The sequence below is a fragment of the Notamacropus eugenii genome, chromosome 2 (genome assembly GCF_028372415.1).
Source record: "Notamacropus eugenii isolate mMacEug1 chromosome 2, mMacEug1.pri_v2, whole genome shotgun sequence".
Lineage (NCBI taxonomy): Eukaryota > Metazoa > Chordata > Mammalia > Diprotodontia > Macropodidae > Notamacropus > Notamacropus eugenii.
In genome coordinates this window covers 425,289,334-425,359,808 of record NC_092873.1, presented here as the reverse complement: position 1 = coordinate 425,359,808, position 70,475 = coordinate 425,289,334, and the positions used below count along the sequence as shown (strand labels likewise).

At 38.6% G+C, this 70,475-nt stretch overlaps 2 protein-coding genes across 2 annotated transcripts; one reads left to right on the top strand and one right to left on the bottom strand.

Annotated features, from left to right (window-relative positions):
* Window positions 1-13,277: 13,277 nt before the first annotated feature.
* SPATA45 (spermatogenesis associated 45) lies at window positions 13,278-27,642 on the bottom strand. Its single transcript, XM_072647874.1, has 3 exons — window positions 27,494-27,642; window positions 16,727-17,038; window positions 13,278-13,383 (listed from the first exon to the last, which is right to left on the bottom strand). Exons 2-3 carry the CDS (start codon window positions 16,968-16,970, stop codon window positions 13,364-13,366), a joined length of 264 nt encoding a protein of 87 aa, XP_072503975.1. The 5' UTR covers window positions 16,971-17,038; window positions 27,494-27,642; the 3' UTR covers window positions 13,278-13,363.
* A 13,890-nt stretch (window positions 27,643-41,532) lies between these two features.
* FLVCR1 (FLVCR choline and heme transporter 1) lies at window positions 41,533-70,223 on the top strand. Its single transcript, XM_072647873.1, has 10 exons — window positions 41,533-42,313; window positions 47,977-48,121; window positions 54,224-54,361; window positions 59,635-59,702; window positions 60,353-60,456; window positions 62,235-62,345; window positions 63,323-63,428; window positions 63,798-63,909; window positions 66,824-66,891; window positions 67,051-70,223. The coding sequence occupies exons 1-10, from the start codon at window positions 41,582-41,584 to the stop codon at window positions 67,075-67,077; spliced, it is 1,611 nt and encodes a 536-aa protein (XP_072503974.1). The 5' UTR covers window positions 41,533-41,581; the 3' UTR covers window positions 67,078-70,223.
* Window positions 70,224-70,475: the final 252 nt, after the last annotated feature.

Here is a 70,475-nt window from a genome sequence, read left to right as displayed (position 1 = left end):
GAGAGAAGCTACTAGAAATATCTATTCTACTTCCCTTCAATTTACACAATACCACACCCCCCCCATCCTACATGTTGCAAACAGCCTCACTACATAGGGATTTAAGAGGTGGAGATGCGTGTACTCCACATGTAACAGAGGGTTGGAATAGAACACTTCATATGGATGTGGGCATGTACAATTTGACTTCTTAGGGAGAGAAATATATGTTGGCCCTTGGCTAACAGGCATTCAAGTCAAAGGCTTCTGGTTGGTTCCATGGTCTCCATGATGAGAGTATGAGAAAGAGATTAAGATTGTCCTTCACAGAAAGAAATATCTTCTATCTAAGTGATAGGGAGAGAATACTGAGAAAAAGAAATCTCAAGATCCTGCTTCAGCAGGAGGCATACCAAACTAAAGGGGAAAACGAGGTAAAGGTATTCCCCCAACTGCACTTGCTTAATAAGCTTCATCCATATTAACTGACACACCCTGCATAAAATTATCCCTCCACTTTCTGATCATGAGATATATGTTTAAGTATGTTTGGGAGGAAGGAACATGCCAAAGAGTTATGTAATAGGAATATCAGAAAGATTGTAACCCTGAGGAGTATGGGACTCTGAAGGGGAGGTCTGATTACCCTAACAGTATTTAAACTTGTTTTTGCTTTTTCACCGTGTCTGTTCTCTGTGAACAACACCCATGCCCCAAGATATCTTTTCCCACTCTGTCTTTGAGTTGTTTTCATGAGAATGATGTATTTCTAAAAAGAGAGAGAAGAGATGGTGTTGTGTTAGAGATGATTGGTGACTGAGTCCAGAAACACTAGCCCCCATTCAGTAAACTTTAAAAGGAGAAGCCAAGGTCTCTCTATCTCTTTCTCTTTCCTTTTGAGTACGTTTCTTAGGACTCTGCTAGTTTACCAACAATGTTCCCAACAATAGATAGGATATCTTTTTCCCCTTCCCCTTCTTAGTAGCAGCTCTAGTGGCTACATATAAAGCACATGGCAGTTAGAATATGTGCTTATCTAAGTGAGCCTGAGATAGTAGCTCAAGTCCTTTGTTAATGATTTTTAGGAAAGACCTTATATGTAAACAAAATAATTATTCAATTTAAAGATTTTCTCTGAAACCCCAGGGTGGGGGCATAATGAACCAGAGAATTTAAGAAAGAGCTTAAATTCCCCTCTCTGAAGTCAGACTTCCTCAGCACTGTATTTATGTCCATGGGAGTGCAAAGCCAGCCTACTGTGGTTGTGAAGGGTGCATGTGCTTGGACCCCAATTCTAAAATCACATTCCTCTCTAAAAATCACATTTCTCCCTAGCCTCAAAACACTATCCCAGACAGTTTCTCCCCAGCCCAAGGACACAGCCTGGCCCCAGCAACAACTGTTAGGTCCCTTCCTGATACAGCAGCCAGCTGCACCTATAGGACTTATTAGTTTGAACCAGCTGTGTACTGGCTGAGTGGGCTGTGTGCTGGGGTCATAATGACATTTGCTACTCACTGACCAATCATAGGTATCCTACACTTAGACTTATGTATACTCCCTTACATTTATCTTGTCTAACAAGACGTTGATGAGAGCAGCCTGGTATTCCTGAGTCAGCCCTGACCATTAGTTGCCTTAGTGACCTTTCAGGCCTAAAACTGCACCTCCCTGTAGCCCCCCCTTGGGCTATTTCCCGATGAACTCTGGTTCAAATACCTGCGCAGTAGATACCAAAAGTTCATGTTCCTTTAACAACTAACCACTCCTTAGCCACTCCCTAATTCTGCCCTGAATCACCCAGTTAGCATATTTGGCACATGTTTTACTATAGAATATCCTATGTAAACTTTACCTGTACCCCCTCTAAGGTTACAGGTTCCCTAAGAACTCTTGCCTACTGAAAAGCATAATAAATCTTTACCACATTGACCTCAATAATGCTTGAGTCCATGAATTCTTTCCCAGATGGCCTATGCAGGGAACTCCGGTCTTGGAGTTCCTACAGCTCTATCTCTCCAGCCCTCATCAGTTGGAGGAACTCTCTTCAGTCATAGGTGACAGATAGCTCATGTAAAAGTAAAAATATAGAATGCAGTGTTAGAGAAATAGCAAATAATGGAACAGGTAGGTTTGGACTTAATTGCATGAAAGAGAATGATATGAAATAAACCTAAAAAGATAGGCTTGAGCCAGATTGCTAAAGGCTCTAAATACAAGTTGAAACATTTTCCTGACCTCCAATTTTGCACAAAGTAGGAGTGATAAAAGTAACCCTGCCCTTGCCTAGGCAGCTGAACCAAAACAGAACACAAAGAACAGATCATAAACATTCAGGGAAATGTACACAGCTGTGTTCTTATCTAGCAGGCAATCCCTGGCACATAACTGTTTTTAGTTAGTAGTTTTCTATCGTGCATGTTAGTAACTTTTCCTAAAAACAGTCTGTGCACTTTTAATCAGAGAAAGAAGCAATTGTTCTGACTCTTCATTAGGTATATACAAAAAGACTTGTTATCAGTATAATTCTCTGTGCCTCCTGATTGTCCCTTGCTCTGTCTTGTAGCCCTGTGAAAAACTGGACTGCTCTGTCCCCAACAAAAATAAATGAAGGAAGGACAGAGGCGTGTAGCTCATGGTTTTCTTTAATCCATGGATCAAGTGTTTCAGCACCCAAAATTATTCCCTTGAGAAATGTCTATTCATTTTCTTTGGTCGTTTATCAGTTGATGAGTGACTTTTATAAATTTGAATATACTCCTTTCATATTTTGGAATTTTGTTATTGTTCAACCATTCAGTGAAGTCTGACTCTTCCTAACCCCACACACCAAAGTCTTCCAGGCTCTTTGATTTTCCACTGTCTCCCAAAGTTTTCCAAGCTCATGTTTATTGCTTTGATGATACCATCTATCCATCTCATCCTCTACAATCACCTTCTCCATTTGCTTTCAATCTTTCCCAATGAGAGAAATTATTATTTTTCTACAGTATTTAATAACTAATCATTCAATTAGGACCAAGGTTTTTTCCGCTTTTCTACTACCTCATTCAGAAATCAACCAGTGTTGGAATCCTTGCTCAAAGATTTGCCCAATCAGGAAGGCTAAGATTTAATCAGACAGTAAAGAAAATCTAAGTTTAGGTGAATGGGTAGATTTCTGCTCATTGTGTTTACTCAGATAGGTCTGGGAAAATATGAATTCTCTCTGTCAGAGGGATAATATGGAAATCAATAAGTCTCTGTGACATTTTAGAAAGGTTTGAGAAACACAGTTTCTGGATAATTTAATCATTTTATCAGCAGGTTATTAATAAAAGGGTAGTCATTTGGCGATCTCTCTTAGAACAAAGAGAATCATGGCAGCAGGCTCATAGTTTATATACCCTTCGAAGCAATAAAGAACTGATGTCAACCATCATGTGTCACTCTTGAACAGAGAAAATTATCTCTACTGAGACCACCCCCAGCCGTACCAGACCACTCTCAGCCTTGGGCAATCTAGACAAAAAAACTGTCTCCACCCAACGTTGAGTAAAGCACAATGGGCTTCTTCACCCTAGACCAAATTCTCTCCAAGGTCAGGTGGGGTCTGACCAAGATTGAGGAGAATCAGTGCAATCTCATCATCAGCAATGTCCTTCAAGAAAAGAGAACTTTTAAAAATAAGGAATTTGGAAAAAGGGGAGAGCCTCCATGTCTTCCTAAAATATTGGTTATTAATAATCATTTCTTACACCTCTTTGACCAAGATTTGAGTGCTCACATGCTTCAAGACCCTCATTAGAATAAGCCCATCTCTCATTATAAGATTCATTCTCTCATTAACTGCTAACCAATCAGTTGCCACCCTCAAGAATACCCACTCTTCCATAGGCATATAAACTGGGAGTCACTGACCCATTTTATTAGTAATATGCTAGCATTATTAATAAAATGGCCAGTTATCCAAAAACTATGTCTCTCAAACTTTTTAAATGGCACACCAACATCAGGTTCTTTGGCAATGAGTCCTGTCTTCCTTTTATGTGGCTAAAGTATTTAAGCTTCAGCTTCAGTAATTGACCTTCTAATAAAGAGTCTGAATTAATTTCTTTTAAGTATCGACTGAGTTGATATCCTTGGTGTCCAAGGAACTCTCAAAAGTCTTCTCCAAGATCACAATTTGAAAGTGTCAATTTTGCAGCACTCAGTTTTCCTTATAATCTAACTCTCACTACAGCTTTGACTAGGTGGACCTTTGGCAACAATGATCTTTGCTTTTTAGTATGCTGCCAGATTTGCCATAGCTTTCCTTCCAAGAACTAAGTGTCTTTTAATTTCATAGCTACAGTCACTGTCTGCTCTGATCTTTGAACCCAACGATATAAAATCTAACACTGCTTCCAATTCTTTTCCCTTTATTTGCCAGAAAGTGACAGGAACAGTTGCCAAGATCTTAGTTTGTTTACTTTAAGTGTTAAGCTTCAAGCCAGCTTTTCCACTCTCCTCTTTCACCCTCATCAAGAGGCTTCTTAATTCTTCTTTCCTTTCTGCCATCAGAGTAGTATTTTGGAAAGGAGGCCATTATAAGAGAAATTTGCTGTAAAGACATCCCCAATTAGCTGGTTCCTTTCTACTCTTACCTGCATTGGATATATTTATGTAAAATCTTTTAAATTTGATATAATCAAAGTTGTTTATTTTATCTTTCTTCTGTGATTCCCTCTATCCCTTGTTTGGTCATAAACAATCTTTCCTTATCTATAAATCTCAAAGGTAATTTCTTTCTTGTTCCTATAATTTCTTTATGACATGACTTTTTATATATAGGTCATGAATTTATTTGGAGTTTTTCTTGACATGCAATGGAAAGTATTGGTCTAAACCTAATTTCTGCCATACTGCAGTCTAGTTCTTATGGTAGTTTTTGTCTTTACCTCAGTAACTGGATCTGGGGAGTGTATTGAACACTAAGCCGCTAGGTTCATTATCTTCTGTATGTTGTACATTTATTGTTTTCCATGTTGACCTTCCTATCTATTAACCAATAGTAAATTATTTTGATGTCTGTTTTGTTGTCTAGGAGCCTTCATTTTCATTTTTTTCATTACTTCCTTTCAGATTCTTGATCTTCTGTTCCTACAGATGAACTTCATGGTTATTTATTTTCTAGTTCTATAAAGTAATCCTTTGGTAGTTTGATTGGTATGGCACTGAAAAAATGAATTAATGTGGGTCGTATTTTCATTTTTATTACATTGGCTTAGCCTTCTCATAAGCAATGAATATTTCTCCAATTATTTAGGTGTCTATTTTTGTCAACAATGTTTTGTAGTGGTATTCATATAGCACCTGTTTGTATATCTTGGTAAGTAGCATCTGGAGCATTTTATACATTCTATCATTATTTTGAATGGAATTTTTCTTTCTTTCTTTTTTGCAGGGTTTGGTTGGTAACTTACAGAAATGCTGATGATTTAGGTGGATTTATTTTATATCCTGCAACTTTACTGAAATTTTTCATTTTCTTTTTTAAAATGACTTTTTAGTGATATCATCTGGTTTTTACATCATCATAGTTATCTCCAGTATTTCTCCCTCTCTCTGACTCCCAGATTGCCATCCCATATAACAAAAAGCAAGGAAAAGAAGAGGGAAAAAAATCAGCACAATTGATACACCAAAAAGTACAAAAACATACACAATGTGTAACGCCTAAAGAATTGCTACCTCCAGCAAGGGATGGGTTGAGAGGATGCCTTCCAATATCTCTTCATTCAAATCATGTTTTATCTTTATAATTTTATTACATTCCCTTTTGATTTGTGTGCATGTTTATTCTTTGTATGTATATTGTTGGAGTTATTGCGTACATTGTGTTCTTACTCTACTTATTTTGTTCTGCACATAGATCTTTCCATGCTTTTCAGTATTCGTCACATCCTTCATTTCTTTTAGCATGGTGATATCCCACCAAATTCACATACCACATTTTGTTTAGCTGTTCCCCAACAGATAAGCACCTACTTTGTGTCTTGCTCTTTGCTATCACAAATATTGTTGCTTTAAATATTAGGGACTTTCCTCTTATCAATGGTGTCATTGGTATATAAGTCTAATAATAGATTTTCTGGTTCAAAAAAGCATATTTTAGTCACTTTATTTGCATCATTCCAAATTACTCTTCAAAATAGTTGTAGCATTTCATAGCTCCACGAACAATATTAGTGTGCCTATCATTCCACAACCTCTTCCAATACTATTGACATTTTTGAGGTGTTTTGGAATTATTCTCCCCTTCTAGGTACATTTCTTTTTAGGTTACTCATTCTTTCAGCCTTTTCTCACAGCCTGGGACACTGTATTAGGGCCATGCTTGACACACTAATGCAAGGGCTCTGGTGCCTTTCTATGGTCTTGGCCTATCTTAGCTAGTATCTTCCACTATGTTTTTTGGGTATTGCCTGAGTTCTTCATTGATCACAGGAGTGACTTGGGCTAGAGAAATGCAAACGTAGTAGATCTTCCACAGTCTGATCAAGGGCATGACCTAGTTGTGCCTTCCCAAGCTCCACAATTTGGTGTGGATCTAGGAAACAAAGCCACAGACTACAATAGATAGCTGCTGTCGCCATGGCCTGAAAGCTAGCTGAAGGGTTCTGCAGATTGTCTTTTGGTCTCTGTTCTTCCCTCTCAGGTCCAGAATTACAGTGCTGAGGCTCCATTCTGTGCTCACATTGTAGCTGAGAGTCCCCCTCTCTGGAGTCAGTCAGAGCAGCAGCAATAAAGTCCATCTTCTCTCATGGGCTCTTGCTTCAGAACCTCCCCTCCTGGGTCAGAGAGACAGTATCTTGGCTGCTACACTGAAGACACTGAGTCTGAGATTCCCCAATCTAGGGACAGAGCCACAGGGATCCTGTTCTTCTCCAGGTTCTGAGAACCAGCTCTGCAATACAGTGCTAGAGCTGAGTCAGCTCCTGATCCTTTCTCTTAGACCAGAGCAGCAGTGCTGAGGCTTGAGTTTGCCCCTGGGGTCTCACTCTGCAATCCCATCCTGCATCTTTTCTATGGTTTCTGCCATGGTCACTTGCCTATGGATGGAATCTAGGTGGTTTTAAAAAATTATGGTTTTTCCTTAGATTTCCTAATACCTCTTTGGTGTTGGCCTCTTCCAGGTTCTAGAAAGTAATTATGGGGAAGCTGTCCTGACTCCTCCTGCTCCACCATGTTGCCTGGTCTCCCAGTCCTTGCAGCTGAGGAAACTGAGACTCAGGGAACAGTCAGTGGATTTGGGTTTAAACCTTATCTCTCTGCTACTTACTACCTGGATGACATTGGCAAGTCACGTCTCTCTGCACCTCAGTTTCTTCATCTGTAATGTGAAGGGTTTGAACTAGACAGACAACCTCCAAGTTCTCTTCATCCCTAAATCTCTGATCCTGGAAACTGTTGCTATCATAAGGTAATACACAACAAGATTAAAGTGCTTGACTTTTTAAACTTCCTTCCAGAAGCTTACAAGGTCACCTTACAAACAGTTGTAAAGGAACGGAGCACGAGAGTCCGTGTTAACGAATGTTGCTCAAGACAGTGAAGTTATAAAAACTGTAGATAAAAATTAAAATCAAAGTACACAAGAAAGATAAAATGTTGTCAGACTATAAATCAAGAGGGAAATAAATGATCAAAGGTTACCTAGTCTTCTCCCTGGTTCCAATAGAGAAATCATCTATCCTATCTTCCCAGTGTGGAATAAAGAGGAGGTTTTTGTCTAGAGATGACTTCTAGGTCTTTCCACCTAGATCTCTGATTATATATATATATATATACATATATATATATATACATACATACACACACATATATAGACTATATATGTATATATAGTATCTATACACTGTATATATGTATTATATATATCTTCCTTAATGATTTCCAAAGTTGAAAAATCTTATAAAGCTAGCTGATGAGTCTTATAACCAATGGTGTCTGTGTGTACCAAACTTTTTCTCAAAAACCTATGTAAGTACTACTGGTAGGAATTTAGAAGTTTATTCAAAATAATAGCTAGCTAGCGTTCATATAGTGCTTTAACGTTTGCAAAGTGTTTTACATATGTTAACTCATTCAATACTCATCACATAAGAGGTATTATTATCCCCATTTTAAGGTGAACAAATTGGAAGCTGAGATAGAGCAAACACTGTCTAGGATCCCACTCAGCTGCTAGTTTGGGAGGGCAATGTTTGTTTTATATTACAGAAATCACAATTATCTGCAAAGATCAGAAACTTTAATACTTTCAAGTTATACCTGATACACAGTAATCTTATTTTTGTGGAAGGGACTTGCTGGGGCTAGGTCTTCTTCTACTTTAAGTGTTTGTCATTTCTTGTCTATATACTAGTATGATAAGAGAGAGGAAGTAAAGGAGGCTTTTTAACTGATTTCTGTAATTAGCAAGGGGGGTCATCTCCAATTTTCCTGATTGGTATCTTGCCACTGAACCCACATGGCTCAGGAGGAGTGAGACTGGTGACTTTGAACAGTCCTGCCTCACTGAAATTCAATTCACTTGCAAGTCATGATATCACCTTCCTGATGTCACGGTCCTCTTCGAGAAAGAAGGATAAACAGTAATTAACAAGTCAAAAATGCTCATTCTACAGCAGATTTTTTTAAAAAGCTCTTTCTGTTGAGAAGATACTGAATGACAAGAGGAGAAAAGATATTAATGTCCCTTCACTGCTCCCTGTACCAAACTGACTGTTTACTGACAGTCCTGGGATCATGAATCTGAATCATAATAAGTTCAGGGGAGATTTTTTTTTTTTTCCAACCCAGAGCTTGGCTCTGAATAGTTATTAGAATGCTCCTTCCTCTCTTCTCAGCTCAAGGAAGAGACCATATATATGGATTACCATAGAAATTGTTGGATTTAGTTGATACATTGATTAGTTTCTGTAAATGCTTTTTTCCCCTTCTTCTTTGTTGTAAGGAATGACTCTGGATTGTGAGGGAAAGAAGGATATACTGAGTGACATAAAAATTAAAAGTTAAAAAAAAAACTCTAGGTCTGTCCAGGTCATGCCCAGTTCATAAGAAAGATAAATGTATTCTAGTTCAGGATTGAGGGCTCAGGATCATGAAAATGGATTCACCCTAATGTTGAAATGAACCCTGTCTAGTTTCAATCATTCTATTCTCTCCATTTTCTTCTTAGCACTTTGGTTCATTCCCTCCTCAGGATTTCAATTAGCACTTTGGGAGGTACAAGTCTTTGTATATATTTTATATCTTTTTGGTTGATGTGTAAGTCTCCCTCATTATGCTTTATATATCTTAAGCAAATGTTGAGAGAACCCAATTTTCAAAGTGAGCTTAACCAAGAGATCAATTCCATGTGCAAAGTCTCTGAGAAGATAAACATAATGTTTTCATTCCTTTGTTATTTCCTTGTGCTACCCATGAGAGTGCTCAACACTCAGTGAGCAGAAAATAATATTCTTGACTGACTCTCAGAAACCCTAGGGTAGTCACTCTACTTATCTCAAGTCCTTGAATTTAATGAGTTGACAAGTAATATTTGGAATTGGCATTGTTCTTGGTTCTCTATTACACACTTTGGGCAAAGAGTAAGGAATAAATGAGATACCACTCTGAAACCACTTCCAACTAATGAGAATGTTCAGTGAAGTATGAACAAGTGTGGGCTCATGATGAATTTCCCTGGTGCCTCTGATTCTGTTCCAGTCCTTAGAGTACTGAATATGTGGCTGTTTACCTCACTTACCATTCCATTCAATCCAATTTCAAAAAGCATTTATTAAGCATACATCATGTGCTTAGTGCATCACTGGGCTTAGTGGATACAAAGTGAAAAAACAGAACAGCCACTGCTATCAAGGAATTTATATTCTAGAGGAAGGAAGACGGTCCTGTGTGTACCCAGATATGCAAATGCAAGGCAGTTTTAGGAAGCAAAAAGAATAACTAGAAGGACAAAGGAAACCTTCACAGAGGAGATGGCAGCTGAGCTAACCCTTCTTGGTTCCCAAAAGAGCATGGGATAATTTGGTTTCCAATTTATCTATTTCTCCTCTAATTTTAAATATCTTCTCTTTTGTTCTTATTTAGCAAATACACAGAGAAGGAAAATAAGATGGCAAGTAAGTGGTACATGTGGTAATCCAGTTTGGCTGAGATGTCAAGTTAAAGGAGAACAATGGGAAATAAGATTAGGGAGCTAGTTTGGAGCCAGAAATCCTAAAATAGGCTGAAGCATTTCTATTTTATCCTCAGGCTAGTATGGTGCCACTTTCCTCATCTGTAACCTAAGGAGCTAGACTCGGTGATCTTTAAGGGCCCTTTCAGCTCTGAATTTTTGATTCTGTGATTCTTTGAAGGTTTTTGATCAGGAAAGTAGACATGGTCAGATTTATACTTTAGGAAAATTATCATGGCCGCTAAATTGAAGATGAATTGGCATACAGAGAGACTAGAAGTACAGAGACGAATTAGGAGGTTATTATGAGTTCCAATTTATTGTAAATAGATTATATTATGCATCATATATAATTACATATATATTATTTTTATTGTTATAAGAGTTCAGGCAAGATTATGAAGGCCTGAACTAGGGGGATGGCTATGTTAGTAAGAAGACACATACTCTTTCACACAGGAAATTCCCCTATAATGATGCTTGGAGGTAAAAGCCTTGTACAAACTTAGGTTGTATTGATCTTTTAGACTCATGTGCTTTCATTCCTATTAGCCTTTAGTAGTGAAGGCTTTCAGATTGTTTGATTCCAATTTTAGATTACTTCAGCTGCCAGCTAACTCAGTATGATTCAATAGTTTGGTTTGGCAATCAAAAAAAATTGTTGTTAGACTGAGAGGTCTAGAATGAGGGGGATTATCATCATGTTGTTTGTCTGGGTCAAACCACACTTGGATTATTATGTTCAGTTCTGAGCACTACGTTTTAGTAGTTTTAGGAAGTGCATTAACAAACTGAGGTCCATAGAAAGTAGGTCAGGATGATGAACAAGCTAAAAAGGATCATTTAAAGAACTGGAGATTTCCAAGAGTAACAATATATAACATGAATGTACTTTAGTGTTTAAATCTAGGCATTTGCATAAGTAGAGAAAATGATTACTCAACACTCAGTGCCTGAATGAAGGCCAGAGTTAGTGAAGACTTGGGAGTGGAGAAATGTTCTCTTATCTGGCTTCTGACTTTCGTAAGAGATACCCCAAAGTTCCAGGCTCCCTCCAAAAAGTCCCTGGAGGAAGAGAGAGACTTCAGGAAGAAGCCAACATGTAGAGAACCCTGTGCGTTGAGGACACTCCTGTTTGGGGCTTGTTGTCCTCGAAGTATTTGAGGGACTTTCCCTTTGGGTGAAAACAGGGAAACTCTCACTCTTGGTTGAACTGACATGTTTTATTTCCTTATTCAATCTAAGTATTGCCTTGTATATTCTAAGCTGTATAATTTCTCCAATTTCTGTTTTCTATTGGCTTAAATGATTTTATTCACTAATTTAAAGGTCTTTGGTAACACACCTTTGGTAAGAAAGGTGTCAAACCTTTGGATATAGCTTGGGGTACTCCTTATCCAGTTAAAGGACTGCAATAAGGGACAGTGGCTTGAACTTTAAAAAATATTTCCCAAAGATTACCAATATTCTGGAGGGGAGGGGGGGAAAGTATAGATATAATTCTAGTACAATATTTAAAACATAGTAATCCCAAATTTGCCCTTTTAAAATCCATTAGTCGTAAAATTTTAGCATGTAGACTATTTGCGGGGCATGTTAGTAGCTGTCATTGGTAGTAGCTTAGAAGCGCTTTGCACATGTACTTTTGGAACCCAGGTCTTTCCTCATGTGAGGTCTCTAGCTGAAATTCCCTAGGATTCCAAATAAATAGTAGTCTGACTCTTCATGACTCCATTTGGGATTTTCTTGGCAAAGATGCTGAAGTGGTTTACCATTTCCTTCTCCAGCTTATTTTACAGATGAGGAAACTGAGGCAAACAGGGTAAAGTGACTTTTGCCCAGGGTCACACAGCTAGTAAGTGTCTGAGGCCAGATTTGAACTCGGGAAGATGAGTCTTCCTGACACCAGGTCTAGTACTCTATCCACTGAGCCACCTACTTGCCCTCATAAGTGCTCTTATTGTCCCTATTTTATAAGATGAAGGAAACTAAGGTTCAGGGTAAGTGACTTGCCCATGATCACACAGTAAACAGAGAAGGAATGCAAACTCAGGTTTTCCCTGAATCCAAGTCCAGTACTTTTAACATGTTTAATTCAAATGTGATCTAAAGTAATTTAGAATTGTTTTAGGGAGCTAATTCCACCTTACATCTGCTGCCCAGCCTGGTTTCTATCCCAGGAACAAATGCCCTTCCCAGGATCAACTCATCACTTCTAAACTCACCCCCCATGCTGCTAACTCAGGCCTTGACTGGCACCACCTTCCTTGATCTTCTCTGTCCTCTGTTCAGAGAGCTGGGGCGTAGAGTACCAGACTCCTCAGGCATCCTGGGCCATTGCCAACATCTTCCTTTGTCTTGCCACTGGAGTCCAATAACTTTGGAGGAGAGAGCAAGGCTAACAACTTTGGGGTGCTCTACCTCACTCCAATCCAACAAGTCAAGACATCATGTTGATGATGTCATTGGTCCTTTTTGAGAATGAAGGTCAGACAACTCCTCCAAATACCTTCCTTTATAAAGGGCAGAAACTAGACTCTTAGCTCCCTCTGCTTTGATGCTGCTCTTCTGCCTGGTTTCATTTCCATGGAATACGATATCCTTCTCTCTCTCTCTCTCTCTCTCTCTCTCTCTGTCTCTCTCTCTGTCTCTCTGTCTCTCTCTGTCTCTCTGTCTCTCTTTCTCACACACACACACACACACACACATACACACACACACACACACACACACACACACACACACACACACACACACACCCCACCACCACCACCACCACCACCACCCCTTGAGAACAGGGACTATCTTTTATTAATTGTATCACTAGCACTTAGCACTGTGCCTGGAGCATAGGAGGTACTTAAATATTTATTGGATCAGGTTAGCCATTTGAACTGACATATCTTTGGTCCTTCCACTTCTCCACAAAACTTTCATCTAAAAACAGGGAGTAAAAATGAAAGTATAGTATATACCATGTTGAAATGTTTGGTGGTATAACTTGTAATTTAATTGCCTTACTTCCTAGATTATACTGCATAGTTTAGATAGGGTTAAGAAAGTTGAGGAAAATTAAAGTTATAACACTGGATTCAAGTGGAGTACACCCAGGTGTATTTTCGTTTATTTTCAAACATGTTAAACACTCAAAACAAAATGCATATTTGGTGATGGTCTTCATCCAAATATGGCATTATCTGCAAGATAAAAAAAAATGCAAGAGTTTTTAAGTGAATTACATGAATGTATGTGAGTAGATTTCTATTATGTATAAATATGATGATCTATATGTACACATATGCATATCAAATATATTTGTAATTACCTGCATAAAAACTAATAATATACTATTTTTATTGATTTTGAAAATCCCATTTTTCTATTTTTAAATAAATACATACCTGAGTTCACATTACAAGCTCATATGGTTGGTCTTGGAAGAGGTAGGGTTCAACATAATCTATTGGTCCTATAAAACAATAACTTCCATTTCCTCATTGATCATTATTGATCTTTCTTGTCCTCCCTGCAGCCTTTAACACTGGTCAATCACCGTCTTCTCCTTGGTACTCTTTTCTCTCTAGGTTTCTGAGATACTGCTCTCTACTTCTCCTATCTGTCTATTCCTAAAGCAGCTGTTTACCATGCCATCCCCTCTACTCATTTAATTCTAGTGGCTTCCTATTACTTCCAGGATCAATATAAAATTCTATGTTTTTACTTTTAAAGCCTTTTGTAACCTTATTCTTCCAACCTTCCCAGTCTTCTTACTCTTTAAACCCCATCCTTGTACTCTGTGATCCATTGACACTTCTCTCCCTTGCATTAGACACTCCATCTCCTCCATCTGGTTATTTTCCCTCATGCATTTAACTCTCTCTACTCATCTCTGCTTTCTAACTTCCCTGACTTCCTTCAAGTCTTAGCTAAAGTCTTTTTCTGCAAGAAGCCCGCCCTCTATTGATCATGTCCAATTTATCTTGTATATTTTCTTTGTACATAGTTGTTTGTTTACATCTCCCCCATTAGACTATAATAATATTTTTGAGATCAGAAACTGTCTTTTTATCTTTCTTTGTATTCCCAGAGTGAAAATACTTAGTCCAGGGCCTGGCTCTATAGGCACTTAATAAATGCTTGCTTTTTGACTGATAGCAAATGTCTGAGGAGAAATCTGAATATGTTGCAGTCCAGGGGTGATAGGAACCCCAAAATTCAAGGGCAATAGACATGGATCCTGCCTTGAAAGAATTCAACCCAAGTTTTCTTTCAGGCAGAGACAAGGTTTATTAAAACTCCAGTTGAGGTGGGCGAGATTTTAAGAATCTGAGCAATTTGGTAGACAAGACTGACATTTTTAATAGTGTGGGTGACTTGGAGGTAGCAGAAGGAGTCCAAATAGAAATAAACAGTGGTGGTCTAGAGTGCGGCCAGTTGCTGACAATGAGGACCACAACGAAAGGGGAAATAAAAAATGATTATTTGCCTGATGCACCTCAGAATAACTCCTGGGATATGAGTTCAGGGGCTGGGTTTGTTTTTAATACTATTATAATATTATATTAATGTTATATATAATTTTGTATTATCTTATACAATATGAACTATTTATTATATTACTTATTAATTATATTATATTGATATTGCATATTATTTGTTATTGACATTATATTATGTTACATTAATAAGATTTTAATTATATTGATGTTATATATTATATTAATATTGTTTTAATATTACTTTCTGCCATGGATTAATCATATGCATGTGATACTAAATAAAAGTCAGATAATTAGCTTATTAGTATCTTATCAAAAGCAAGATCGTTGATTTTGGATTAGTCATGGGGGGCTTGTGAAAAGCATAGCAGAAAACAGTAGGTAGTATTTACAGAATGGGGTCTTTTTTTCCTGATTACATGGCTTGCAGACTGAAAAAGCTTTTTTATAACTTGGCCCAGAGGACTCGCACTACTTTATAGGCAGACTGGATCTAAACTCTCTCTCCAGAAAGAAATTCAGCCTAGAAATGAGATGATCTGGGGAGATAGCAGAGATACATAGATTCAGAATTTTAAAATACCTTAGAGATCATCTCATCCAAGCTCTTCATTTTACCAATGAGAGCACAGAAGAGTTTTAGCAACTTGTTCAAGATGACATCAGTACAGAACCCAGGTCATTTGATTCCAAACCCAGTGCTTTTTCCACCATGTAATATTAAACGTAATTAAGAAAAAAAATCACATAGAATCGTAGAAATATAGCAGTGAAAGGAACACTAATGATCAAATATTTCAGCTCTCTGATTTTACATATCTAGTTGGTTTCCCCACCCCCATGCCCAACCGAGGATATAATCACGTAAAGTAAGGGGAAGATAATGAAGTGTCAAAACAAGTATGAAAGATATCCCTGTTGCCATGTATCTGTTTTAATAAGGTTAAAGTAACTTGATTGGGAATCAAAAAGGTCACAAAGCATTTATGAAGTCCCTTGTTTGAACTGGAAGTGTCAACTGCCATGGCTAGCTGATGACTTGTCATACCCATTGTGACTTGTAAAAAGTTTACTAGCACTCAAGTCAGTCGGGTCAGGAGCCAACAGCTAAGAACCACCCAGTCTTTGAGAGGGTGAGTGTACTTTTTCCATGGATGCTGTTTTTATGGAAGAGTACGCCCCATGGACAGCAGAAAGTTTGTGCCTAATGCTATTAACTATGTCATCTTAATAAAATACTGCTGCTTTGAGCTCACTGTGTTTACTAACTGGCTATTAAAGGGGGACTTGCAGATAGGAGCTTGTGAGCTTTGAGTTTTAGGAGTATGGACCCACAGACTCCCATACTTGAGCCTGAGAGTAGTGTCAACTGGGGATGCAACCCACAGGGGTGCCACATACATGACTGCTGCCTTCAAATATTTCCAGAATTGTCCTAGAGTCTAAGACACCGTAGTACAATGGAAAGAGTGTCAACTCTATAGGTTCAGAACTTTCATTTAAACTGCCTCTGATGCTTGCTTACCACCTGTGGGACGACTTTAGGAATAAGTGGTCACTTCAGCCTTCATCTCTGCAATTGAGGAGGTTGCACAAAATGGTCTCTGGAGTTATTTCCACCTCTGTGATCCTATGGCCAACCCCAGGTGGCACAATGAAGATTAAGTAGGTAGAAATCACAGAAAGGCAGATTTTTGACTCAATAGAAATAACTAACTTAAAAAGAAATTGACCCCAAATGGAATGGATTAGTGTGTCTCCAAGTGGAAGCTGTAGAATAATTTTTCAGGAGCATTATCAATAGCCCAGATGGAGACTAGGAGATAATCTCTCGTGTCCTTGGCAGCTCCCCAATTCTATTATAGTGAAATAATTATCTCAGAAATTTTAAGATAGGGAAATGATACAATATCCTTTAGTTACCCAATCTAATGTCTATCTCCTTTGTATTCAGATGTTCTCTCCATTTATCTTCTGTTTCCCAGTTATCTCTGCTACGTATCTTTCAACTGTCTTTGAGAATCCAGTTATAGTTACTTACCTCTTTGTGGGAAATGTCTCTTCTGCATGTGAACAGGACGGGTTAGATCTGCCCAGGAGCTCCTACCAGTATCAGAGTTAGAGGTCTGCTTGATTTCTGTAGTGGCCATGTGTTGATTCTGTAAAAAATGTCTCTTCTGAGGCCTCAGCCAGGTCACGTTATTCTTAGCTTCCACCATACACCAGCTCTCCCGTTGTTCATTTATCTCCTGGAGACTCTGGCTCATTTTAGATGCTTTAGACATTGTAGTTAATGTTGTGAGTTCTCCAGAGGCTCGACTGTACTTTAAGTAAACCAATCTAGGTGTGACACCTGTGGAGAGAGAACGATATTTTATGAGGTTACCATAAAATTCCAGTTTCATAGCAAACGATGGAAAGAGAAGTAATCACAAGGAAGCAGGAACTCCTGTTGCCACTCACCCCTTTTAAAATCCAAACAAAAGCACACTCATATAATCAAGATTCTCTAGTGTCAGTCTCCGGTGGTTAGGTGGCACCATAGTACACAGAGTGCTGGCCCCAGATCAAATCTGGCCTCCGATATTTAGTAGCTGTGTGACCCTGAGCAAGTCACTAAACCATTTTTGCCTCAGTTTCCTCATCTGTAAAATGAGCTGGAGAAGGAAATGGCAAATTGTTCTAGTAGCTTTACCAAGAAAACCCCAAAATGGGTCAATAAGATAGGACATGACTAAACAATGTCAGTCTCAATATATTTTGGAGGGGAGGGGAAGATGTTCTTCAAAATGCAGGAACATGGGAGGTAGGCACCCAGTCGAAATCATTTAGACATATTGTCCTTTCCTGGAGTCCCCCCAGTTCTTTGTCATGGTCTTTTCCTCTATCCTATGACTGGACAGAGGGGCAGTATTGAAGACCATACAGCTAAAAGGATGGGGGCTTTGAGAATTTGGTTCAACAGTTTTTCTCTCTACAAAATCAGGAGGCAATGAAAAGAAAAAACAGGAAATCTAAAACACAAGAGCTACCACAAAGACTGAAAGTGCTGAGGCATTTGACAATTCTACCTTCAATATTTTTCAATATTCTACTACCAATATTTACATCTTCTTAGATTTTAACCTGGACCCTTTGAAATGTAGGTTGCCTCAGGACAAGAGTCACCTAGACACTCACTAGCTATGGGACCTTGGGCAAGTCACTTAACCCCAATTGCCTCCTCCTGGGTCATCTCCAGTCATCCTGATGAATATCTGCTCACTGGATTCAGATGGCTCTGGAGGAGAAGTGAGGCTGGTGACCTGCACAGCCCTCCCTCACTCAAAATAAAGTCAAGTGCAAGTCATGTCATTATTTCTCTGATGGCATGGTCTTCTTCAGCAACGAAGGACGAACATACACAAAGTTAAAAGAAAAATTTCAAGTTTATCTGTGATTCAGCTTGTGTCATTGTTGCTGCATTTTCTTCTCCACAAATAAAGTCAATTCAACGGTAACTTGTATAAATATTTTATTTGCCTTACTTCACCTTTAAAATTAACAGAATCATTTTTCCTGTGATTTTAGCAACTCACAATTCTTTTGAAAATATACATACAGCTATCCCTTCCATATCACAGGGTGAGAAGAGTGGGAGTGGTGCAGTGGGGTTAGGAACTTGGCACTCTTATGATCTGAAAAACATACATAAAATTTTTTGGCCCTCCCAGTTTGATTTTTTCTTTTTCTTATGGGGTGTTTACAGTACCTTATTGTAAAATTTGGGTTAAGTATTTAGGTTATAGGCTCTGTGATGTCTATTGGCCTTCACACAGCTTCCACAAAACTCCCCCCAAAATCCCACCTTAATTTCTTATGCCAACCTGAGATACATAGAAACTGCAATGGGGAAATGGAAAGGATAACTGTATTTTATAGTAGTCATGGGGGAGGGAGGAGTGGAGAGAAAAAGAAATTCATAGGATAATTTTATATTATATATTAAAAGGAATAATAAGTTGTATATAATAGATTTACAATTTCATGTGCAATCATCTTTTTTTACACTATATTATGGAAATGTTTGTTTTATTCTATAAACTAAAATTTAAATAAAAAATTTTAAAAAGCATTCATGAAAATTCTTTGACAACTTATTCACTGGGAAAATGGCTTTTGGTCTTTTATATTTGTGTTAAATTCCTTATATACATTTTATTGTTTTTCCATATCAGAGATATTGGATGCAAAGATTTTTTTTTTCAGTTTCCTTTTTTATCCAAAGACAATTTTATTCATGGAAAAGATTCTTAATTTCATGTAGTCTAAATGATCTGTTTTATCTTTTGTTATTTACTCAATCCATTGATTAAAATTCTCCCAGTCTATTTATAAAATGACCTGACTCTTTATTTTTTAAGTCAAGTATTTACTTATGAGAAAGACTGTTGTCTTTTGAATTTCTTTGGTTTATCTCAAAGCTTTTCCTACACTCATATATATATATTTGGAGGTATTTTAATCTGTATAATAGAAATTGAGGAGCTAGGTTCATTCACTTTATTATCTTTATGCAACTCTATGTTCTATTGTTAGAGGAGTCGTTATAACAGAAAATAGTATTTGTGTGTGGTTAGAAAGTACTAAGTGGTAGAATTTAGCCATTAGATTGAGAGTACAGACCCATAAAGGCTATAATTAGTGAAGCCTCTCAGTAGAGTAACTTTGTGATAAGGGGTAGCCCTAGGCAAATTGCTAAATAGATACAGATTGCCCTTGACCAAGTAAACTCTCACTGTAAACTTCAGTCTTTTTCTCACCTTTGTCCTTTTTCTCAAGTGACTAATGACCTTTATTTTTTTCTTCTTAATCCATCAAAATTTGTCAGCAGGAAAGTGTATGAAACTGATTCTAAGGTATAAAAGGTGAAGTACATACCTTCTACAGACATTTGCTTTTGATAGGTCTTTGAAAAAAAAACAAAACAACTCTGACTGGATGTAAGGCTTTAACCAGATGCTGGTGGGAGTAATATTTAGGAAGCAGCAAGGCCTTCCTAGAGTTCCAGGAATCACAACTTAAAATCAGTAAACTTTGCCTATGTTTAAATACAGTTTTGTTTCTTAAATTTGGAATTATTTTTAATTAATCAACTAAACAATTTTAATTAAACAATTAGAAAGATGCAGACATACCTAGGTTATAGCATATTAGTAGGATATATGAATTCAGTTTGGGACATATTGAGTCTGAGATGTCTTTAGGACAGTTACTTTGGAACATACAATAGATATTTGAAGGTGCAGAACTAAAGCTCAGTGGAGAGAGTGGCTGAACATTTATAATATAATCTGAGTCTTCAGCATATTGATGATATATAAAACATGGGGAACACTGGTAGTTAGAGAACATGGTGTGGATGAATAAGGAATGGTCACATAGGTAAGAGGAGAAGCTGGAGATAAGTCATAAAAGCTAAAATAAGAGAGAGAAGATAAGAGAAGGTAGTCAGTGGTATCAAATGTAATAGACAAGAAGGATGAGAGCTAAGAAGAGACTATCAAATTTGGCAATTAAGAGATTATTGATAACTTTAAAGAGAGATTTAGTTAAGTGATTAAGTTAGAAGCTAGATTGCAAAAGATTTCAAGAAAAGCAGACAATAACTCACCATCTGACAGAAACTGCCAGGAAAACTGGAAAACAATATGGCAGAAATTAGGTATAGACCAGCATCTCATACCTTATACCAAGATAAGGTCAACATAGATACATGATTTAGACATAAAGAGTGATTCCATAAGTGAATTAGAGGAGCATGGAATAGTTTACTAGTCAGATGTATGGAGAAGAGAAGGATTTAGGACCAAATAAGAGACAGAGAGCATCACAAAATATAAAATGGATAATTTTGGTTATATTAAATTTAAGTTTTGCACCAAAAAAAAAGTGCAGCCAAGATAAGAAGGAAGGCAGAAAACTGGGGGAAAATTTTTACAGTATCTCTGATAAAAGCCTCATTTCTCAAATATATGGAGAACTGAGTCAAATTTATAATACAAGTTACTCCCGAATTGATAAATGGTTAAATGATATATGAGTAAGTTTTCAGATAAAGAAATCAAAGCTATCTATGTTACATGAAAAAAATGCTCTAAATTATTGGTTAGAGAAATGCAAATCAGAAAAATGCAGATACCACATCACACCTATCAGATTGACTAATACGACAGAAAAGGCAAAATTATAAATGTTAGAGGACATGAGGGGCACTAATGTATTATTGCTCAAGTTGTGAACTGATCCACCTGTTCTAGAGAGAAATTTGAAATTATGCCCAAAGGGCTATAAAAGTGTACATACCCTTTGATCTGCCAATACCACTACTAGGTCTGTATCCCAAACATATTTCTTTTTTTACAAGGGGGAGAAAGGTTCCCCAACTGATAAATGGTCAAAGGAATATGAATAGGCAGTTTTCAGAGGAAGAAATTAAAGCTATCTATAGTCATATGAAAGAAATGCTCTAAATTACTATTGATTAGAGATGCAAATCAAAACAACTCTGAGGTACCACATCACATCTATCAGGTTGGCTAACATGACAAAACAGGAAGATGATAAATGTTGGAGAAGATGTGGGAGAGTTGGAACACTAATTCATTGTTGGTGGAGCTGTGAGCTGATCCAACCATTCTGGAGAGCAATTTGGAACTATGCCCAAAGGGCTACAAAAATATGCATACCCTTTGATCCAGCAATATCGCTTCTAGGACTGTATCTCCAAGAGATCATAAAAATGGTAAAGGGTCCCACATGTACAGAAATATTTATAGCAGCTCTATTTGTGGTGACCAAAAGTGGAAATCAAGGGGATGCCCATCAAGTGGGTAATGACTGAATAAATTATGGTATATGAGTGTAATGGAATACTATTTTGCTATAAGAAATGATTAATAGGAAGACTTCAGAAAGGCCTGGAAAGACTTATATGAACTGATGCTGAGTGAAAGGAACAGAACCAGGAGAACTTTGTACACAGCAACAACCACAGTGTGCAAGGATTTTTTCTGGTAGATTTAGAACTTCATTGCAATGCAAAGACTTAAAAAATTCCCAATGGTCTTTTTTTTTTTTTTTTTTGAGGCAGTATTTTATTTTATTTTATTTTTTTATTTAACTTTTAACATTTATTTTCACACAATTTTGGGTTACAAATTTTCTCCCCTTTTATCCCCTCCCCCCCCAAACCCAAGCATTCTAATTGCCCCTGTGACCAATCTGCTCTCTCTTCTATCCTCCCTCTCTGCCCTTGTTTCCGTCTTCTCTTTTGTCCTGTAGGGCCAGATAGCTTTCTTTACCCCTTAACCTGTATTTCTTATTTCCTAGTGGTAAGAACATTACAGTTGATCCTAACACTTTGAGTTCCAACTTCTTTAGCTCCCTCCCTCTCCACCCCTTCCCTTTGGAAGACAAGCAATTCAATATAGGCCAAATCTGTGTAGTTTTGCAAATGATTTCCATACTAGTTGTGTTGTATAGGACTGACTATATTTCCCTCCATCCTATCCTGTCCCCCATTACTTCTATTCTCTTATGATCCTTTCCCTCCCCATGAGTGTCGACCTCAGATTGCATTCTCCTCCCCATGCCCTCCCCTCTATCCTCCCCCCCACCCTGCTTGTGCCCTTGTCCCCCACTCTCCTGTATTGTGAGATAGGTTTTCCTATCAAAATGAGTGTGCATTTTATTCTTTCCTTTAGTGGAATGTGATGAGAGTAGACCTCATGTTTTTCTCTCACCTCCCCTCTTTATCCCTCCACTAATAAGTCTTTTGCTTGCCTCTTTTATGAGAGATAATTTGCCCCATTCAATTTCTCCCTTTCTCCTCCCAATATTTCTCTCTCACTGCTTGATTTCATTTTTTTTTTTAAGATATGATCCCATCCTCTTCAATTCACTCTGTGCACTCTGTCTCTATGTGTGTGTGCATGTGTGTGTGCGTGTGCATGTGTGTGTGTATAATCCTACCCAGTACCCAGATACTGAAATGTTTCAAGAGTTACAAATATTGTCTTTCCATGTAGGAATGTAAACAGTTCAACTTTAGTAAGTCCCTTATGACTTCTCTTTGCTGTTCACCTTTTCATGGTTCTCTTCATTCTTGTGTTTGAAAGTCAAATTTTCTTTTCAGCTCTGGTCTTTTCATCAAGAAAATTTGAAAATCCTCTATTTCATTGAAAGACCATTTTTTCTCCTGAAGTATTATACTCAGTTTTGCTGGGTAGGTGATTCTTGGTTTTAGTCCTAGTTCCTTTGACTTCTGGAATATCCTATTCCATGCCCTTCAATCCCTTAATGTAGAGGGTGCTAGATCTTGTGTTATCCTGATTGTATTTCCACAATACTTGAATTGTTTCTTTCTAGCTGCTTGCAATATTTTCTCTTTCACCTGGGAATTCTGGAATTTGGCCACAATGTTCCTAGGAGTTTCTCTTTTTGGATCTCTTTCATGCGGTGTTCTGTGGATTCCTTGAATATTTATTTTGCCCTCTGGTTCTAGAATCTCAGGGCAGTTTTCCTTGATAATTTCATGAAAGATAATGTCTAGGCTCTTCTTTTGATCATGGTTTTCAGGTAGTCCCAGAATTTTTACATTGTCTCTCCTGAATCTATTTTCCAGGTCAGTTGTTTTTCCAATAAGATATTTCACATTATCTTCCATTTTTCCAATCTTCTTGCTATGTTCTGTGATATCTGTCTTTCTCACAAAGTCCTTAGCATCCATCTGTGCCATTCTAGTTTTGAAAGAACTATTTTCTTCAGTGAGCTTTTGAATCTCCTTTTCCATTTGGCTAATTCTGCTTTTGAAAGCATTCTTCTCCTCATTGGCTTTTTGAACCTCTTTTGCCAATTGAGTTAGGCTCGTTTTCAAGGTGTTAATTTCTTCAACATTTTTTTGGTTCTCCTTTAGCAGGGAGCTGATCTGCTTTTCATGCTTCTCTTTCATCGCTCTCATTTCTCTTCCCACTTTTTCCTCCACCTCTCTAACTTGATTTTCAAAATTCTTTTTGAGCTCTTCCATGGCCTGAGCCCATTGGGTGGGCTGGGACACAGAATCCTTGATTTCTGTGTCTTTGCCTGATGGTAAGCATTGTTCTTCCTCATCAGAAAGGAAGGGAGGAAATGTATGTTCTCCAAGAAAGTAGCCTTCAATAGTTTTATTTCTTTTCCCTTTTCTGGGCATTCTCCCCAGCCAGTGACTTGACCTCTGAATATTCTCCTCACACCCACCTCACCTCCTGTCCTCCCAGCCAGCGTTTGGGGACTGGGATTCAAATGCTGCTTCCCGCCTTTGGGCTTTTGGCGGGGGCAGGGCTGCTATTCAGTGTGAGAATTAAGTTCAGGTGGTCAGGTCGGAGCAGGGCCGCCTCTCAGGTTCAGTTCCCTCAGGGGGTTTATGCACAGACCTTCCACAATGGATCCAGGCTCCCGCCTGCTTGGGGAGCCCCTATCTGCAGCCACCTCTCAGCTTCTATCTCCCGGGGGGGGGGCCCGAGCCATGGGGGCACCCCACTCCCCTCTCGACCCGCCAAAGAGACTCTCTCACCGACCCCCGTCACCTGTGGGTGGAGGGGCTTGTGCCACCGCTGGAGATCCCGTCCCTGAAGCCTGCTCGGATCTATCCCTCTCGGAGCCGCCGCCGCCGCCACAGGTCCGGGCTGGGCTCCGCGTCTGCAGCGCGATGGACCTTTTGCGAGAGGTTTGCAGGTCCCTCTGTGGGTGGAGGGACCCGCGTGGCCACTGGAGATCCCGTCCCCGTAGCCCGCTGGGATCTTTTCCTCACGGTGTCGCGGCCGCTGCAAGGCTGCCCTGTGCTCCCAGTCCCGGCGCCCAGTCCGCAGCACGAAGGACCCCCCGCGAGAGGTTTGCAGGTCTCTCCGGAACAGAAATCTCCCTCGCTCCAATATTTCGTGGCCTCTGGGTGCAGAATTCACCGTGAGTTGGTCCCCTCTAGCTGTTCTGTGGGTTGTGGGTTCGGAGCTATGTGTATGTGCGTCTTTCTACTCTGCCATCTTGGCTCCGCCTCCCCAATGGTCTTTTAAGGCAAAATGCCTTCCACATCCAGAGAAAGAACTATGGAACTCAATCACAGAATGTAGCAGATCATTTTCTTTTGTATTATGTTTTAATTTGTTATATGATTTCTCCTATTCATTTTAATTCCTTAATTCTATTCATTTAATTCTTTAATTCTACATAATGTATATGTAGAACCTATATAAAAGTGCATGCCATCTCAGGGAGGGAGGGGTGAGGTAGGGGGGAAGGAGAGGGAGGGAGGGGAAAAAATGTAAGTTATATGGTAGTGATTGTAGAACACTGAAAATAAATAAAATAAAAAAGGGGGAAGGGCCTATTTGTACTAAAGTATTTATGGCAGCTCTTTTTGTGGTGGCAAAGAATTGGAAATTGAGAGGATGCCTATTAGTTGGGAAACGGTTGAATAAGTTGTGGTATGTAAATGTAGTGGAATACTATTGTGCTATAAGAAATGTTGAGCAGGCAGATTTCAAAAAAACATGGGAAGGCTTACATTAACTGATGCAAAGTGAAGCAAGCAGAACCAGAAGAACACTGTACACAGTTAAAACAATATAGTGTGATGAACAACTGTGATTGACTTAGCTATTCTCAGCAATACAATCATCCAAAACAATCCCAAAGGACTCAGGATGAAAAATGCTATCCCACCTTCAGAGGAAGAATTGAATGCAGATTGAGGCATACTATTTACACTTAATTTTTTGGGAGGGAGTGAGAAGATTCAGTTTTCTTCCACAAAATGACTAATATGGAAATAGGTTTTACATGATAACACACATTTAACCTACATTAGATTGCTTACCATCTCAAGAAAGGGGGACAGGAAAGGAGAGAGAATTTGGCTCAAAAATTTTTTTAAATGAATGCTAAAAATTGTTTTTACATGCTACTGGAGGAAAAAATAAAATTTTATTTTTTAAAAAATAGGAAGATTGAAGAACATAAGTATTCTTTTATTATAGTCTTCATGTTTTGACAAATATTTAAAATCCTGGTCATGATCAGGTTGGTATCATTTTGTGTTTCTTTTTTGTTTTTCCAATTAACATGTAAAATCCTTAAAGGCAATGTACTGTACCTTCTGTTTCTATTTTCAAATTCCCTTAGGTTGCTTAGGTCAATACCGAACATGCAACAAGAAGACAACACATGCTAGTTGACTGACTTACAAGTACGTACTTATGCAATATTAGTCTTAAGTTCCTAGTTAAATTTATTTTCCCCAATAAAAGCAGAGACTACAAGATCCTAGTTTTGAACACTTGGTTCTTAACGGAAGTAAGTGGTAAATGATTTCTACCATTAAAAAGAGAAAACCTCTTCAAAATCAGGTTTGGCAAGTTTCCTTTCAAAGGCAGAATTTAGAAGACAGTTCTGAGCAAATGAAACCTGGGAAACATTTTAAAGTTGCCAAGCAGCTGTAACTGCCTCATAAGCTATTTCCTAGTGTTTGAAGGGAACACAGATCTCTTACAAATGCAGGTAAATTTGGGGAAAGTAGCATTTCACAAACTATGTTCAGGGGAAACACTCATTTTTGTTTCTTTTGGTTTTTTTTATACAATCCATTGAGTTTCATGAAAAAAACCCAAACACCTGCAATTCAAAACAAGCACAATATCTTTGTCCTCCTTGAGTTGGCCATATACAATGTGTTCATTCAACTGATTTGGAAAACCAACAGAATTCATTGACAGGAATTGTGTGCCCAAAATTTGTTTTTTAATTGTTCTGGAATCAATTACTAAATGCCAGGCTTTGTGGCAGATGCTAGGGATACAAACACCAATATGAGGAGGTTACATTCTGCTGGGGGGGATAGAACATGTTCATACATAACAAATTCAGAATATATGTATATATGAAAAATACATATGTAAAATACATATACATAGGAAATAAACAGTGATTTTTAACTATCAACTAGTAATGCTAACTGGAAACAAGAGTATGAAATTTTTAAAAATCACCAACAAATCCAAGACATCATAGTATTGTAGAAAGATACTTGGATTTGGAGTTGAAGTACTGGACTTTAAAATCCTGACTCTGTCTTTTAATACCTGTGTGAATTTAGGTAGGTTTTTATTTTAAATTTTGTGTTTTCTTTGTCTCAGCTGAAAAAATTAAGTGATTGGAAGAAATAAGTTGCGTACTGTCCATTCTTCTTACTCTTTTTAATTTTTTAATTTAATTTTTAGTTTAATTTCAACTTACTTTTATGAGATATACTAAAAATTTTAGTCTAAAATTTTACTTCTATCTCCTTTTATTTCCAGTACTCATTTTTCCTGATGTAGGGACTATTAAGCGAGAAATAGGGGAATGGTTTTTTTTTTAATTTCTTACTTTCAAGGGTCCATACCTGAATAAAAATTTGATTCCTGATATCCACGATTCAAACATATCCTCTTCCCAAAGTAGTTGACTTGAATGTTTTTCAGAAATTTTAGACTTTTTTTTTTAAAAAAAAGGCCAGATGGAGTGGTTTAGAAGACTCACTTTGGAGTCAGGAAAACCTGGGTTAAGTCCAGGGTCTGATACATCTGTTTAAGCCTGGGTAAATTTCACTAAGCCTCTTGGTGTACTTGACAAGTTCTCTAAGACTATGTGATATATGAGTACAAACAGTATTTATAGAGGGAGTTTTCACATTGAAGAAATCACAGATCTAGACCAAAACCAAAACCATCTTTGGAAATATAAAATGGTACATTACCTAAACTTTGGATGCAGCAGGTGAATCTTATGCTGAGGATTAAATGGCTTTTTGTTGTTGTTTGGATGTAAATATGCTGGGCTGCCAAAAGAGATATGTATCCGTTGTGATAGAGAAATCAAAAAGACCTGAGTTCTGAAGGGATGTGGCAGTTAAAGGGGAAAAAAAAAATCATATCATTGCCTAGCAACGGATGAGGCATTGGATGGGCTCACAATTGATGCGCTGATTGGGTCACATCATTTTCCATGGCAGTTGTTATGCCTGGAAAACAAATCTCCTGAGGTAGGCGGTCTAAGGGACTGCCCCTTCTATGTAGTTTTCTAAGAGTTTGTTTTTAATGAGTAATGTTTTTTTCTACCTAAGAGTAGAAATATACGTTTTATGTATGTATTATAACATTTGACTGTCATATAGGTTTCCCAGCTAGAGACATTTTCTAAGATGACAACTGACTGGGTAGGACATTGTTCTTTTCTCAGTGATTTGGGGTGCCCATTCCTCTCTTACTCTCATTCTTACTCCCACCTCTTGTCTTCCCTTGCTATTTGTTCCAACTTTATCAGAACCACAAAGTGACGCAAAGAAATTGATGTTAGAAAATAGGACTAATGTCCAGGTCATCTAGTGGCTTCTCCTCTGAACTAATGTGGCATTTTATATCTTATGTCACTTTCATACTTTATTATAATTATTTGTATCATGTTCTCTCTCCTACTGGACTATAGCTGACATGAAAAAGGACCATGTCTTAATTTGACTTTGTAAAATGAAGAACTTACTATATGCCAGAACCTACTAAGTGCTGGAGACACAAAAAGGGATAAAAGACAGTCCCTGTCCTCTAGAAGCTCATATTCTAATGGAGAGACAACAAACAAACAAATAGAAACAAGCTACATTCCAAGATAAATAAGAAATAATTAACAGAAGGAAGTCGCTAGAATTAAGAGGGGCTGTGAAAGACTTCCTTTAGAAGATAGGCTTTTAGTTGAGTCGAAAGAAGTCAGGGAAATCAGAAGACCAAGATGAGGATGGACAGCATTCCAAGTTTAGGGACAACCAGAGAAAATGCCTAGAGCCAGACAGCATCTTATTTGTGGAATAAGGACTCCAGTGTCACTGGATCAAAGAGGATGAAAGTGATGGGCAGTAAGATATAAGAAGACTGGAAAGATGGGGAGGGTCTAGGTTACAAATAGCTTTGAATGTCAAAAAGGATTTTATATTTGATTTCACAGGTGATAGGGAGCCACTGGTATTTACTGAGTAGAAATGTGACCTGGTTGGACTTTAAGAAAATCATGACCACATTGTAGGGACTTAATTAATATTTGAGAAAACATAGGCTGTGTGATATCAGGCTAATATAATATATTAAACATACTATGTTTCAGAGGACATGATCTTACCTGTATCATATCTTTCCTCCCTTCATGACAGGGGTTGGAGGATGAGGGGTTATGGTATACATTGTTTTTGTTGTTGTTTTTAACTTAATAGCATTTTTTCCCAATTACATGTAAAGATAGTTTTCATCATTTATCTTTGTAAGATTTTGAGTTCCAAATATTTCTCCAGTCCTCCCTTCCCTCCCTCTTCCCCAAGATGGCATGCAATCTGTTATAGGTTATACATGTGCACTTGTGTTAAACATATTTCCACATTAGTCATGTTGTGAAAGAAAACTCAAAACAAAAGGGAAAAACCATAAGAAAGAAAAAACAAAAAAAATGAGACTAGTATGCTTCCATCTGCATTCAGACTCCATAATTCTTTCTCTGGATGTGGATAGCACTTTCCATCCTGAGTCCCTTGGAATTGACTTGGATCATTGCATTGCTGAGAAGAGCTAAGTCTATAATAGTTGATCACTGAATAGTGTTGCTATTACTATGTAGTATGTTCTTCTTGTTCTGCTTACTTCACTCAACATCACTTCATGTAAGTCTTTCCAGGTTTTTCTGAAATTGGAATGGCATGTATTGTTAAATAGAGTCAATTTGTTGGTTAGTTTTGCTGAACTTATTTTCTGTTCACTTTCTTTTTTAATCTTTGTTACATGAGTTGACTTGCTTGGGGGGTGGAAGAAGGGTGGTGCTGCATTTGAAAATGAATATGATCTAAAAACAGACTGCGTCAGTAAAAATAAGATGAATGTTTTCAAAGTTATAAAAAGAATTTCACCATATTCTTGCTATGCAGTGGAAAGAGCACTGACCTGGTAGTCAAAGGAAATGAGTCAAATTCGTTTACAGACTACTAACCGAAGTGAGACTTAGGGCAAGTTGCTTTTCCCTCCTCCACTCAGTTCCCTCATCTGTAAAACAAAGTGGTACACATACATGTAGACCCTGTGACCACAGAGGCTGCCTGTTGCAGAGTTCAGAAGTTCTGCCTGCAGTGGGCTACGCTGACTGGCTGTACACATAGAGTTTGGCTCAATATTGAGACCCTGGGAGAAGGGATGGCACCAGGTTGCATAGGGAGGGGCAAACCAGTCCATTTTGGAAACAGAGGTCTTATTCTGAAGAGTAGTGAGATTGGGTCCATGAGTAGCCCCTTCCATCCGGGATGAGATAGCTCCAGTCTTTAAAAAAAATGAAGGTTAGCTTTTCCTAAATATGATCCTGTGATCTTTTATCTAAAAGTACTTTTCAGAATAATAGAATTTCAGAAGGGACCTCAGTAGCCATCTAATCATGAAAAAAAAAATTATTTCTGCTTTACCTGGCAGTCCATTCCAATTTTGGATAGCTCTAATTACTAGGGAGTTTTTCTTACTGTTAACCTAAATTGGCCGCTTCAGTTTCTATCCATTCAGCTGAACTTAGCTACTTAGCCCTGCATGGACTTCTTCATTGTATCGCATGACACAATCTCTTACCTTCAGACTTAGAGTGATCTGAAAGACTATGTAAAGGACAAACAAGTCAATTAATAAATATTTCTAGAGCACTTGCAATGAGAAAAGCACTACTTTGGGCATTGAGAGATATAGAGAAATAGAAGACATAGTCTCTAATGCAGTCTGGTTAGGCTGGGCCCATTTCCCCCTGAGAAAACGACAGAGACACAAACAACTTGATGAGTCTATTAAAAACAACCCCTTAACACTGAAAGAATGCTACAAAATCTTGTGTTGGTCTTTACCTTACCTATTTTTGATGTATTCATAGATGCCTGGGGTCAGCTTAATATGGATTGGTTCACTGGTAAAGAGGTGAAGCTCCCTTTGGCTACCTCAGTATAAAAGCCTGTAGATCCCATCTTCCCTTATCCATCCAGAACCAGCCTAAATAAATTTCTGGGAAGAGGTGGTTGCATGGAACTTTCATATGTGCTACCTTATTTTTTCCAGAATCAGAACCAAAGTTGAGACCTGAGTATCACTGATACCATTAGGTTACATATTTTGTCTAGTAGACTGGTTTGGAAGTTATCAGTATGATCAGCTGAGTGAGAGGTTTTTTCTTTGTATTTTGAATTCCAACACTAGACTGATATAGTCTCTACTCTCAACTAATTTTTAATTTGGGAGACAGGCACACATAAAAAGTTAACTGATACTAAATATATATATATATACATACATATACATATATGAAGTATATAATCAGTTTCAAATTAGTGGCACAGAAATCACCCTGGATTGGAAAGATCAAGGAAGGTTTCATGAAGGAGACAAGACTTGAATTATGTCTTAAAGGGTGGGTAGGATTTTAATAAATAGAATCATTATCCTCCCCAACAATCTATTAAATTGTTAAAGGCACACAACCTCAGTGTCATCCTCAACTCTTCACTCACATTAACCCCATATATCCAGTCTTTTGGAGTCTCAATCACATGTGGCTGGTGAAGGAATATTTCATATCCCTTGAATAAAGTAAGTTCACTCTGTCCTTTTGGTGACCTCTCAAGGAATATAACATATGTGAGTTGGCCATGTATTAATATTCCGGGAACTAGCCACTCCTGGAACACATAGATAATACTTGGAAGATTTGGCTAATCCTCCCAGTATATGATTTAATAACATATCTTGTGGCCCCCATATGATATCTCCTTGATGGACAAACATCTGTATTCCCATGGCCATGTGCCCGACCAGCTTGGAACAATGTGCGGAGCCGTTGGCAAAGAGCCTTCTTTGTCTAGGTCCCTAAAAAATCTCCTTGCTTAGTGTAAGTCCTCGGAATCTCACCCATGGAGAGGATGCTCTGCCTGGGACTACTTGCTCTCAGTTCAGACCCTGAAAGCTGTATCCCGGGATTCCCCAGCTGAGAAAATTCAGGTGTTGGTGCTTCCCTGAATTGGTGATGTTTTTCTATTTCCTCTTATATCTATATTAATATTGCTATAATTATATTAGTATTAGGCTATATTAATTATTTCTGCTATAGCTCTAAACTGTCCATGCATTTGCCTTTTCTGTAAATCAATAAAATATCCAGCTTCTTCTTCTCAAATGTGTCTTATTGTAGGTGCGAATTTGAACCATAAATTTCCTTAATCACACAGCTGGTCCCTCCAAAACTTCCATGTGGTTGCCTAGAATCAGGAATGGCAACCCCGAGTACGTTCTATAGGATGACTCTCACTACAGCTTCTCAATGCAAAGCATGGTTGATAATATGCTATAAGCTAGTTATATCAGTTACTGCAATTTTGATTCTTCAGTGACTGGGTGGTGTTACCCTCAGCCTTCTCTCCCCTCTGTTTGAAGGACCAGAGTGGGGAGTACCAAACTTCTCCCTGAAGGCTGTGCCATCAACAGTGTCTTGACCTTTGTTCTTACCAATGGCCTCTGATGACTCTGGAGGAGAGAGCACATCAGATTCTTGATATCATTAGCCCTCTTCAGGAAGAACCACCGCCATTGCTAGCTATAACAATAAGAGTTCTTCATAAGGTCTCTACACCGAAAGAAGGAGAGCAGGTGATGTGAGCTAAACCTTGTCACACATACTTCTTCCACAGTGCTTCACTGCTATTATGGTCTAAGTTTAAGGCTACTCATCCCATGGCTTCACCTCCTCCTCCTCCTGACAACAACAATTGCAGTATTCAAAGAGGCCATAGAAGTCTGACTGATGCTTACTGTGGCAAGTCTTGTTATTTCTATCTGCTCAACACTTCTTTTCTTTTTATTCATAGAGTTGTCACCATGGTACAGGTTCTCATTACCTGGCTTGCCCATTTTGTGGTTGGTCTCCCTGCATCCAATCTCTAGCCACTCCATTGTCTCCTCAACTGTCAAAGTGATTTTCCAAAATTTCAGGTCTGATATGTCACATATGTCCCCTTCCCCCCTTCACTTAATAAACTCCAGTGGCTCTTTGTTACCTCTAATACCAAATATAAAATTATCTGTTTGGCATTTAAGGCTCATCACAACTTGGACTCTTCTTACATTCTACTCCATTCCATGCACTTTGTGATCTCATGATGGTGGACTTACTTGCATTTCCTCACACATGACACTCCATCTCTCAAATCTATGCCTTTTCATTGACTTTCCCATGCCTGAAATGTTCTACCTCTGTTCCACTACCTCATGACTTCCTTCAAGACTCAACTCAAATCCCACCTCCTATAGAAGGCTACTCTTCCCTCCCATCCATCTTATATGTAAACAGTTAGTTTCATATTATCTTCCCCATTAGGGATGTAAAGTCCTTGAGGGCAGGAAACATGTATTTGATTTTCTTTATATCCATAGTGTTTAGCACAGTGTCTGGCAAATAGTGTTTAATAAATGCCTGCTGATTTCCTGACTGAATAAATACAAGCCATCATATCAACTCACACCTCTGCTTTCTTGTCGATGTATAATCCTTCTAACTGCCCTAATAATAAGAAAGTTTTTTAGGAGTTATAAATATAATTTTTCCATTAGGGAATATAAACAGTTTAACCTTATTTAATCCTTCATAATTTTTCTTTCCTGTTTACCTTTTTATACTTCTTTTGCTCCTTGTAATTAGAAGTCTAATTTTATACTCAGCCCCAGTCTTTTCATCAGGAATGCTTGAAAGTCCTCTATTTCATTGAATTTCCATTACCCACCCCCCAAAGGAATACACTGAGTTTTTCAAGAGAGGTGACTTTTGGTTGTAAGCCTAGCTCTTTTGCCCTCTAGAATATTATATTCCAAGCTTTCAGATACTTTAAGGTAGAAGATGCTAAATCTTGTGTTATCCTGACTGCTGTTCTACAATACTTGAATTGTTTCTTTCTGGGTGCTTGCAATATTTTCTCTTTGACCTGGGAGCTCTGGAATTTGGCTATAATATTCCTAGTAATTTTCATTTGAGGATCTCTTTCAAGGAGTAATTAGTGGATTTTTTCCATTTCTATTTTATCCTCTGGTTCTAGATTTCCAGGGAAGTTTTACTTGATAATTTCTTGAAAGATGATGTCTGGGCTCTTTTTTTCATCATGGCTTTCTGGTAGTCCTATAATTTTTAAATTATTTCTCCTGGATCTATTTTCCAGGTCAGTTGTTTTTCCATTGAGATATTTCATGTTGTCTTCTATTTTTTTCATTCTTTTGATTTCGTGTCTTGATTTCTCATAAAGTCACTAGCTTCCATTTGCTCAATTCTAATTTTTAAAAAATTATTTTCTTCAGTGATCTTCTGTACCTCCTTTTCTATTTAGCCAATTATACTTTTTAAAAAGTTTTTTTCTTCAGTGAATTTTTGTGCCTCTTTTTCCATTTTACCAGTACTGTTTTTTAAGGCATTTTTCTCTTTATTGACTTTTTGTACTTCTTTTACCATTTGGCCTAGTCTGTTATTTTCTTCATTACTTTTTTGTGCCTCCAAAGCTATTGACTTGTTTTTCATGATTTTCCTGCATCACTCTCATTTCTCTTCCCAACTTTTCTTCTACCTCTCTTACCTGATTTTCAAAATCCTTTTTGAGCTCTTCCATGACATGAGACCGATTTATATCTTTCTTGGAGGCTTTTGATGTAGGAACTTTGACTTTGTTATCTTCTTTACTGTGTGTGAAATTTGACTTTGTTATCTTCTTGAGTGTATGTTTTGATCTTCCTTGTCACCACAGTATCTTTCTATGGTCAGAACTTTTTCCTGTTGTTTGCTTATTTTCTTATATTTATATTTAGCTTTTAACATTCACTTCTATAAGATTTTGAGTTCTAAATTTTCTCCCTCTCCCCAAGACAGCATGCAATCTTATATAGGCTCTACATATACATTCATATGAAACTTATTTTCACATTAGTCATGTTGTAAAGAAGGATTAGAGCCAATGAGAGGAACTACGAGAAAGAAGAAATAGTATGCTTCAATCTGAATTCAGACTCCATATTTCTTTTTCAGGATGTGAATAGCATTTTCCATCATGAGTCTTTTGGAGCTGTCTTAGATCCTTGCATTGCTAAGGAGAGCTAAGTCTATTGAACCTACCCTATTTCTTGCTTTTTAACTCTTTATTAAAGTAGGGCTCTGCTTCCAGGGTGTGAGGCATACTGTCCTAGGCTTCAGGGGATTTGGATAGCTGTTTTCCAAGATACTTCCAGGGACCTGTAAGTTTTCAGTTCTTCCAAGGTGATTGGAGAGGTGTTTACTACTCACCTGGCCTGTGCTCTGGTCTGTGAGTGACCACAAGTACTCTTTTTTTCCCTGAGACTGTGACCAGGTCCCTGCTCCATTGTGGTCATAAGCTTTGGTGTGCTAGTGCTCTTTCTTGCCCTGGGACTGCCATCCAGAACTGTGACCTAGATCTGGGTATGGGCAAAGAGTCCTGCCTCAGTGTTAGTAAAGAGACCCTTCTAACCAGCTCTTTGACTCCTTTGCCATCTGTAGACTGAGAGCTCCAGATGCAGCTACTGCTACTGATTCAAGGCTCCCAAGGCTAGTTCTTGGTTTGCTGGGGGTTGGGTCTGTGCTGGTGCAGCCTGTGCTGGACTGTGCTCCACTCTCACCTAGATATAACAGATCTTTCCTGCTGACTTTCTAAGCTATGGCTGGAAATTATTTCACCCTGTCCTTCTGCTGCCTCAGGAATTGTTCTATGGCATTATTTAAAAGTGTTCAGAGGGGTTTGGGGGAGAATTCAAGTGAGTTGCTAACTTTTTCTGCCATCTTGGCTCCACACACACACATATACACACATATTAAAAATAAAATTTTTGTTCAGCTCTGGTCTTCTTCTGAAAGCTTAAAAATCTTCTGAATTTCATTGAATGATCATTTTTTCCTGGAAGGATTATGCTCATTTTCACTGGGTAGATGGTTCTTGGTTGTACTCCTAGCTCCTTTGCCTTCTGAAATATCATGTTCCATAATCTCTGATTCTTTAATGTTGCAGCTGCTATATCTTGTGTAATTTTGATTGTGGCTCCCTGATATCTGAATTGTTTCTTTCTGGCTGCTTGAAATATTTTTCCTTGACCTTGGAGTTCTGGAATTTAGTTATAATGTTTCTGAGAGTTATTATTTTGGGATCTCTTTCTGGATGTAATTGGAAAATCCCTTCAATGTCTATTTTACCCTCTGGTTCTAGGAAATCAGGGCAGTTTTCTTTTATAATTTCTTGAAGTATGATGATAGTTTTTGGGTAGTCCAATGATTCTGATGCTACCTCTCCTGGATCTATAATCTAGGTCAGTTGTTTTTCTAATGAGGTATTTTACACTTTCTTCCATTTTTTAATTCTTTTGACTTTGATTGATTCTTGATGTCTCATAGAGTCATTAGCTTCCATTTGCCAAATTCTAATTTTTAAGGAGTTGCTTTCTTTTTCCAAGCTGCTGACTCTTTTTTCATGATTTTCTTTTATCACCCTCATTTCTTTGCCCAATTTTTCTTCTACCTCTCTTATTTGATTCTTATACTCCTTTTTGAGGTCTTCCATGAGTTCTTTCTGGGCTTAAGACCAATTCCCATTTTTCTTTGGGAGCTTTGTGCACAGGCATTTTAATATTGTTGTCCTCTTCAGAGTTTGTGCCTTGATCTTCCCTATGACTGTAATAACTTTCTGTGGTCAGATTATTTATTTATTTTGGGGGGCTTTTTTGCTCATCTTTTCCAGTTTTTTCCCTCACTTTCAAATTTGATCTCTGCTCCTGAGGCTGAAGGGGTACCGTCCCAAGCTTTTTGTACCAGCAACTGCAGGCTCTGGCTATTTGCCTGGTACTGTCCTCTGCTATCTTGGTTTCCTGAATACTGATGGTGAGGTGTTTTAGGTGCTTCTATTTGTAGATGACAACGTGCCTCAAGACATTGCAGAGCCTCCTAGAAAATATCTGTACTCTTTCAAAGGCATTTAGCAAGGTTATCTGCACAGGAAAGACCAAATGAATAAAGAATGGCTATTGCTCAGTTTTCAATCTGCATTTAGATGGCTATCTGATAGTATTCCAACAGTATGTATATCTGGGACATATCCAGGCCCAGATTTGAAAAGGAGGAGAGTAGGTTAAATTACTTTTGGAAATTTGCAAAGCTGCTTTATTGATTTGACATTTCTCATCAAAGTAACATTTTCAATACTAGTGTTATTATGTGACAGGTGTGAAATACCACTGGCTCCAAAGAACTAAAGGTGAATGTCGTGTAAAGTGCTATGGAGAGGTGCATGGTAGGTATGAACAGACTTGTCATCCCACATGTGTTGAATGCAGTTTTCTCACCTCCACCTCAGAATCCCTCTCTTCTTTAAGATGAAGCTCAAGCACCATCTTCTGACTGTTAACTTTCCTGATTTCTGCAACTTCTAGTGTCCTCCCTACCAAATTACCTTGAATTTAACTACTCTGTAAATATTAATATTCATTTCATGTTATGCTTTATATGTTGGTATATATCCTTGGCTTCCCCAATAGGCTGTAAGCTTACTGGGAGTGGGCATTGGTTCATTCTTTGTATTTGTATCCCCAATACCTAGGACAGTATCCTGTATATAGTAAGTGCTTAATAGATATTTGTTCAAATGACTGATTTCCTTGAGCACTGGAAAGAATTCTTATTGCAGAGTTCTCATGTGCCTTCAATAATCACCTTGAAGGGGTCTTGTATAAGATAGAGATCACCAGAGATTTTGTTCTGAAAGAACAGATTTTCTATCTTGTCTGTGAGATATACAAAACAGCTGGAGACTGTTCAGTGAATGTTAATCCAAAGAGCAGCTAACTGCTCTTTTTTAAAAAAATTAATTTGTTTTCAGTTTTCTACAATCACTTCCGTTAAGTCTTAGATTTTCTCCCCCTCCTTTCCCCATTCCTCCCCAAGATAACATGCAATTTTATATGGGTTCTACACATACATTCTTCTTAAACACATTTTCACATTAGTCATGTTGCATGGAAGAATTAAAATGAATGAGAAAAACCCAAACAAAACAAAACATAACACAAGAGAAAATATTCTGCTTCATTCTGCATTCTGATTCCACAGTTCTTTCTCTGGGATGTAGATGGCATTTTGCCTCAAGAGTCTTTTGGGAATGTTTTAGGTCCTTGCATTGCTGTAAGTCTACCAGAAAAAATGCCTCACACACTGCAGTTGTTGCTATGTACAATGATCTCCTGGTTCTGCTTCTTTCACTCAGCATCAGTTCTGAAGTCTTCCTGTTCATCATTTCATATGGCACAATAGTATTCCATTACATTCATACATCACAACTTGCTCAGCCATTCCCTAACTGATGGGCATCCCCTTGATTTCCAGTTTTTGATCATCACAAGTAGAGCTGCTATGAATATTTTTGTACACGTGGGACCCTTTACCCTTTTTATGATCTCTTTGACATACAGTCCTAGAAACGATATTGCTGGGTCAAAGGGTAAGCACATTTTTGTAGTCCTTTGCGCATAGTTTCAAATTGCTCTCCAGAATAATTGGATCAACTTACAGCTCCACCAACAATGAATTAATGTTCCTACTTTCCCACATCTTCTCCAACATTTGTCATCTTCCTATTTTGTCATGTTAGCCAATCTGATAGGTATGATGTGGTACCTCAGAGTTGTTTATTTGCATCTCTCTAATCAATAGTGATTTAGAACATTTTTTCACATGACTATAAATAGCTTTAACTTTTTCCTCTGAAAACTGCCTGTTCATATCCTTTGACCATTATCAATTGAGAAATGATTCGTATTCTTGTACATTTGACTCAGTTCTCTACATATTTTAGAAAGGAGGCCTTTATCACAGACAGTAGATACAAAAATCCTTATCCAGTTTTCTGCTTCCCTCCTAATCTTGGTTGCATTGGGTTTGTTTATGCAAAAATTTTTTCAATTTAATGTAATCAAAATTCTCCATTTTGCACTTCATAATGTTCTCTATCTCTTGTTTGGTCAAAACTTTCTCCATTCTCAATAAGTCTGACAAATACACTATTCCCTGCTCCCCTAATTTGTTTATAGCATCAGTCTTTATACCCAGGTCATGTATCCATTTGGACTTTATTCCTGCGTATGGTGTCAGGCATTGCTCTATGCCCAGTTTCTGCCCCACTGTTATCCAGTTTTCCCAGCGGTTTTTGTCAAATTTACTGTTTGACAAAAACTGCTAACTGCTCGTGAGACTGCACACAAGGCTGGGGAGGCTTAGAAACAGGAGGGAGGGAGTCTTCCTGCACAAAGTAGGCAGGACTCTTGGGGTGGAGGAGAGGGAGGAAGGAAAGAAAGAGAGACAGACAGAGAGAGACAGAGACAGAGAGAGAGACAGAGACAAAGAGACACAGAGAGACAGAGACAGAGACAGAGAGACGGAGACAGAGACAGAGAGACAGAGACAGAGAGAGAGACAGAGACAAAGAGACAGAGAGACAGAGACAGAGAGACGGAGACAGAGACAGAGAGAGACAGAGAGAGAGACAGAGACAGAGAGAGACAGAGAGATGGAGACAGAGAGACAGAGACAGAAAGAGAGACAGAGACAAAGAGAGACAGAGAGACGGAGACAGAGAGACAGACAGACAGAGAGACAGAGACAGAGAGAGACAGAGACAGAGAGACGGAGACAGAGACAGAGAGAGACAGAGAGAGAGACAAAGACAGAGAGAGACAGAGAGATGGAGACAGAGAGACAGAGACAGAGAGAGAGACAGAGACAAAGAGAGACAGAGAGACGGAGACAGAGAGAGAGACAGAGAGACAGAGAGAGAGACAGAGAGACGGAGACAGAGACAGAGAGATGGAGACAGAGAGACAGAGACAGAGAGAGAGACAGAGACAAAGAGAGACAGAGACAGAGAGAGAGACAGAGAGACGGAGACAGAGACAGAGAGAGACAGAGACAGAGAGACGGAGACAGAGAGAGAGACAGAGAGACGGAGACAGAGAGAGAGACAGAGAGACGGAGACAGAGACAGAGAGACAAAGACAGAGACAGAGACAAAGAGAGACAGAGAGACGGAGACAGAGAGACAGAGACAGAGAGAGACAGAGACAGAGAGAGACAGAGAGAGAGACAGAGACAGAGAGACGGAGACAGAGACAGAGAGAGAGACAGAGACAAAGAGAGACAGAGAGAGACAGAGACAGAGAGAGAGAGACAGAGAGACGGAGACAGAGACAGAGAGAGACAGAGACAGAGAGACGGAGACAGAGAGACAAAGACAGAGAGACAGAGACAGAGAGAGAGACAGAGACAGAGAGAGAGACAGACAAAGAGACAGAGAGAGACAGAGACAGAGAGAGACAGAGACAGAGAGATGGAGACAGAGACAGAGAGAGACAGAGACAGAGAGACGGAGACAGAGAGAGAGAGACAAAGACAAAGAGAGACAGAGAGACGGAGACAGAGAGACAGACAGAGAGACAGAGACAGAGAGACAAAGACAGAGAGACAGAGACAGAGAGAGACAGAGACAAAGAGAGACAGAGACGGAGAGAGACAGAGAGAGAGAGACAGAGAGACGGAGACAGAGAGAGAGAGAGACAGAGACAAAGAGAGACAGAGAGACGGAGACAGAGAGACAGACAGAGAGACAGAGACAGAGAGACAAAGACAGAGAGACAGAGACAGAGAGAGAGACAGAGACAGAGAGACAAAGACAGAGAGACAGAGAGAGAGACAGAGACAAAGAGACAGAGACAGAGAGACGGAGACAGAGAGACAAAGACAGAGAGAGAGACAGAGAGAGAGACAGAGAGAGAGACAGAGAGACAGAGACAGAGAGAGACAGAGACAGAGAGAGACAGAGACAGAGAGACAGAGACAGAGAGACAAAGACAGACAGAGAGAGAGACAGAGACAAAGAGAGACAGAGACAAAGAGAGACAGAGAGACGGAGACAGAGAGAGAGACAGAGACAGAGAGAGACAGAGACAGAGAGACGGAGACAGAGAGACAGAGACAAAGAGAGACAGAGAGACGGAGACAGAGACAAAGAGACAGAGACAGAGAGACAGAGACAGAGAGAAGCAAGGAAGGAAAGGGAGAGGAAGGGAAGGCAAACCAAGAAACAGAAAGAAAACAGCAGCAACAACTGGAGCGGGAGAACACGTCGCTCCTTCCTCTCTCCCGGGCCGGTTCGGCGGCTGGAGGCTCGGTCCAGCCTCGCTGCGCCCGCCTCGGCACGCTCCGTAAACACTAGTCTGGCCCTCCGGCGCTCGTCGGGTCTTGGTCTCTCTCGGTCCCTTTCTCCCCACCCCCACCCCCACCCCCACTTCCCTGGAGCACAGACGCCGGATTCCCGGTCCAGCACTTCCCTCCCTGCCGCGCCCTCCAAGCCTTTCCTCGGGCTACTCATTCTCTCCCCGGGCTCGGAAGCAGCCAGTCACGCTCGGCTTTTCTCTCCCCGCAGCCCGAGTCCTTTCCTTCCCCACTCTTCGCCGAGCCCTCCTTCGGCGGCTCGGATTGGCCCAGCGCGAAGACGAACAGCCCGCTGATTGGCCGGGGCGGACAGCCGGGGCGGCCCTCTTTGGAGCCGGGTTTTCCCTGGGCGCTCGGTGGGTGGAGGCCGTCTCCCGCTGTGGCCCTAGTCGGTCGACCTTCGCGGGCCGCTGGTCCAGGTTCCGGGGAAGGGGGTAGGGGCGGGGGAGGGGGCTGGGGCGGCCCGGGGCCGCGTGGTGCCTGAGCGGGCGCCCCGAGGGACATGACCGAGGCGGCGGCGGAGCGGGAGGTGGCGAGCCTGGCGGAGGCCGGGGTTTCCCTCTCCAGCAGCCATCTAACTGACGAGGGGGAGCTGGAGGGCAAGCGGGCCAATGGAGTCTTCCAGGCCGCGGCGAACGGGGACCTGCTGCTGGGCGAGGCCGCCGCGTCCGCCTCGGACAAGTCCCAGGCCGGGGAGGAGGAGGAGGAGCCCCGGGCCCGGCTGGTGCCCCTGCTGGTGCGCGGCGGCGGCGGCGAGGCCTTGGCCGGGGCGCAGCGGGGGTCCGGCGCGGTGCGCACGGCGCTGTCCCCGCGCCGCTTCGCCGTGCTGCTCATCTTCAGCCTGTACTCGCTGGTCAACGCCTTCCAGTGGATCCAGTACAGCATCATCAGCAACGTGTTCGAGCACTTCTACGGCGTGCCCCTGACGGACATCGACTGGCTCTCCATGGTCTACATGCTGGTCTACGTGCCGCTCATCTTCCCCGCCGCCTGGCTGCTGGACTGGGGCGGCCTGCGCCGCACCGCCCTGCTGGGCTCGGGCTTCAACGCCCTGGGCGCCTGGGTCAAGTGCGGCAGCGTGGCCCCGCACCTCTACTGGGTCACCATGCTGGGCCAGCTGCTGTGCTCCGTGGCGCAGGTGTTCATCCTGGGCTTGCCCTCCCACGTCGCCTCCGTGTGGTTCGGGCCCCGGGAGGTGTCCACTGCCTGTGCCACGGCCGTGCTGGGGAACCAGGTGAGGAAGGGCGCGGAGGGGAGTGGGCACGGCCCCGCCCTCCTCCGGAGGGTGAGGGGGCTCCGTGAGCCCCCTGCGGGACCGCCGACCTTTCTGAAATGTCGTCATTCATCCGGGGGGGGGGGGGGGGCGACTCTTAAGCGCTTTGTAACCCGTGCGCGTGTCACTAACTCTCTGGTTGTAACACTTCAAAGTTTGGAGTCCCACGTTCTCCCCTCCCTCCCGAGACGGTGAGCAGCCCCAGGTGTGAAAGGTTGCAGCATTAGTCATGTGGTACAAGAACCGAATAGAGGGGGAAAAGAAAGTAAAAAATAGCCTGCTTCCGTCTGTGTTCGGGCTGTCAGTCCTTCCTTCGGAGGTATGTGGTGTGCCTCATCCGTAGGCCTTTGGGACTGTCCCCGCTCGCTGTACTGGTGAGAAGAGCTCCTCCTAGAACGCTGTGCCCTGCACTGTGCGCACGTTCTCCGGCTCTGTGCCCTGCGCTGTGCATCAGCTGGTGCAAGGCTCCGCAGGTCTTCTGGAGCCATCCTGCTTGTCATCTCTTACAGCGCAGTCACAAGCCGCAGCCTGTTTTACTAACTTTTGGAGCTGAAATTTTTCCATCCATAAAATGAGGGGTGCACCTCTACTCACTGTGTGACCTGTGGGCATGCCACTGACCTTTTGAGTCACACAAAGTAAGGGGTGCCCCTTAAACTCACTGTGTGACCTGTGGGCATGCCACTAACCTTTTGAGTCACACAAAGTAAGGGGTGCCCCTTAAATTCACTGTGTGACCTGTGGGCATGCCACTGACCTTTTTGAGCCACACAAATAAGGGGTGCCCCTTAAACTCACTGTGTGACCTGTGGGCATGCCACTAACCTTTTTGAGCCACACAAATAAGGGGTGCCCCTTAAACTCACTGTGTGACCTGTGGGCATGCCACTAACCTTTTTGAGCCACACAAAGTAAGGGGTGCCCCTTAAACTCACTGTGTGACCTGTGGGCATGTCACTAACCTTTTTGAGCCACACAAATAAGGGGTGCCCCTTAAACTCACTGTGTGACCTGTGGGCATGCCACTAACCTTTTGAGTCACACAAAGTAAGGGGTGCCCCTTAAACTCACTGTGTGACCTGTGGGCATGCCACTAACCTTTTGAGTCACACAAAGTAAGGGGTGCCCCTTAAATTCACTGTGTGACCTGTGGGCATGTCACTAACCTTTTTGAGCCACACAAATAAGGGGTGCCCCTTAAACTCACTGTGTGACCTGTGGGCATGCCACTAACCTTTTGAGTCACACAAAGTAAGGGGTGCCCCTTAAATTCACTGTGTGACCTGTGGGCATGTCACTAACCTTTTTGAGTCACACAAAGTAAGGGGTGCCCCTTAAATTCACTGTGTGATCTGTGGGCATGTCACTAACCTTTTTGAGCCGAAATTTTCTCATCCATGAAGGAGGGAGGAGGTCTTTTTCTTTTTGGTAGAGGTTGTTCAGTGGTGTCCCAACTCACAACCAACTTTTCATGTGGGGTTTTCTTGGCAAAGATACTGGAGTAGTTTGCCATTTCTTTCTCCAGCTCATTTTACAGATGAGAAAATTGAAGCAAACAGGATTAAGTTACTTGCTATGACCACTATCTTGTCCAGCTAGTAAGTTATCTGAAGCTGGATTTAAACTCAGGTCTTCCTGACTCCAGGCCTAATGTTCTATCTACTGCACAGCCTAGCTACCCTTTTTTAAATGAATTGTCTAAAAAGAACCACTCAAAATTATTATTCATTTATAGCATTCTTTTTTTTTATTTTGAGTTCCAGAGCCTCTCCTTCTTACCCCTTCCCACACCAACCCAATGAGAAGGCAAGCAATCTGTTATCAATTATACATGTGAAATCATGCAAAACAGATTTCCTAGTAGCCATATCACAAAAAAGGTGAAAAATTATACTTCAGTATGTGCTCACAGTTCTCTCTTTGGAGGGGGATAGCATTTTTTCACCATGAGTCCTTTGGAATTGTCTTATATTGATCAGAGTATCTAAATCTTTCCCTGTTGATCAGAGTAAGTCTTTCCCAGTTGACTATCATTACAATATTGCTTTTATTATATGCAGTGATCTCCTGGTTCTGCTCACTTCACTTTGCATCATTTCATATAGGTCTTCTCATGTTTTTCTGAAATCATCTTATAGCGCAATAGTACACCATTACAATAATATGCCACATCTTGTTCAGCCATTTCCCAGTTGGTAAACAACATCTCCTTAATTTCCAATTTTTTTACCACCAGAAAAAGAGATGCTATATATTTTTGTTTATATAGGTCTTTTTCTTTTTTCTTTGGGGTACAAACCTAGTAGTGGTATTGCTGGATCAAAGGGTTTGCACACTTTTAATAACCTTTTGGGCAGAGTGGTTCTTCAGAGTGGTTGGACCTGTTCACTACTCCACCAACAGTTCATTCATGTACCTATTTTGCTTCATCCCCTCTCAAATTTGTCTGTTAGCCAATCTGATGTGTGAAGTGGTACCTCTGAGTTATTTTAATTTGCATTTCTCTAATCATTATTGATTTAGAGCATTTTTTATATGGCTATAGATAGCTTTGATTTCATCTTCTGAAAACTTATGAAAACCTTCAAGTCCTTTGACCATTTATCACTTGGGGAATGGCTCTTGTTTTTCTAAATTTGACTCATTTCCCTACATATTTGAGAAATTAGGTCTATCAGAGAAACATGCTGTAAATTTTTTTTGATATTACTTCATTGTCTATGATACATTTAGGAAAAGATAGTTTCTCGGATAATCTCTTTTAATTAGGTCTCTTTTTGTTTTTGTTTTTTCTGAGATCATGATTGCTACCCGTGCCTTTTTTTTTAGCTTCAGCTTGAGCAAATAGATTCTGTTCTACCCCTTATTTTAACTGTGTGGGTGTCTTTTTGTATCAAGTGTGTCTCTTTTAAATGACATTGTTGAATTCTAGTTTCTAATCCATTCTGGTATCTGCTTCTGTTTTATGGGGTAAGCTCATCCCATTCACATTCACAGTTATGATTACTAACTATATTTCCCTCCATCCTATTTCCTTCTGTTTATCTTTTTCTCTCTTTATCTTCTCCTCCTTAAAAGTCTGTTTTGTTTCTGACCATTATGTCCCTTAATCTGACCTCCTTTTTATCATTCTCTTACCCCTCCCCCCACCTCTTTCCGGTATCCCCTTCCCCTCCTGTTTCCCTTTTGAATAAGATATATTTCTCTACTCCACTGAGTGTATGTATGTATGTTATTTTCTTCATTATTTTAGTGCCTCTCTTACCAAGCTGTTAATTTCTCTTTTCATTATTTTCTTTCATCCCTGTCATTTATTTTCTCAATTTTTCTTCTACCACTCATCTATTTATTTAACTCTTCCAGGAATTTTTGTTGGACTTGGGTCTAGTTAGCATTTTTCTTTGAGGCTTTTTGGTTTTTTTTGATAGCTGTTTTCACATTGTTATCTTTTGAGTTTTTGGTTGGACTTCCTGCCACCGTAGTAGCTTTTTGTGGTTAAGTTTTTTTGTTGTTTGTCATTTTTCCAGCCTATTCCTTGACTTTTAACTTTTTGTTAAAGTAGGGTTCTGATCATCTGTCCCAAGCTTCAAGGTTTTTTATGGTGCTTTTTTCAGAGCTAGTCCTGGGGGTCTGCAAGTTTTTGGTGCTTCCAAGGTGGTATGGATTTGCAGAGGGCTGTAAATAGTCACTGATCTCCTTGTCTTCACTCTGGTCTTTACCCAGGAAGAATCCCTGCTGCCCTATAGCCACAAACACTAGCACTCCTCTTTGCTTTGAAACTGTGACCAGGGCCCCTGCTCTCCCATAGCCACAGGCACTCCACTCTACTCTGGAACTGTGACCAGGGTACTTGCTTGCTTGTGACCAGCCACAAGCACTCTTCTTTACCCTGGAAATAAAACCCAGAACTCTGTATGGGCAATAAAGCTATCAATCAGTGCCAGCAAAGGATCATCCCTAATCTCTTTCTGACAAGTTATCTGACTTCCTTCCCATTTCTGGGCTGAGAGCTCCCAAACTGTTGTGCTGTTGCAATCTCTTCCAAGATCTTCTACTGGTGCTGTTTCCATGTGCCTTCTGAGACGGTCCCAACCCTGTCACTTCTCTTGCTGACCTCCTAAGTTGTCTTAAGCTAGAAAAATGTCTTACCCCAACCTTTTGTTGACTCTGCCATTCCACAATTTGATTTGAACCACTATTTTAAATTTGTCTGGGGGAGAATGTTGATAGAATTTGGCTGGGCTGCTGTCTCTCCTTTGCCATCTTGGCATGACCTGAGGGAGTCTCTTAAACTCCCTGTGTGACCTTTGGGCATCTCACTAACCTTTTTTGAGCAGAAGTTTTCTCATCTATAAAATTAGGGGACTTGATATTTATGAGATTTTTATATAGATTACCTAACTAAATACACCTTCTACAGAAAGCCTTCCTCAGCCCCTCTTCATTGTAGTGCCTGCCTTCTGACAGTTATTTCCTATTTATCCTGTACTTAGCTTGCTTTATTTGCATGTTGTCTCCCCATTAGACTGTAAGGTCCATGCCCTTAAGGAACATTTTTTTGTTTCCTTTGTACTTAACACAGTGCTGGGCACATAGTAAGTTCTTAATAATTGATTAAGATTACTTTCTATGATAACCCAATGAGAGAATGTATTACAGGTATTACTCCTATTCTACACATGACTAAACTGAGGAGCATAGAGGTACCTTACCCAAAATTGTAGAACTAGTAAAAGTAGGATTTGAACTTCTTAATTCCAAGACCAGCATTCCTTCTGCTTTCATAATGATTCTTTAAAATGACTGATGAAATTTCTTCCAGCTCTAAAACTTAAAACTACTTAAAAGTGACCATTAATACTTACACTTTCACCTACCTCATAAACTAAATCATTGTATTTGATTTTTTGTCTGCTCATTTATCTATCCAAGGACAACCTTTGCACTGCCACACATCGAGGAATGTGGATGCAATCATCTTCATGTCCTCTGCCCTGGTGAGACCATATCCATAATACTATGTTCAGTTCTGGCCGTCACACTTTAGGAGGAACATGGATAAGTTGAAGAGTGTCTTGCCAAGTGTATCTAGGATACTAAAGGACCTCAAGTTAACTCCACAAAAGGATTGGTTGATCAAAAAAACAGAACAGGCTGAAGTAATGGGTTCCTCTTCTTTGGATGTCTCCAGTCGAAGTATGGATGACTACGTTTTGAGTATATTGTATTCTAGAGGGGATTATTTTTCTTGTATGAATACTTTTCGACTCTAAAATTCTGAGATTCGATGACAAAATGAGAATTCAAATTGGCAGCACTTTCAATCAGAAAATAAAACTGGCTTTTGGGTATCTAAAATCAAGTAATTGAAGTAAAAGTTATTGGATTTGTTCCATGGAGTTGACTAAAGTACATTTTAAAAAAAGAATATTTTCCTGTTTTAAGTTAGTTTTAGGATAATTATCTTTTATTATGGAAAACATTATAGAAAGAAAGCAGATGTGAGTTGTCAGTAACTCCTCTTAACACTGATATTCTGTTAAATTTCAGCATATTTGCAAAATTAGGAAAAAATCTGCGATGAACAGTTTTTACAACCATTTATTTTGCTATATATTTTATAGCTCGGTGTTGCAGTTGGCTTTTTGTTACCACCAGTTTTGGTGCCCAACACAAAGAATGACACTGTTCTCATGGCACACAACATCGGCATCATGTTCTATGGAACAGCATCAGTTGCCACATTTTTATTCATACTAACAATAATTGGTAAGCAAACTTATTTTTCCTAAAATTTAAGTAGAGTAAATGTAGTAGAAGAATGTAAAAAAAAGATCATCTGTTGAAGTTTCTTATTCATAAGATCTCAGATGTCACTTGCTTGCTTTTGGTTCATGTCATACATAGATCTTATTTTTGAAATGCCATGACGTTAACTCCAGCAATACTTTTTACTCAGTTTAATCTTTTTAATAATACACTGAATTGTAAGTCTAGTTAATCTTGTATCTCTCCACTAATTTTTCAGTTCATCCTGCTAACCTGCTGGTTTTAAAGATTGTTGCCTTCTGGCCATTTCTTCTTTCCTCTAATATTTTCATCTTATGCTAACCTGCTTAGGGTCAGACTTGTGCATTATTTTTGACCTCTCTCTTCCATTAATGGTAATCCTTTCCAGGAAACCTCTTGTCTCTCCCTGCCCTCCCCTCCCAACTCCTCCCCTTAACATTACCTGAGTCTGAAAATGTTGGGCAAATCTTGGGCAGCAGCAGGTTGTTGGTCAGAGTTTCCAACTGTGGCAAATATCTGCTTGTTAGGCCACTCGGGCTGCTGCAGACATTCATCACTGAGTGTTCTCCATCTCTTCTGGTCCTGCACTGAAGCAGTCAGTCAAAATCAGCTGCAAACTGCCACCATCAGTTGGGAAGAAGCCCTGGGAAGGTCGGCTTTTAAAGTTTCTGGTTTTGTTGTTGTTTTTTTTTAAGGGGTAACAATTCTGTGACTTTAGGGGGAAGAATTAGTGAAACTTGTTAAAGTGCTGTGAACTTCTATCAATCAATGAAACTCAAAGAGAAAATCACAGCATTGGGCCTGTAGTAACTCAGAAGCATAACAGTGCTAAAAGAGACCTTCAGTGCTGTGTAATCCAATCACCTCATTTTACTGATGAGAAAGCTGAGTTAAGTGACTTTCTCATGGTCACACACATATTAAGTGGCAGGGCTATCATTTGAACCCAGGTCTTTTGGCCCTAAATCCAACACTTTTCCTACCATACCATTCTGAGGAACTTAATAAATATTTGCTAATTGAAGAAAGAAGCATGAATAAAAATGATTCTCTATTGTAAATTCCTGTCATTTTAATGTGAATTTGATCTTTATATGTCTGTCCATATTCTAATTTTCTTACTGTGAACATAACACCAATGAAAAACTACTTTATGGAAAATACTCACAAACATGTTTGGCTGGAGACCATACAGAATGCTTCATCATAGAGTGTCTCCATAAATGAAAATTGGGGGTCCAGGAGGTGCAATCCACATCCTTAATTTTCCATAAGACTGATTAAAAAGTGTAGATAGTCATGGCAGTTAAGTATGTTAAGTATGCAGAATCATCAGTTTGCCTTGGGTTTCCCATCACTTTATGTACTGAATCCTTATATCAGTTTGAGATTGCAACTTTCTAGCATGGGAGCATATTAAAAAGGAATGAAATAGACTATGTAATTATTTATGACCTATTCTTGCTGCCTTAGAAAGTTGTATTTTTATTTGGGAAAAGATATAATTTAGAAATCTGCTTTTGTGGTAGCTGTTTTAAAATTTGCTTACTTATACATGGCTTTCCAATTCAATTATTTTCTATGCCTTTAAAAAATGATTCTTTTTGTACTTTTTATTTCTTATTAATATGAAAACTCTTATCTTTCATTCTTCCTATTTCCAAATGCTTATCTTCTATGGATAATGTGAGAAAGTAACAGCTTATGTGTTTACATAATTTGTAATTTTAATGTTCCATGTTTTTAAAATTTTGATGTTAGGTGTAAAATTAATTTTGTAGTACAAGTGGAAAAAAGAATTGGCAGAACATTGTAATCATTGAAAATACCTGCTGCCCAAATGGACTGTGTACTCCATTGGACCCTACCAAAAGAATAGGCTTCTCATGGCATGTAAGACTTTAAGAGTTACAGTAGAAGAGTGGATAGAAAGCATGTCCTGAAGGGGAAATAAAAAATTCATTTGCCTTAATGGATTTATAAATGAATTCTTTCAGATATTCAAATGATGATGAATTCCTATGTTACATAAATTTGTTAAAAGAGAGAGAAGGTACCTTACAAAACTCCATCGATGAGAGAAACAAGGTCCTGAAATCTAAAAAGGGGGATGAGGTGGAGAGGGAAGAGAAAGAAAGCCTACTGCAGTATATTCAGGAGAGTATTCAGCATGGCCAGGTTTTTTACCAGGGACATAGGGGTGATTCATAATTAGGAAAGCTACATAAATATAAGAGATAATATTAATAATAAAACTATGAAAATTGCATGGGAATAGAAATACAGAAAAAAGACTTGATAATATGTAGTACTAATTTATCCTTTTAAAAAAACACTGAAAATTATAGGAATTTTTTAAAAGCCCCGATAAACAGATACCAAAAGTTATCATCATTTGTAATGGAGAAGTAGTAGAAACCTTTCTAGTAAGATTGGGAATAAAGAAAGGATATCTTTTGTCGCTGTTATCATTTGATATAGTTCTAGAACTCCTAGTCATGCAATAAGAAGAGAATAAGAAATTGAAGGAGTAAGCATAGGCAGAGATGAGGTAAAAATCATATCTAACTGCAGATGACTTAATAGTTTAGAACAGAGCTATCAAACATGCAGCCTTCCACACTCCTGAGTACAGGCTGAATCAGATTAGACTGTAATTGGGAAATATACAATAAAACATAGGTAAAGTTGTGATTTTCTGAGTCACTCTCAAGAACTTTGGATTTGTCTGTGCAGCATGGGAGACACTGGCACAGGACTGCTCAGCATGGTGTGCCCACATAAGAAAAGGTGTTGTGCTCTTTGAGCAAAGCAGAATTGAGACAGCACAAAGTAAACGCAAGATGCGTAAATTTGGGATATCCACCCCAAATATTCATACAGACTGTCTGTGCCCAACCTGTGGTAGAGCATTCTGAGCTCATATTGGTCTGATCAGCCACACTGAAATTTCATTTTACAATGGTGATGTCATTTTGGTCCTCTTCAAAGATGAAGGACAGCAACCAACCAGCCATGCCTTATATGTGGTTTAGTGACCCCTGTTTATTTGATCATGTGAAATAATATTGGGATAAGATTTATCTGGCATTTCCAGCAAGTAAATTCCTTTAGAAAAGATGGAGAACTAATCCACTTTTGACCATTAAAAAAATTTAACAAGTTTCTTGAGCTTCAGCAATGCTCAAAGCCCTGTGGCAGGCAGTGAGGCAGATAAAGTAGCACATGACCCTTGCCCTCACGGAGCATGTGGACTAGAAGAAGAGATAAGAAAAGGAAGATTTCATGACTGGACCTTGAGGGACTTGTTTGAACTCATTCCACTGTGCATTGTGAGGTGTCAGCATATTGCTTTCAGTTTAATCTGTGCTGCCTTGTTGTTCTAATGTTGTCTATAGATAACATGTTTTATAAGCAATGATGCAAATGCATGCAGGGCTGATTCTGCACAGGCAATAGGAAGCTGCATTTATCAGAGTTAATCATGGCAGTTACAAGTCTTTAGTGTGCAAATCCCTTTAGTTATTACATATTAATATTTGGAATAGTTGAAAGACATAAGCAGTCATACCTAATCAAAAACGGTCATGCATTTAAACACATTAATGTTCAGAGAACCCACAAACTCTTATTATGTGCCTACAGTGCTCCAGCTCTGTTTTGCTCTGTAACTTCTACATAGGTCACAGAGTTAGAACTGAGAGGAACCTTAGCTCTTCATTTTTACCTTGTCCTTTACCCCTTAGTCATAGGTAGCACACCTTAGCCAGAGCTGGTGTGAGTGGAGGGAGAAAGAAAGAAGATTGGAGTCAGTAGTAGAACTGACTATCCTTATTTCAGCCTAGTAGAACTAGCCTTTTCATTTTGCAGATGAACAAACTGAAGTCCAGAGAAATTAAGTGACTTGCCCAAAGTCACGTGTGTAAATGAACACCACACTCTAGTGCTTCTTCTATTGTATCATATTGACAGAGATACAACAGTGACATGTTCATAATTGATATGTGCCTTCTTTCCCCTTTTAAGCCTTGTTAAGGTATACATGCAAAATGATAATAAACTTCTAATGGTAATTATAAAATGTTATTGGATCCAAAGGTAGTTCACGTATTCAGGGTAAGGTAGAAGTCTTCTTTTGAAAAATAGTTCCATAAGTTCTAAGGAATATTTATCTTGAAAACAGTATTTAATACTTGTTTTAGGCAAATAACAAAAACAGTAACATCGTCAAACCTTGCCCAGGGAAACATAACTTGGAGCTGTTCCACTTGGGAGGAGAGGGACTAGTAGTACATTAAGAGTTTTGGGTTTCCTCCTGTGTACTAATGCAAGATGTGGGAGAATTGTTGTCCTTTACCCCTCAGTCCTAGGTAGCACACCTTAGCCACAGCTGGTGATGGTTGAGATGAGAAAAAGAGAAAGGTGAAGATTGGAGTCAGTAGAACTGTCCCTGTTTTAGCCCAGTAGACTTTACAAAGCTGCCTCTTCCTTTATCCCAGTAATAGAATTGGATGCTATTGCCCAGGTTTTCTCTTCTCTCTCTGGTTTTTTTTCTTAAGTAAAGAATATGGACAGTAGAGTCTAGGGGAGTTAGTTCCCCTCGTTGGCCAGGAGGGTAATCAGCTACCAGTGGTTATGGGTTAGCATCCATAAGTTCTCAAGACAATAAATTCAGTGCGATTAACATTTAGAGTAAAAGATTCTTTTTGAGATAGAAGATAGAGAACTGTCCAGACCTTCGTTTTGCTATAATTAACTCAGAAAGCTTATTGCTTCATAAGTGTGCAATTTTCTGATTCTTGAAGTCTAGTGTATAGTTGTGAATTACATATTACCAGTGACAATAAGATGGGACACTTCCCATCTAACAAAAATCTAATGAGAGACTTGCAAAGAGTGACAACAGACTTCTCCATCACTGAAAGAACTAGATAGAGTGAAAGAAAAAAAACCCAGTAACAATTTAAACATTTTACTTACTCAAATGTAAGGACAATGAAAATTAAATACCTTTAAGTTGTTTACTACATAATTATATAAGACCTGTCAGGAATAGACATCTAGATTAATTAGACAGCTTTGATTTTAGTGAATCAATTTTTGGAGCCTTAATAAACTTTTATTTTCAAACAGAAATTTTGAAGAATTCTAGGGTTAGAAAAAACTTTTGAAATGTTATCTAGCCCATTTTCCTGCCTCCCAAGCAGCTATATACATAAACCATTTTGGAAAGAGAATTATTATTAATAATCCCCTCCCCCCAAAAAAAATCCAGTGGTAATTTTTTTCCCTTTTCCCTTTTTCACATTATTGAATTTATTTTTAATTCTATCAATACTGAATTTTTCCCACCCAAACTTTACCTGTTCATCTTGTCTCCTAACATATATTCTCTTTCTTATCTAAAGAAATCTTATCCAACCTCCTCTTACAGAAAGTTGGGTGGGAAGTCTAATGATATTCATACCTTTTATTGCCCATATTGCGGTTGAGAAGGTAGAAGATAACTAGGTATTCTCAGTCTATACTTGAGATTATTTCTTGCAATCCCATCAACATGGTCTAGTAGACTAGTATTATCAGTACCTGGCACCAAATGTATCATATTTTTTAATACCCTCAGCCCAGCCTCTGGCTTTTCTATTAATTACAGAGTAGGTTAGCAAGATCCTGTGCTTCCCTTAAACATGAAGTTTACCAGCTCACAACATTGAACAGAAGTGTGGTTGTATAGGCTTGTTTAAATCTGAAACTTGACTGACAAAATTAATTGAGTCGAGAAATAAAATGAAAAATTCTTCATTTAATGTATACTGAATGGCATAGCTATTCAGCAAAACCGTGGGATGACTTAGGTGTTTTCTCAACCCACTTGGGTAAAATGACCAGTTCTCTTATCCCTGGAGGAACAAATATGCATAAACTCAGGCAAAAGAGTTAAAATTATTCTATCTTATAAATAATTAGGTAAAAATGAGAGGCTTTACTGAAAGGGTTTCTTTTAATCATTGTCAGAAATGAATCAGAGACTTTTAATCACAGTCATCAATATAATAACTGTTGACCTTTTTCTTTTTCTAGCATTCAAAGAAAGGCCTCCATATCCACCAAGTGAATCTCAAGCAGTTCTCCAACATAATCCCCCAGAATATTCCTATAAACAATCAATAATGAATTTATTTAAAAATACTCCCTTTGTGCTTTTGCTAATTAGTTATGGTAAGTAAAGTATTTTATTTTCTTTGATGTAATATGTTTATAGAGTATGCAACACTGGTTATTTTTATTTGGTTGAATTAAACTGATTAATGAGCCAAGTTTATTAATCCCATAGAACTGACATGAGGATTCTGAACTTCTTTGCATAAATATAAGAAAGTACTTCATTGCAGTTTTGTTAAATTAAAGCAAAATAGCCCTCTAGCAGAGAGTTTCTCCCACTTCTTTTGAGGACCTCCCCCCTCCACAATGTAGCCACTGTTTAGATTTTATTTTTTATTACAGTAGTACTTGAGCACAAAGGCTACATCTCTAGTTCTCCCTTTCTTCATAATCAACTCCTTTCAACCCCTGGCAGTCTGACTTCTATTTTGACTATACAACTAAAAATTAACATACTTTTTCTGATCTTATTATTTTGAATCTCTTCATTTCTTTCATTTTTTTCCTTGCCATTTTTTCCAGTCTCCCCTTCCCTCCCCATTCCTGTTTTCCTCAGGTTCCTGTGTCTTCTGCATTTTTGTGCCCTCAGAACTTGATTTTTTAATTATATTTTCCAGAGATTTTTTTGGTTGGCAAACTAATCACTTGATGTTTCCTTAAGCGTCATTCATCACTCAGCATTTAATTATTTGCAGACTTTTATGGTAATTGTTTCATGTATATTGTCTCACCAACAAGGGCAAGGACTTTGCCTTAAGCTTCTTGTATATTGCTCATATTGTTGGAGCTATATGGTTGATACTCAGTAGTTGGATTGTTGTTTGAGAGGTATGGTTTATGATGTTTCAAGGCCTTGATTTGAATTTGATATACTGAACCAGAATAATAATGAATTGTGTTTTGACAGAATTCTACCTTAGTTATGTCTAGTAAATTAAGGTGGATACATTTTATTAGGTCAAATTATTTTTTTTAATATTTCCCCCCAATTACATAGGAAAACAGTTTTTAACAATTTTTTTTAAAGTTTAGAGTTCCAAATTCTATCTTTTCTTCTCTCCGCACTTCCTGAGGTGGTAAGCAATCTGATATAGGTTATACATGTGCAGTCATGTAAAATATTTCCTAATTAGTCATTTTGTACAAGAAAACTCAAAAAAGAAAGGAAGGGGTAGGAGGGAGCCAAGATGGCGGAGCAGAAAGATGCACATATGCCAGCTCTTACCCCACAACCCATAAAATACCTGTAAAGAAGAACTCTCAACAAATTCTAGAGCAGCAGAAGCCACAGAACAACAGAGTGGAGGAGATTTGTATCCCAGAGAGACCTGAAAGACCCATGGGAAAGGTCTGTCTTGCACTGGACGCGGAGCAGAGCCCAGCCCTGCCTTGGCCACGCGGCACCAAAAGGAGCAGATCCAAGCAGGCTTCAGGGACAGAATCTCCAGTGGCAGAGCAGATCCCTCAACCCACAGGCACCAAGTTAGTGAGAGGGTTTTTTTTGGCTGGCCGAGAAGGGATAAGGGTGTCCCCATAACTCAGACCTCCTCAGGAGGCAGCATTACAGGCAGCAGCAGGCAGGGGGCTCCCAAAGCAGGCAGTAGCCCGAATCCATTGTTGAAGGTCTCATCATAAACCCCCTGAGGGAACTGAACCCTGTGTGGTGGCCCTGCCCTCACCTGAGTAGCTGATCTTAATCTCACATTGAATAGCAGCCCTGCCCCTGCCTGAAACCCCTGAGGCTTTGGAGCAGCTCATTTGAATCTCAGCCCACCCCACCCCCCCCACCCTCCCGTGCTGGCTTGGTGGAACTGGAGGCAAGGTGGTTGTGGAGAGGAAACTAAGAAGTCCAGTAACTGGCTGGGAAAATGCCCCCAAAAAGGGAAAAAAATAAGACCATAGAAGGTTACTTTCTTGGGGAACAGGTGTATCTCCCCCATCCTTTTGGATCAGGAAGAACAAGGCATACTGTCAGAGGAAGTCAATGCCTCTGCCTCCAGGGTCTCCATAGGGAACTTAAAGTGGGCTCAGGCAATAGAAGACCTTAAAAAACAAGTTAGCAGCTTACTAAAGGAGAACCAAAAAAATGCTGAGGAAAATAACAACTTTAAAAAAGAGGCTAACTCAATTGGAAAAAGAGGTCCAAAAAGCCAATGAGGAGAAGGAAGTTTTAAAAAGCATATTTAGCCAAATGGAAGAGAAGGTTCAAAAGCTCACTGAACAAAATAATTCATTGAAAGAGAGAATTGAATTCAGGGAAATGAATGACTATGAGTTAAACCAAGCAGTTAGTAAACAAAACCAAAAATTTGAAAAAATAGAAAATAATGTAAAACATCTCATTGGAAAAACAACTGACCTGGAAAATAGATCCAGGAGAAACAATTTAAAAATTATAGGACTTGCTGAAAGCCATGATCAAAAAAAAGAACTTAAACATTATCTTCCATGAAATTGTCAAGGAAAACTGCCCTGATGTTCTAGAATCAGAGGGCAAAATAAATATTGAAAGAATTCACTGATCACCTCCTGAAAGAGACCCGAACAGAGAAACTCCTAGGAATATTGTGGCCAAATTTCAGAGTTCCCAGATCAAGGAGAAAATACTACAAGCAGCTGGAAAGAAACAATTTGAGTACTGTGGAAATACAATCAGGATAACACAGGATCTGGCAGCTTCAGCATTAAGGGATCAAAGGGCTTGGAATGGAATATTTCAGAGGTCAAAGGAATTGGGATTGAAGCCAAGAATCACCTACCCAGCAAATCTGAGTATAATGCTTCAAGGGAATAAATGGTCATTCAGTGATATAGATGACTTTCAATCATTCATATTGAGGAAAAGACCAGATCTGTATAGAAAAATTTGAATTCCCAAGACAAAAATCAAGAGAAGCATGAAAAGGTAAACAGGAAAGAAAAATCATAAAAGACTCTCTAAGCTGAACTGTTTACGTTACTACATGGAAAGAAAATATTTTTAACTCTTGAATCTTTTCTCAGTATTTGAATAGATGGAGAGATTGTACATACACACACACACACACACAGAGTACAGGGTGTGTTATATCACAAGAGATGATATCCACACAAAAAAAAATAAAGTAAAAATTAAGGAGTGAAGGAGGAAAATACCGGGAAGAGAAAGTGAGAAATGGAATTGGGCAGGCTATAACTCATAAAAGAGATAAGAAAAATCTTATTCAGTGGAGGAGAAAAGGGAGAAGGGGAGAGGGGAAAAATGAAGCTACTCTCCACATGTGGCTGAAGGAGGGAATAATATGCTTACTAAATTTGATATGAAAATTTATATCACACCACAGGAAAGTAGGAGAGGAGGTGACAAGTGGAGCGAGGGGAATGTTAGAAGGGAGGGCAAATGGGAGAAGGGAGTCACTAGAAATAAACACTTTCGAGACAGGACAAGGTCAGTTGTGGGGGAAAAAATAAATGGCGATAGAGTAAGACAGAGCAATATAAATAGTATTACACAACATGGTTATTATGGAAGTCTTTTGGAAAAGAACACATATTTAGTCTGTATTGAATTGCTTCTCTTCTCAGTGGGGCTGGGGAGGGAGGGGAGGAGGGAGAGAAGTTGGAATTCAAAGTATTAGCAGCAAATGTTGAGAATTTTTATTGCATACAATCGGGAAATAACTACAGGGAATGGGGTATAGAAATTTATCTTGCCCTATAAGAAAAGAGAGAAGATGGGGATAAGGGAAGGGTGGGGAGTGATAGAAGGGAGGGTACATTGAGGGAAGGAGTAATCAGAATGCAAGGTATTAAGAAGCAGGGGAGGGGAGTGATGGGGAGAAAAATTGAACATGTTACAAAGTGAGGTAAAAGCAATTAGTATTAAAACAATAGACTTAATTACTGAGAATAAATCGATGACATCTTTAGTTTGGGGAAAAGAATTTCAGTCTAAATTTCCTGGAGGAAGGTAACCTTGGGTAAAATTTGGCATTGATGGAAAAGTTAAGGTTTTAATGGTAAATTTGATTTTATGATTGCTATTTAATCAGGAACTAGAACATGTATAGAAAGACATGTAAGCCACTTAAGACTTGCCTAAAAGATGTTCCTTAGCCAAAGTGAAATTATAATCATATTTGAAACCTGGTTTATTGGAACTTGCCATTTTTAGATCCCATGGGACTATCAGTGACTGTTCTTCTGAGTCTAACTCCAGGTATGGGTAGCAAGAAAGGCGATCTGAGCCTCCAATCCATAATGCCAGTAAACTGTTAAGATGCTGGTATGAACTGCAAAAGGTGATCTCATGGGAAGGGTGGGAGAGTAGCTGTTCAGCCTAGGCTGAGGTAGGATTCTCCTGACTCAATTTCCCCACTGACACCTGGCAGACTTTAAGCCTGACTGAAAGCAAATGGACAATCTACTCCTGCCTGGAATTGACATGAAGTTGGGGAGGTACTGTATCCCTGCAATGTCCTTACTCTTGGTGGCAATTTGCTATAATCAAAACATTTGTAAGTTTAATACCAGATCTATTCAATTATAGATTATTGGTAGGGGAACATCTGAGGTTAAGTCTAAAATTAAGCTATTAGGCATAGGACTTTAGACCAACAACAATAAGTTTGTGTCCTTTAATTCTTACTAATACTGTGGAGACAATCAGGTCAAGAGCCTGTGAAGTTAGCAACATAAATATTATTTGTGTCTCACTTGGTTAATGTTTAAAAAAAAATTCTTTTGTGGTCCATATTGTAAATGCTTTAAAAAGAAGTATCACCTGACCAAAAGTTTGAATTGTTTTATGTGTTATAAACTGTTAAAAATGAAAAATGAAATTAAAAAAAGGAAGGAAGGAAGAAAGAGAAAAATAATAAGCTTCAGTGTGTAATCAGACAACATCAGTTCTTTCTCTGGAGGCAGATAGCATTTTTCATCATGAGTCTTGGGATTGTCTTGCATCATCATGTTGCTGAGAATAGCTACTAACTCATTCACACTTTTCACCGTACAATGTTGCCGTTAGTATATACAATATTCTCCTGCTTCTGCCTTCTTCACTTTGTATCAGTTCATGTAAGCATTTCCAGGTTTTTCTGAAATCATCTGCTTGTCATTTCTTACAGCACATTAATATGCTATTACAGTCATATACCACAACTTGTTCAGCCATTCATCAATTGATGGCCATCCTCTCGATTTCCATAGCTCAAATTCTTAAAGGGGTTGAGAACAGCTCTTCCCTTTATTAGCCCTCTAACAATGAATTTTCAGTTCACATTTAAAAAATTTTTGCTGCTACCATGTTTCACGGACTAGTGCATTTAATGTTTTCTGTTGTTATGTAGGTATTATGACTGGGGCATTTTATTCAGTCTCAACGCTATTAAACCAAATGATCTTGACATATCATGAGGTAAGATTTTGCCTAGAATTTTTATTTAGTTGCATAGTGAGGCCCTGTAAGGAATATCTTAGAATTAAGTATTCTATCCTTAATTTATTAAGTTTTGAAGGATTAATTTTTTATTTACATTGAAAAAATATATTGAAATGAATTCTTAAATATTTAAACCTGTGAAGCATTTTTAATAGTTGCCATTGACAGAATTTAGTCAACTAATATTTATGCAGATTTTGATTGGTGATGATGGAGATGGAGAAAAAGAAAATGTTAGAAGGAAAAACAAAAGTAAAATACATAAATTAGCAAATGTCTTTAACTTGGTCCAGCATCTCTTTGTTTCCAGTGGAAGAAAATAATTTGTAGATTACTATAAATCCCTTAAAAATTACTGCACTTATGGCTACATAGAGTGAAATAAACTTTTTCTTTGCATCTTTTTGGATTATTTTCATAGATTAAAAGGGTTTGGTTTTTTTGTTGAATAGAGTTCGATCTCCTTCATTCTACCTAGACTTATACATGTTACAGAGACTAAACCTTATTTTGCATGTTAGTTTTATTTGATTACTTGAAAATTCGCTAAGAGAGCCCAGGAAAATAAAGAACCAATTTGAGTTGAAGGGAATATCTAATTAATGCTATATGAATATTGTTGTAAGGGAGAAGAAGTCAGTGCTGGACTGATTGGGCTTACTCTAGTTGTAGCAGGAATGGTGGGCTCCATTTTTTGTGGCTTGTGGCTGGATTACACCAAATCATACAAGTAAGTGAAAATGATAAATATGCTGTAACTTGATTCTCTGAAGTAATAAATGTGCCAACCAGTGTGATTTTATTAGAAAGGGAGTTTTGATCCTAGGAGGAATGTGAAATAAGACCAACAAGATTTTTTTTCCCTCCTAGGTTGTGTTTAAATGAAAGTTGTAGACTTCTAAATATGGTTTTTAGCATAGTAATGAGAGCCCCGTGGGCTCCATAGCTACCATGTGCTCCAATCCATTATTTAAATACATTGCTAAATTCATCTTCTCACATAAAGGATATCCTTGCACAATGGAAGTACCTAATCTTCAAAACTCCCTTGTTTCCCCAGAAATTAATTGTATTGTGGTATCCTTATAGTAGCAATGTTTGTTGACTGTATTGACTGCTGATTTTACTTCAGGACTTGTGACCGTCTTTTCACCTTTTACAACTGAGATCCCTGATCAGAGTAGCAGTATTCTTCCCTCCTTCCTTTTCTTTGACTTAGGAGCCTCCCAGTGGTTTATAGCACTCCCCTCTCTTCCCCCAGTCCCATTCAGAAAGTGATAAATCTAGCTTCAGTACTAGACTCAGTAAAAGGGGCTCAGTAAATATTTGTTGAATTTAAAGTTCTGACTACAAATGATACTTTATTATCCCATTCAGAAGGGAGCTTCAAAAAGTTCAATGAGATCCAAGGGAAGAGCCGTTAAACAGTCAATAATCTGTTTTTCCCCAAAAAAGTTTTTTTCTTCTAATACTGAGTCTTTTTATTGTTATTCCGATGTACATTATCCCCATTAGGATTCAACTAGACCAAAAACAAAGAATTTGGTTAGAGGGAGGGAGAAGGAGGTAAGCTCAAAGTGATGGAACAGATATGGATTTTAAATTTTATCTTTTAAAATTATAGAATGACAACAGTCCTAATCTCTCAAGGACCAAAGAAGAGATAATGTAATAACTTTTGAATATCAAGGGAATTTTCTCTGAGGTTTAGAATAAATTTCTAAAACATCATATATTTATAGACATGAAAAACCTTCAGAATTCCATGGGAAAAATACATTTTTACTTCAGAAAAATTTATTAGAGCTTATTTATACATTGAATAATTGTTTGGTATTGGCCTTTAAGGTCCCTTTCAGTTCTAAAATTGTTTGAGCTCCTGGATCTCTTCCAACCTTTGATGTCATTCACTTATTCATTCCACAAACAGTTATTGAACACCTAGTATATGCATAATGTTATCTTAGGTATATCTTAGATAATACAAATATAATGTGGCCTTAGAGTATACTGTGGGAAATAAGATATAAGATAAATGTAGATGAAAAGTTAATAACAAAAGAAGCATTGTTTCAGGAACTAAATTATTAAGTGTCATGGTCACCAGCATTGAGTGTTGTGGGAATTCCAGATAGAAAGAAAATATCGGGACAAAAGTAGTCAGAGAATATTTTGAAGAGAATGTAGTATTTGAGCCAAGCCTTGAAGGATGAGAAAGGGTACTGTCTCATTTGAAAGTACAAGTAGCCATGTTTTTCTTCATTCCAAGGGACCCTGGCCTATGCAGGCATGAATTCTGACTTTGAGGGACTAAAATCCACTATCTACTGCTTTTTGTGACTAAGTCTGACCTCCCTGTTGACAGTATGATAGTTTTGAATCTTAGCCACTGGGAAGTATACTTACTATACGAGTATGGCAATAGCCAGCCATAGTTTATTTTGTGATCAGGATATTCGGGCTGTAATAACAATAATGATAATAATTGTTTGTGTTTTTTTTTTTTAGACAGACCACTCTAATAGTTTACATATTATCTTTTATTGGAATGGTTGTATTTACTTTTACCTTGAACACTGGACACCTTTTCATTGTGTTTATTACTGGAGGAGCACTTGGGTAAGAATCTTGGGTTAGAGCCATAGACTTTTGGAATTAGAAAGGAAAAGGATAATGGTAAAATACTACTCAGTATTGAGGGATTTATTGTAGTAACTTAAAAGAAGACCTTCCATTTCATCGAATGGTTCTTTATTTAAACTTTGCAAAATCAATTGGTAGTGGTAATCCATTGGTAATGGGAAATTAGTTAATTTTTTTCTTGCTATGCACATAATACATAGGAAGAGAATACAAAAGAATTAACTGCTTATTCAAATCAATTCAGTTTTACTTAATTATAAAGACAAATTTGATTAAAGCAGTATGGCCTAAGAAATTAAAAACTTAGAGCAAAGTTAATCTTGGGCTGATTAGTTAAACTCAAAGTTCCTTATTTATAATACCAGTAATTCATAATAGAGGAATAAACTTGACTAAGCTCAAATGGATTCATGATTGATTGGTCAGCAGCATTTATCTAACCCTCACATGTACCAGATTAGATATCTTAAACAGTTACCACTCTTCACCATTTCTATAAATTATACACCTTATTATGTGGAAAATACCATATTCTCCAAAGATGTTGCATCCAGTATATTTCACATTGCTGATATGGGGGGGGAAATTAAGTTTATATCATAAAAGCTACAATTCCTTTACTTGTGAAATAGATATGTTATGTCTTCCAGAATGGTTTGCTTTTCCTCAAGTAGTAAGTATATTTTCAAGTCATTGGTCTTCTGTAGAAGAATTTAGAGTTGGGAAAGCAGCTCTGTGTTTAGAATAACCAGAACAAAAATGAAATTAGGCATGAAAGGGTTTCACTCTAGTGAAAGAACTTGCAGCAGAGGATTCTCTAGCTCGGTCAGCTTTGTATCTAGCAGGTTAGTAGAGGAAAAAATGTGTCTAAGTGAAGCAGAACAACTGAACCAGTCAGTGTATGATAGAATTTGTGTAATGAATGTTTACATAATGTACATGTATCTTTCTAGCTTCTTCATGACTGGTTATCTCCCCTTGGGTTTTGAATTTGCTGTTGAAATCACATACCCTGAATCTGAAGGCACGTCCTCAGGTCTTCTGAATGCTTCTGCACAGGTAAGTTTCTGATTATTCTTGAATTTGAGCATATTCTGGCCAAAGATTCTTTGCTGAAAATTTAAGAGAATGCATAATAGGTTGTCCACTAATATTTTTTCCCTAATAGACAGTACTTTGTGTCCAGAGTTGTTCCTTATAATAGTAGATTTCCAGAGCACATTGGAAAATTGGAAAAATTAAAATTGTTAGGAAAAGTCCTCTCTAAAATCGTTTAATCCTTTCAATCAGGAAGCCTTTATCATGTGTCTTTAATTACTATATGCTGGGTTGTTGAGATGCAAATATGAAAATGACCCAGTTGCTGCCCTCTAAGAGTTTACATTCTTTTGCATTGCCTTAAAAATTCCTTGTCTTATCTTATTTCAGTTATTTGGAATTTTTTTTACATTGGCTCAAGGAAAACTTATTTCAGACCATGGTCCTCCTGCTGGAAATCTTTTCCTTTGTGCATGGATATTTTTAGGGATCATTTTAACAGGTAAGTTAATAATGTTTGTTCCATAAAAATATTTGTATTTATGTCTTCATGTAACCTGAATGGCAAGTGCTCTGCTCTTGGCAGACAGGCTGAATCCAGTCTTGGAGAGTTCTCAAGGACAGAGCAAGGACAGAACTCATATGGTACCGTCTTGTCCTGCCTACCCAAAGAGTCTTGTCTGCCTGTCTGTCTGTCTCCCCCCCGCTCCCTGTCTGTCTCTCTCTCTCTATCTCTTCTCTCTCTTCCTTGTAAGATATGAATTTACATTATTTCTAGAATATTTGAATCAGCTCATTTGCCAGGAACCAATAAAGATTTTGATCATAAGGATATTTACTATAAAGCAGAAGCAGACATAAATGGAACTCCAAAACCAAGTCTCATAGAAAGGAGCAAACAGTCTTAAAAAAGATTTCCCAAGAGCCTAAGTGGACTCTGATCACCAGTCCTGGGGTCGAGTCTTGGTTCTGCATCTCTATCAGCCTTCTCCACCAATGGGCTGCTACTGTAGCACATAGCTTCTATCCATCAATATTGTTGTAGCCAGTGCATTCTGCGATTCTAAAGTTCCATGATTCTACCCTCAGTGAGGCATCTTTATTTTCAAACTAGCGACATAACTAGGAAAAAGAGGAATACTTTTCTCTTTTCTCTCGATTTTTCTGCTCCCTTCTTTCCAGCATTCACATTCCAATCAGTGTGTTCCCTTTTGCTACATATTGCAGGGAGAAAGGGAGAAACAGCATATAAAAATCTGCTTTGCTTCAAAAGATCTGTGATTTCAGTGGTGTGAGTATTTCTCTCCACCTAAAACACACCTCAGCCCCTCTGTGTTTTATTATATGGTCTTTGTGAGTTGCTGTGGCACAAAAAAAAAAAAGGCAAGGAAGGAAGGAACGAATGAATGAACAAATGAAGGAAGGAAGGAAATAAGGAAATTCAATCCTCCAGTGGTTAGCCTTAGATAGGCTGGCCCTCAACCACCAGACCTGTTATCTTCTTTTGATATTTGTTCAATAGTACTTCTGAAATGAATTAATAGAAAAGAAAAAAATAGGAATTAGAAATATGAAACCTGTAAAAGGATAAATGTGCTTTTCTTTGTTCAGCCTGTTCTAATTTGAAATTTTTACATAGAAAATAAGAATATGGTAAACTTATTAAATTGCGGGCAGTTTCACCCTCTTTTTTGGATATAGTTTTTGTGGAATGGCCAGGAAGGAGAATTATGCCCACTTTCTACAGAAACAATTTCTCTGTGAATGGAGCAGATTTTCTTGTTTTGCTGCAGTGTGTGGATAGTTTTATCACTTTATCATCTTTCTACCTCTCCTTAAGCCACAGAAAGATCCTGTATAATTGACAGGTATAGAGACTATTGTCTCCAGAGAGCAAATATTTTCTTGATCTTGGGTATAAAAATGATTCAGACAGAATATGGGATAAGAACATAACTGCTTCCATACCAAGAAGGCATGAATCAAAACTGATTGCATTTAGAATGCCTAGCTTTTTTTATTCTTTTTTTAAATTAATTTATTTTTTTCAGTTTTCTACAATCACTTCCATAAGTCTTAGATTTTCTCCCCCTCCCTCCCACCTCCCTCCCTGAGACCACATGCAATCTTATATGGGTTCTACACATACATTCTTATTAATGACATTTTCACATTAGTCATGTTGCATAGAAGAATTAAAATGAATGGAAGAAACCATGAGAAAAACCAAAACAAAACATAACATAAGAGAAAGTATTCTGCTTCATTCTGCATTCTGATTTCATAGTTCTTTCTCTGAATATGGATGGCATTTTGCCTCAAGAGTCTTTTGGGAATGTTTTAGGTCCTTGCATTGCTGTAAAGGGCTAGGTCTACCAGAAACAGTCCTCGCACACTGTGGCTGTTGCTGTGTACGATGTTCTCTTGGTTTTGCTCATTTTACTCAGCATCAGTTCATATAAGTCTTTCCAAGTTTTTCTGAAATCCCCCTGTTCATCATTTCTTGTAGCACAATAGTATTCCATTACATTTACATACCACAACTTGTTCAGCCATTCTCCAATTGATGGGCATCCCCTCAATTTCCAGTTCTTGGCCACCACAAAGAAAGCTACCATAAATATTTTTGTATATGTGGGACCCTTTCCCATTTTTATGATCTCTTGGAGATACAGTCCTAGAAGTGATATTGCTGGGTCAAAGGGTATGCACATTTTTGTAGCCCTTTGGGCACAGTTCCATATTGCTCTCCAGAATGATTGGATCAGCTCACAGCTCCACCAGCAGTGAATTTGTGTTCCTACTCGCCCACATCTTCTCCAAAAATAATTTATCATCACTTTTTTTATTCTTTTAAAAATCGTAATGATAAAAATGTAGAATATGATCATATTAGTTTAAAATGTGATGTCTTAGATGTCCATAAACTATTTGGGAGTACCAGTCTATTATTTGGTCTGTTAGAAGAGGATTACTTTAGCTTTCTGAAGGGTTTTTGAGAATGTTCCAGGCTATCAATTTTTTTTAACTGTCTCATAGCATATAAAACATCCACTAATCTTAATTTTTTTAAAGGGATAATCTCAAGGGAAAGTAAAAACTGCAAGTGAGCAATGGTATCTTCATCTGAATTATAAAACATATTGCTATACTTAAGTGGTATGAAAAGTATTGTTGTTAAAAGTTACCTTAAATGCACAGATTTCAGTGATTTTAAAAGGACTTACAGGACATTTGCATGTAGTCAATGACTGTTCTAATGATCTAGATTACTGAAACAGCTTCAGTAATAGGATAATAAGAAGACATTGTTTTCTGATAATGGATTCTAGCTAAAGTATTCGCAGCTGATCTTTTGCTTCCTATGACTGCTCATTTACAGAATATTATAGTAACATGTACTTTTTCTGTTTCAGCGCTAATCAAATCTGATCTGAAGAGACACAGTGTGAATCTGGGAATCCGCAGCGTGGACATTAAAGCTGTAGGTGATATTTTCATTATTTATCTCATGAGAAACGACATGAAATGCAGCATCATTCCTTCTAATTTGATGATTTCTCAGCCTGTTAGAAGTTAGGAATATTTTCACATTGTAGGCATTATAATAATAAGTATTTTATCTTCTGATTTCTCTGAACAGGTGCCTGTCAACAGTCCTGAAGAATGAAAATCAAAAAATATTATGTTGGTCAAACAATCAAAATCAAAAATTTGAAATGAATGGAAAAGTTCAGTACAAAATAATGTGCGAATTTTGTGTAAAACTAAGCAGGATGAATTGTCATAATCAGATCTGTGTGTTGAGCAATGAGAATTAATCTACAAGTTATGGAAAATGGAACTTTACTTGAAAACAATTATGTGAATTATAAATGCACAATTACTTTTGCCTAAAAGACGTTACAACATTTTAACACTATTTGTTATTTATCAAACAGTTGTACATTTTTTACAATAGTTCAACTCTGAAAATATGGGCATTTCTGCATTTCCTTTTTGAAAATGGAATATTTTTCTATTTTTTTTTACTTATCAGAGTAGCAGTAGAGGGCATATTCTTATTTAATATGTGTAGGATACCCTTGCAGCTTCTTTTCTAAGACATCAGTAAAATAGTGGTATTTAAATTTTCCTTTAGCAAAGGAAAAATGAAATACTTTTAGTACTTTATTATGTGCATAGATGAAAATCAGGTAGCCTGATGTTGGTGAAAAAAGAATTGACCTTGGATTTAGGAAGACCTAGGCTCAAGTCTTGCCTCCAAAACATCCGGGCTACGTGGTCTCAAGGCCTCAGTCAACTAACTCTCTTAAGACTGTAAGTTGCAAAACAATTGCTGAATTGAATTGGTAAAGGAAGTTTCCTTGCCAGAAATTTTCTATATTAATGAAATCATGGATCCAGGTCCTCCTCCTCCTCCGAAGTAGATAAACATGATAGACTCTAAAAATCCACAAAATAAATGTGTGCTTTCTTAACTGCTCATTCATGATACCGGTCAGTCCTTAATGTATACTTATAGTATGCAGACATGAAGCCACTAACACAATAAAGGGGGAATGTGCTTGGAGTTCCCTAGTGCCCAAGAGGAGTCCTGCATTTCATATTCAGTGTAAAACTAATTCTGTTAAAATCCCATCCCATGTTTTATTATGAGAGGAATACAATAGCACTAAATCACTTCTGTCTGGTTGTGATATAATCACCTTGTGTTTTTGCCTGGGAGGCTGCTAAGAGAGGGGAACCCGTGTTTACTTTATACAGTCAGAGATGTTCTCAGTGAAGCCTCCTCTAAGTGTTGTTGCTTCTTGGCCCAATTATTGCAGCTCTATGGTTGCGGCTCTTTGGGTCCTATTTTCTTTACCATCTACCATGTACCCTTTAAGCACTGTGTTCTCAGGTAACACAGAGCATAGCACTGATGCCAAGGAGTACTGCAGGAGCATGTCAGAGAAGAGCAGTGTTCTTTTTCTCCCATAAAAAAGCATGTACAATTATCTTACATGTTCTTAAGACAGTCTGCTCCTTGATGTGTACAAGGAAAAGTTGGTTGAGTGTTTTTCCATGTTGCCTGCTGTCGTGTTTGTTCTAGATGCTCTGGGCAGGTAGATGTTGCTGACTGAAAAACTATACTATACAGTACTAAAAGGCCATAAATCCTAAATTTCTTCCAAGTTCTGGATTCTACATGAAATCTTTTAAGGAAAGGTCGTGATAGTGTGTAGAGTCTTGAATAACTGCATTATTTGCATCACGTTCACACATCAATTAGCCTAAACATGAAAACCTGTGAAAAGTACCCCTTTTATAGTTGGAATAATAATCCTGATTTGGATAAGATCCATGGACAGATTTATATTTAAATTATAATCAGTTATGTACAGCTAAGACAATACATGTTATCAAATATAGACAGTCGCATGACAATGAAAGAACTACTACGTTCAAAATCAAGAACCCTCGGTTCTTATCCTAGAGCTACTAAATGACTAAATAACTGTTAACGAGTCATTTAACCCCGTGAGGTCTTCTATCTCATCTGTTAAAATAGATTTGGACTCAATGATCCATAAGCTCCCTTCCATTTCTAAAATATTTTATCATGCTAAGTAATTTAGCCCAGGTTGAGTTGGGTGGAACCAGATAATTGGTGCCCAATGCATGCCTCAACCTGTGCAATTGGATGAGACTGTGTTTCATCTACATCTCATGGATACAAATGATTCTGCATCCTTAATGGCCTGTTTGGATGACGATAGCTCAATTGTAAAGTGCTCAGCAAAACCTCCTTTGGTATTCTGAGCATAATATGTATTAATAGGAATATATTTAACAACAATGTTCATGTAATTATTAAAAGTTTTATTTTTTCAGATTCTTAAAAGACCAATAATAGGCACTTGCTTTTCAGGCCCCTGATTTTTGTACAAGTTACAATTAAAACTGAAATTATTGTCTTTTGAAAATTATGTATGTGTTGTGTGTGGATGTTTACCCCTATGTGATTAGGAAGCTAGCTGTTTTTCACTTGAGTTGACAAAAAAAAAAAAATGGAGGATTTCCTGTTTGAGAACTAAAGCCATAGTTTGAAACTAAATGGAGATGGGCTGTGTGATGCTCTCTCTTGTATCTTGGATTGGATTGCCTTCAGTTGGGAAAAGCTTTCATTAAATAATTTTTTATCAAGCGACACAAAGATAATTAGGGTTGTTTTTTTCTCCACAAATATTCCATTTCATTTGGATACGTTGTTGTTTGAAATGATGAGAGCTCAGTTTCCCCAAATACCAAAACTGATTCTCTTGGGCTTGAACCATTGATCATCACTGTTGGTGTTTGGTTTTGTTTGAAGCAAGTCATTTGGATTACTTACCAACAACAGTAATCCTTTATGCTATTATCAAGATTACTGTGCCTTCTCCCCAGACCTCCTGGCATGCTCTTTGGTCTCCTTCTACCATCTTTCCTAGGAAGGGGTATCCATGCTAAGCCTCTTGGCATAGCAGGTTCTGCCTGCGCAAGGCTAAATGAATGTCCCTGATTGTGCTGTACTCCGAGAGCACGTTGCCAGCTTCCATAAAGATGCCTTTCTAAATGTTTAAAAGATCATTTGTTTCTTCAGTATGTTGGAGGAATCTCATAGATGCACTTGTTTAAATTCAGAGTAACTGCAGAATGAGTGTTTTTCAGTTTTGTTTTCTTGGAGGGTAAAATATCACTGACATTCTTTATGTTCCTTTGTCTGAATCTAAGGTACATTTGTCCTCCAGTATTCTCAGTTGAAATGTATTTAATAAAAAAAAAAAATCATGACTTGTTATTTGCTGTTTCATTGGTGGGGGTTGGGAAGTGGGGTGAGGGATAAAATATAAAGGAGAACTGCATAAGCTCTGAAACAAAGAGGAAGAGATATGCTTTCTCCTTGGCTTCCATGGCCACTCAGACGTTAAAAGGCGAGACTGACCCTGTGACGCCAGATCTCTATCCACAGCACCAGTGGTGTCAAACTGAAGGAGAAACAGGGCTCTCACTAAGCTGTATTGACTGTTTCAAAATTTAATGTTA

Bases quoted from the DNA above. Each gene is read 5' to 3' on its own strand.
- SPATA45 (XM_072647874.1), bottom strand. From the start codon at position 16,970: ATGTCTAAAGCATCTAAAATGAGCCAGAGTCTCCAGGAGATAAATGAA. The intron at 13,384-16,726 runs GTAAGTAACTAT...TTTATCTTGCAG, and splicing joins GAGACATTTCCCACAAAGAG to ATAATGCCATATTTGGATGA.
- FLVCR1 (XM_072647873.1), top strand. From the start codon at position 41,582: ATGACCGAGGCGGCGGCGGAGCGGGAGGTGGCGAGCCTGGCGGAGGCC. The intron at 48,122-54,223 runs GTAAGCAAACTT...TTCTTTTTCTAG, and splicing joins ATTCATACTAACAATAATTG to CATTCAAAGAAAGGCCTCCA. The intron at 66,892-67,050 runs GTAGGTGATATT...TTCTCTGAACAG, and splicing joins GCAGCGTGGACATTAAAGCT to GTGCCTGTCAACAGTCCTGA.